This window comes from Barbus barbus (assembly GCF_936440315.1).
Source record: "Barbus barbus genome assembly, chromosome: 38".
Classification (NCBI taxonomy): Eukaryota; Metazoa; Chordata; class Actinopteri; order Cypriniformes; family Cyprinidae; genus Barbus; species Barbus barbus.
The window spans coordinates 11,525,344-11,589,563 of NC_136716.1; the positions used below are offsets into that span (position 1 = coordinate 11,525,344).

The following is a 64,220-nucleotide window of genomic DNA, read 5'->3' on the forward strand; positions in this document are numbered from 1 at the left end:
GTCTCATTATGAAGAACAGAGCTGTCCCATAGTCCTCTCTGAATTGAAGAGTGTGAATCTACACTTTCAAATGTCCTGGAACTGCTGCTTTTACAGAACTAGATGAACAAAACACGCATGTCAGAACAACAAAACTGCATCTTAGTCAATGGCTGCTTTGTCGATTTCAGCTTGTTGGCTCAAATATGTCGCAGTTGTTTTGCTGAATCTTTTGATTCCCATAGTAAGGACAACTGCTGTGGTGTTAGCAGTTTAATGACAGAACTTGGATGGTCTTTAAACTCTTTTGCTAAAGCTGTGGTGGTTCTGTCTTCTTCTATACACACTGTTCTTTCGGTTTTTCTTATGCAGCAGATAACTGGCATTGGTTCAGACCACATGGCATTCTGTTTCAATGGACAATCTTACCTGGTCAGAGTGAGTGACGTGTAGCTGTCCTCTATGAAAGCTGTCACTGGAAAGTAAAGGGCCCACAGGACTATTATTTTCTCCCCTCCTTACCCATCCTTCTATGCCCTGTCCTCTAATTATGCATCTGTGCAACAAACCTGCAAAGCCCACAAAGACATTTCAGCATCACAGGCCCCTTCAGCCATTGACAGAGCATATATAGTGAAAAGTAAACCTTGGCATTTTTTTGCCATGTAGTACTTCAAATGTATTGACATTATTAAATTCACATTCATTGACTGTCAGAAATGAAACTGATATTTGTATTGGTACAACTAAGCTTCAAAACCATAGCTAATACCAATTTACCTTAAAGCAACATTGTGTAAGATGTTGTATGCATTGAATTACATTTATTTTTCTTGCTGTTCTGGTTTTTTGCTTGTTTTAAAATCTAAACAAAATAAAATCGGTCAACATTTATCAGGGTTCATCCTTGAAGATATGACCCAAAAATGATGCTTCTGTTATAATTTACTCACCTTCATGTCATTTTTTCAAACCTGTATGACTTTATTTCTTCTGTGGCACATAAAAGAAGATATTTTGAAGAATGTTGGTAACCAGACTGTTTAGGATGCCTTCCACTGTATGCACAAAAACTTTTATCAAAATAACTTCTTTTCTGTTTCACAAAAGAAAGAAAGTCTTTACGTTTTGGAACGACATGAGAGTAAGTAAACAATCATTTATTTTTGTGTATACTGTCTCTTTAAAACACAATAAAAAAGTAAATGTCAATATATTCTATAAAACAAGTCTTATTATCTTTTAAAATCAAGTGAATTTATCTTGTTTTTAATCTGTTTAGATATTGTTGCTGTAAAAAAAATCACACAGCAGAGAACAAAAACAAAACAATTATTTAGTTTCTTTGTCTCCAGTAAACAAACAACCATAAAAAAATATCTAAGTATATTAAGTTATGTTTTCAAACAAGGTTGAATGTTGTCCTGTGACACTGGTTGATTTTTTATTTTTTTTTATTTTTATTTTTTAATTTAATATTTGTATTTTTTTTTTTTGCACTCATATGTATAGGTCTGTATCTTTATTTGACCCTCTAACTCTAGCACTCTCTATTTTAATTTTATTTTATCTATCTGTCTTCTTTTTATTTATAAAACACACAAACACATTTGACCCTCTATCAATTGCATATTTATTCTCTAACTGTTAGCTTTTCTTGTAAAACTAACACTAGCTTTCTTTTTTCTATTCTATATACTTGTTTCTTATAAACAATATTAAAAAAAAACCTTTCTACATGTACTGCGTTAGGCAAACCAAGACTTGTAATAGCACTTGCATGTTGTTGCTATTTTGTTGGTTTTGATTGCTTCTAATGTCCTCATTTGTGAGTCGCTTTGGATAAAAGCGTCTGCTAAATGACTAAATGTAAATGCAATATATAATTACTGGGGAAAAAAATGTATAAAAGTATAATTTGTAATTATAATAAAGTAAAAGTATACTTTATTTGGCCTTTGATGTATTACAGAAAAGACATGAAAGTTTATGGGGAATGGGACCAGAATAAGACCCATATCGGCCTTGATCCTGAACCAACAATTTATTGTATATATTATATGTGCTATCATGTGTGCCAAATGCAAAGTATGTTCAATTTGTTTGGCAGACACTGTTAAGCAAAGCAACCTACAGGGCATAAATTTTATCAGTGTGCGTGTTCCCTGGGAATCAAGCCCTGCATGCTCTACCAGTCAAGCTAAAAGATAGCACATTTATCACCACAAACAAATACAAGCTGGTATTATGGTAAGCCAGTTACAGTAACACTTTGACCCTGTGTTTGTGTTCCACTCAAATGCCTACAGTAATATTTTTCTTTCTTGTCACTCTGGTGTGTTGTTAAACAATATGTATTTAATTATAAACAGTTCAGTACTTAACACACGGGTACACACAAATCACACTCCCAATATATTTCTCTGCTCTGTCTTTCTCCCCCTCTACTTCTCATCTCCGTCCCGCAGGAGAACTATTATCCACCTCAGTCCTCCTGGGCCCAATTAGAAGGCTCTGAGTCGTCAGAGGTGTTCAGTTCTGTCCTACTGTACTATTGCACTGACTGTGCGTTTGGCTGTGCTTATGACTGTATGTAGTATGTGAATCCATGTGTTAAAGGGAAAATTCTTTCATCATTTGTTGCGGACCTGTATGGAACACATGAAGATATTTTGAAGGTCCAACGTTGAACAATACTGACTTTCACTGAGGCCTTGTTCAAAATATATTATTTTGTTTTCCACAGTAAAAAAGAAAAAAAGAAAAAAAAAAGGATCGTTGCAATTAGCTATCACAACTTAAAATTTTGCATTAGAATAAATTTCCCAGATTTAACTTGTTGAGATAACTCTAATATCCAAGTAGTCACTTAATAGGCTGCAACTTAACATTTCAAGTTGACTAAAATTGAAATGTTAAGGCAGCACAAACAATATTTACAGTGTAGAAGGCAGAAAGTCTACGGATTTGGAACAACATGAAGGTAAGTTAATGATCACAATTTTCATCCAACAGGGTTAACACACTGATCCAATTGCTTTTATTGGCATTTGGTGTGAACTATCATTTTATGTACACAAAAATGGCTTTTAAAAAATGTCATAATAAATATATCCAGTAGGCTATTTGAACAATTGTGTGCCATCCTACATTTATTTGAAAAATATGTAGAAAATTTGAGCAGGATATTTTTCTCTATTGAACACTATTGCACTAGTATTCACGAAGGGTGTCATGTGACCTGTACCCCCTATATTCACCTGCTGTCAGCTTGATTACCGGAAGCCAGGGGAGTATGGAAGCACACGCATGGAAGTGCAGGGAATATAAGCTTCCAGAGATTCCCACTGCTTCTGAGAATCCAGAGCACTCGTGTTCTCCTGATTATGTATTTGCAGTGTATTAACCCAGTTCCCCTGAAAGCTGAAGCCACAGAGTGTGTGTGTGTGTGTGTATCCCAACCTGCCCGGAACAGGTGTGGTCCCTGTGGGTCCAATCAGTTTTAATGAAGCCCTGGTGGTAGTGCTGGTCTACAGGAATAGGCTGATGTTTGCTCTTCCCATCTCTCAGGTATCAGCAAGTATATCTGCACCATCTCTCTGATTCAGCTGTGAGCGCTAGCAGTTTTATAACCTAATTTACTGCATTTACTCATCAGCTGTGCGCTGCTTGCACCCGAGGCTCAGTTCAGCAAACGGACGGGAACATCACGAACAGAGTGATTAATATTATTTGATTAATAATTCACTTACACACACACACATTGCCATTATAAGCTCTTGATTGTCACGGAAGGAGAGCTTATTTTCTGAACTGATGTTTTTACATTTTTTTTTATCTAGATGACATAACACGACTCTTTTCCCAAAAGCACTGAGTCCCATAGCATTCTTACGGCCACAGGGGTGTATGTACATACAAATGATGTATCTCCAGAGAGCTTTTATGCACCTCGAAAGAAGAAATCTTTCAGCAAACAGGAAAACAACTGCAGCTCAATGACAAATGTCAAACTACATCACCTATGGCCATAAGATAAATTCACTAACACTGGGGGTCTTACTGTGCAGGTGCCTAGAAAGAAAAAATCGGATTATTTGTTGAGATTTATTTCAAATCTTAATACCACAAAACACCAGATGTTTTGAAAGGATTCTTAAAACAGAATGACTCCAAGTCTAATATAGGGAGACTGAGGATGGTTGTAACATGGCATGAGTTGTTTTACCAGCTACAAAATAGGGTTATACTTTATTTTAAGATGTCCTTGTTACAGTGTAATTATATATTTAAGTACTGAGTAATATTAATTAACTATATGATAGGGTTAGGATTAGGGTTTATTTTAGGGTTACTTACTTGCATGCATCAATTATTGTTATTATAATAGATAATACATGTAATGTGTTTAACAAGGACACTGTAAAATAAAGTGCTACCCAAATTAGCAACAAGGGTGAAATCACAATCTGTGTCTCTGTACAAATGTAAAGGAACTACAGTAAAAAAAAAAAAAAAAACTTTTTTAATGTTTGCCTTTGTTTTGTTTTTGTTCAATAACTTTCTTCTTGTTATAATAAAATGCTTAAAATTAAATGGGATTTAGTTAGCAAACTAATAATTGTAAACATTTGATTTTACCAAAATAACTGTACAAAATGTTACCTTGTAAATCTTTTAAAGCATTCCAACTCATAACAGGGTTGTAACAAAAAGGCTCTTAGTACTCTGCATTAATTTACACAGATTTTAAGTAGAGAAATGTAAGAACATTATATACATTTTTGAGATAAATAGTTTTTTAAAACACCACTGAATTACAGACATTAACACAGACACACACACAAAGAAACAAAGATTACAACTGTTCCCGGTCAAAAAGCTAATCTATAACTGCACTCAATTAGCTGGACTCAAAGGAGACAATACATTGTGGGCTTTAGTTCTGAGCCAAGTGTCAAGCTCATTTAAGCTTCTGGACACCTCATCTCGGCACGGAGCCCGTACACGCAATGCGCGGGTCAGTCATCAATTATGAAGGAGAGGAGCGACACGTTCGATGGAGGTGTCGGAGACCAAGGCTCACATTTCCCTGTGTGGAGTCATGCTTATGCAATCAGGTGCTATTTCTCTCACTGATTTAGTGTGAGTGCTAAAGCAAATGAGATTTGCTCGCGGCCCACTCGGCCAGACAGTGTAGGAGGAGAGAGTTTGAACAGGGCCAACCCAGCAGGCAGGTGATGGAGACGAGATCACTGCAGTATGTGATTAAGGAGAAGCAATGACATGCAGCTGGCTTTAATGAGAAAGGGATAAAGGCAGTTTAAAAAGTGCTACATACGAGCATGCACAAGGCTATATAGCACAACTAATCATATAAGCAGGGGCGGACTTAACCAATAAGTGAGGTGAGCGGCCACTTAGGGCCCCGGGGAATCAGGGGGCCCCATCTGATATTGGCGAAACATATCTGGCAAATGCTCCAGTGTGTATTTGTGTTCTGGAGAGCGTCAAATGTTTACTCACTGCTCAAAATTTTGTGGGAAGTCGTGGCCTAATGGTTAGTCGAGTTGGACTCGTGATCCAAAGGTTGCAGGTTCGAGTCTCCGGCTGGCAGGAATTGTAGGTGGGGGGAGTGAATGTCCAGCGCTCTCTGGTGCAAGTGCAAGCATATTTTTAAATAATGTCTTCTTTTGCGATCCAAAAAAATTAAGGTACTATTTGGCTTTAACAGCATCAAATTGACTAATTATTTACTTAAGTTGTGAAGGGGTAAATAATCTATAAACAATGAGAGAGAGAGAGTGAGCAAAATAAGGGTTAGGCCTAAAAGAGGACATATGTGACCCTGGACTGGTAACCAGTAATTTTTTTTAAATAAATAAGCTTTCCATTGATGTATGGTTTGTTAGGATAGGACAATATTTGGCCGAGATACAACTATTTGAATATCTGGAATCTGAGGGTGCAAAAAAAACAAAATACTGACAAAATCATGGACCATGCAAACAGACAAAGGCATAATGAAACGCTAGTTAATCACCTGATATAGCTGTAGAAAATAGTTCTCCTAAAAATAAAACTCATTGTTTATTCATGCTTATGTCTTTTTAAACGTATAACTTTCAAGGACTTGGGTCAGTTATGGCACTCGGTTTTCTGTCCTATTTATTCTATTCTGTCCCTGTTTCTGTATTAATTCAATTTAATATTTGTCATTATTTAGTGAAGAATAAAAAACCTCATGAAAATAATTAAATGCAATTGCTTTAAAAAAAAAAAAACTTAAAGGGAGAGTTCACCCCAAAAAAAGAATTACCCCATGATTTATTCACCCTCAAGCAATCCTATATGACTTTCTTTTTTCATATGAATATAATTGGAGTTACATTAAAAAATGTCCTGACTCTTCCAAGCTTTATAATGGCAGTGGATAGTAGTCCAAATTTTATCCATATCCAGAAAAATATCCATATTTACAACTTTACAGTTAATTTAGCTTCCTAGCTGTCATACACGCAAATACGAGAAAGCGGCGTTCCAGCGGATGACGAGACAAGGTTAGTTCAGTTTGTAAAATGTCATGTGGTGGAAATCCCTGATACTTTTTTTTTAACCAATATTTTCATTTCTATTCAGAAAATATGTTTCATATAGTGCTTAGTTGACTTCTGTGTTGATGCTTCTGTGGTGTTTTCATGTTTTCTCCCCATCCATTTTCATTGTATGGAAAAGAGCAGTGCAAACATTCTTCAAAACATCTCCTTTTGTGTTCCACAGAAAAAAAAGGTCATAAGGATTTGGAATGACATGGAGGATGAGTAATTTTCAATTTTCACTGATTTATCCCTTAATAGGATCCAGAGATATCAGGCACTTGTGGTAAACTCTGAGTGATTCTGCAATAATTCACAGTTCAATATCGCCAAACTAAAGGCACAAAATATCTCTCCAGTCTGAGCGAGCTGGTTAGGTGGTAAATAAATTCAGAGAATGGCACTGCATTTGTTTTCTGTCTTTGCTCGCTGGCATGGGGCAGTGTGTGTGGCCGGGCTCCAGGGCACTGCCTCTGGTTCTGGGCGTCCCGACACTCTGCCCTCTGGCTGCTCTCTCTCGCTCAGCCACAGAGATCTAAGGAACCCCTGAGGAATGCTTTTCACCAGCCACCCTGCCAACCCATCCTGGGCCTGCACCATGCTTTATAGCAACCCACAAAGGATATGGAGAAGAAATGAAAGGAGCAGGCAGGAGTGACATTTAGGAGGACTGTGTTGACTAATTCTGCATTCCAATCACGGTTGTGGCTCGTACCCAGCGAGCCATATTTTTGGTACGCTGCATTTGTGAAATGCTCTTTCTGTCTGCTGCATGAATTTAAGCACAGTTAAGATAAATCAATATGATAAATCATTTCATATGACTTCCACAGCCAATAACCTGCGAAAACATTATGTCTTCATAATGCAGTCACATTATTTCGCATCAGAAATTAATCATGGGTTATTGCTCCCCAGTCAAACTGCCACTGAGTAAGGTAAATCTACATTTTATCTACACATAAATCTGCATATCTGTATATACACACGGATAAATTTAGAAGATAAAATAAGGCTGTTCAATATCTGCATGCAAGGCGACCTCTGATGGGCTCTTCACCCCTCTCAAGTGTCCACTAATAGCATCTCCATTCGTTCAGACATCAGTGAAAGGGCCTCATCCCAAAGAGACGCACAGCGTAGCAGTTTATTGCGATGTGTGCCTATTTTCGGGTTTCCACACAATCAATCAAATTAGCGCATCAAGAAGCACAAAGTAAAGCTGGCAATTGTAACGGCGATGTACAGGTAACACAACTGGCCTGTTTCAAATAAAATCACAAGTGAAAGTACAACTGATTGTAAAATAATACGTTTTTAACATATATTCACTAGATTAGTGATTCTTAACTGGTTTTACTGAAGGAAGTGAAGACAACAAAGCATTAAAATATTTTTTTATATTAAAATGTATTAAGCAAAATAGTAAGCATAAACATATTATAAATACAATATTGATTAAAAGTTAGGAATTAATAATTAAGATTTTTAAATGTTTTTGAAAGACGTTATTTATGCTCACCAAGCCTGCATTTAGCTATATATATTTAAAATTGTAATAATGTTTCAAAATATAACTTTTTTTTTCTTCTTTCAACAACATAAAAAAATTCTCTATTGCAAACTATTTATTATTTGTATTTATGAGGCTTTTGGCAAGGTATTTGTTACAAACCATATTAAGTTTCTAATCTTCTAACTATTTTCTAATTCGTTTTTACACTCATAGCAACATTATGATTGTTTTTTGATGTGGTGTGCTCAAGTGCACCAAAAGTCACAATTAATTGCCCCATTATCACTGACACAGATCCATCAGAAAACATCATCCCACTAACTGCTCTGTAGTTCAATGAGATAAGAGTCATTTTATTACCTTTGCCCTTTAACCTTGTTCTGTTGGTGACCACTGGCCAATCCAGCCTGGAATGAAAGGGTTTGTTTAGTTTAGTAAAGCTTTAAATAAGATTAGGCATAGCGAATGTAAGTCTTTATGGGGGCTCTATGTATTCCAACTGTTCATTGGCTACATCTGTGACTCATGAAAAGGCAGCAAAATTACCCCCCCCCCAAAAAAACAAGTCTTTGCATGCTTTGAATGTATAAAAGGAATTCATAAAAAAGCCCAGGATGAAATGATACCATCAAGTCAAGTCAAATTTATTCGTGTAGCACTTTTCCCAATGTACATTGTTTCAAGGCAGCTTTACGGAAAATCATGATGTTTATATTATCATGCCTTAGTCACATTTAATAGACAGAGCTGGGAGAAAATATAGTTGACTTTTTGAGAAGAGACAACCAGTTAAGCAGTTATGCTATATATGGCCCTTATGTGAGTATACTGTATGTACTGTATATAAAGAGCCTTCAGTGTGAGAAAGTCAGTAGGATGCCTGATAATATTAGCAAAATATTAGGTATACAAAATGAAATAAATGGCCAAATCAAGAACTATTACAGGTTTTTTACTATTATTTTTACACAAATAACAGAACCTTCATGTCAAAACTCTAGACACAAAACTCAAAACAGTCATTATTTGTAACACAAGTCAAGTCGTCACCTTTATTTATATAGCACTTTTAACAATGCAAATTGTGTCAAAGCAACTGCACAATATCAAAAAAGGAAAATAGTGTGTCAATAATGTAAAATGACAAGATTAAACATACAGTCTGTCCAATGCTCAAAACTTTGCACATTGTGTTCATATCTTTAAAGAAGCCTTGCATTTGCAGAAGCATTGGTTCAAAATACTAATTTATTAAGAAATATCATAGGAACATTACTTTAGATCACCCACACACAAGTTTCACTGTTTAGTTGTTAGTGCAATCATTAAATATAGTTGTTCAAAACACATGATGCAGCTTTCATTATGGTTCTACACATTCATGCATCATTGTAATAGACTAGAGAGAAAAGTACAGAGACTGGAATCATTAAACAAAATTAGAAAATTATTGATGAAATAATCAACTCACAACAGGTTTAAAAAAAAAACTTTAGATAAGAAAAAAAATCGTTTTCCTATTTTAAGAGATTTATTGAAGTCTATCATAAAACTTTGTGTGTATGTGTGTATATATATATATATATGTGAACATAAGAGACAAAATCCCCGCCCCCCCCCAAAAAAAAAAAAATACAAATATATATATATATATATTCTCTTGACTTTGATTTGGTGGCCAACAGACAAGCAGTTTTGTTCATTTGTTTATTATTTATTTATTTTTCTAAAAAGTAATAATGAAAGATTATGCCAAATTACTTAAACTTGCAAAAGCTTTCAATAAGGTAATCTTAATTCAATCTTTTAATAAGGCTTTTTTTCACTTTATGGTGATATCAGGACAAAACAGGACTTTTTTTTTAACTTGTTGTCTCCATAATAATATCAAATTTAAATTTAATAGAAAAGTTAAAACCAGAAGAGTATTTTTGTCATTTTATGTATCATTTAAAGAATTGTTCAATAAATGAATAGATCAAACAAACAAAAAAATGAGCAACATGTCATTGACCAAAATATGAATTTGATATGATCCACACATGATTTTCAAATAGATTTCAGGGTGAAAAATGCACACATTGAGTGCTGAGGTCAGTGTTTTGCTGACTTTTCCAGCAGAATGGCTGACACATCTCTCTGTGTGATCTGGCTGACATGCCCACATAACACCTGTAATCAGGGGCTGCCAGCAGTGCCCGGGGGGACATGAAGCAGCGTGGTGATGCTCCACAGTGACAGCTGTCCTTGTTCCAGCTGACAGGTCTGTATGCGGGGCCGGAGCGGCGACAGCACTCGTGTAAATACAGGCAGGAGTCTCTGCCTCTGGGGAGATAATGTTATCTCCAGAGTCAAGGAGTTCTCCCATCCTCCTCCACAAAACCCCATCCCCTGAGAAGCACACATGCATCTCGCCCCCACATCTCCCCTCTCACCCTGTCTACACCGCAATCCTGGCACTAACGCACCTCTGTCACGTCCGCAGGGACTCAAAGTGTGCTATTGTGGTGAAAACTGAATGAACTGCAGAGGTTCACTTACTGGTTGCTGGATGTATGTATGTGTATGAATATGTGCCCTTGCCATGACCATGGCATTGTGGGGCACAGCTAGTTTGGATTACCATTCCTGCTTTTCCCTGATGTTCAAGGAATGTGAATTACTCCACAGATTCAGAAGGGTCTCTACACATAACCTCCAACAGAAGGAGGCAGAGCTGATGAAATCGACTAATCCTCCCTTTCCTTTTTTCTTTTTCATTAAAAAGAGATTTTAAGTGTGAAAGTATTATTTTTTGCCTCAAATGCAATGGATTTTCACAGATATTCAAGTCAGCTGGATTTTTTAAGGTGGGAGGCACAGCAAGGAAATTAACTTGAAAGAAAATAAAACACAAGTAACTAAAACATGCATTTCTTGGCTACTCGCCTGACTGCTCCATCGGAACGCCTTTCATTAGTATAGATTATACAAACTATAATCTATACTAGAAACTATACTAAACCACTGACAGTTTATAGACCAGCCTATATACCAGTAATTGTCAATTTAGACATGCTTGACACCTCATGCTGATGTAAAGAGTAAAGGTCAGTCTATGCAAACATCTGCACTCAGAAGAAAAGGTACAAAAGCTGTCACTGGGGTGATACTTTTTCAAAAGGTACACTTTTGTACCAAAGGGTCCATATTAATACCTTAAAGGCACATATTAGTACATAAAAGGTACAAAAGCACCTTTTGAAAAGGTACTGCCCCAGTGACAGCTTTAGTACCTTTTTTTCTGATAGTGTGTTGTGAAGCTTAACAATACTGGAGTTATTTGTATAAGCAAAACTTACTGCGATTTGAGGAATGCGGGCCAGTCTGGGCATGTTTTTGCAGTATTTTCCTTGTTAATAATCAAACCGTTCTGACAATACATCACAAATAACCATGTGAAAAGAGACAAGATGGATTCCCATTTGAATATATGTGGTGTGAAGGGGCTTTTTTTTTGGATTTAGGAGGAACTGAAATGAGTAACAACCAAATCAATCAAAATACAATCTTACTACAACACAATAGTCAATGGGAAGTTATTAGGAAATCTTTGCCTTGATTGGCTAAATTGTAGAGTCTGTGAACTGCAACTGTGTAGTTTGTGAAGTACTTAAAATTGCGCTGTTTCTAAAAACTGATCAATTGATCAAAAAGTGTATCAATTCTCAAAGGCGATGGCCATACATAATTTAAACGTTTAGAGAATGCTTATTATTCTAATAATGGCTTTAAATGAACAAAAACATGTATGTGGAATTTTGAGGAACAGAATTTTTATTTATTTTTTAAATGAATGAATGAATGATGATGATGAAGCATTTATATTTTTAAATATAAAGATTTTTAAAAACGCAAACATACTGCTAAGGAAACAATGTCAATTTATTTAATAAGTATATATTTAATAAGTATATAAAGAACTCATCACATGCAAAATTCAAAAGCAACAGACTGAAAAATGTACAGATTGATCTTTTTATTCAAGTACAGAATATATTTTGTTTCACGTTGCATGTTTTAGTCCATTTCTCAAAGAATCGATACAAGTACACTTCTAGAACAGTCATTGCCTCGTAAGATTGCCACCCACAGTTCATGGTAAATCTGAGACTAATACATTACATTTCGAAACGTATAGGAGAGCACTTGTGGGACACTTTGCACTCTCATAGATTATCATAAAAAAGAGAAAATAAATTATGAGGCTAAATCACTGGGCAACAAAGTGAGTTTCAAAGTGCTTGTGCGGGCTTTTGTCTCTGGAAATGATTTAGTGAAGCACTTTGGCTTGTTGCATCCCTTTTCCCTCAAATATGTGATTTTTATTTATTTTTGTTAGACTTATATAATGCATGACATTACCTAAAATATCAAGTAAACTAAGATGAATATATTAGATTGATGAATCAATAAGTCACTCCTAAATAACTACACTTGTCCCATAACAATATTTATCCATCTCAAAATCAAGAATTCAAAGATCAAGGCTGATTATAAATGAATCAGTATAGGTTCTTACAAAATGCAAAAGAAGTACAAAGAATAATTACATATAACCTCTCACATCCTCAGTAATTCATTATGCTAATGTAGCAAAACAAAAGTCAATAGGTCTTCAGACGAGCAAAGACAGTGCATATGCATTCAGATGTGTTCACAGATAGGACTCTGCTCTTTCCCAGAGTTGCATCTCAGAGAAGAATCCCTCACAAAGCCCATAGGCATGATCCAAGGTAAGTGGGATGGCTTGGACTTCCTCTTTAATCTCCCAAGGGTGTTGATGCTGGTGAACCTGATCTGTGAACATTCCCTCATAATATTGCGGATGGACCTGTACTTGCTGGTGGTGCTGTTGGTGAAAGTCCTCCATGTTGCATCCCATCATGCCGTTCGTCTCTAGGTAAGCACAAGCCTGTTCGTCCTCATTGCTGTAGCCAGGCCCATGCTGGTTCTGTAAAGATAGCTCCATCTCGCATCCCAGCGAGCTCAGCGCTGTGTTGATATCCAAATCCTCAAATGTGCTGTCATTCCCACTTAGCACATCGTCAAAAACAGACGCCAGGTCAAAATCTCCTCTCAGTACGTCTGAGGTTTTGATGTCGGTGGTAAACAGGGGGCTCTTGGAGACTCTGGCCAGCTTGCTGCCTCGTTTGGGGAAGACTTGCTTGCGTTTGTTTCCTGGGACAGGTCCTTGGAAGTGGCCCATTCCCATTTGTTGGCTGGTCTGGTTGCACTGAGAGCCGTACGAGGAGCTGGGAGAGGATAACATTTTGCTCTGTCTTTGGGTATTGAAGCTTGTGGCAGGCATTCGCCGCCGTTTGAAAACGCCATTGACAAACATGTCAGCGTACTGCGGGTCGATTTGCCAAAAGCCTCCTTTTCCTGGCTCGTCTTTCTGCCTGGGCACTTTCATGAAGCACTTGTTCAGGGACAAGTTATGACGGATTGAATTCTGAAAGAAAAGGAGAAAAATCGATTTATTTGAGAGTTAAGAACAAGAATAGCAGGTTTTTAATATTTATATTTTAATTATAAAAATGATTATGCAAATTTAATTGAACTGTTTGAATGTAGAATCCACGTGATGTTTTTTTTGTTTTTTAGGGTTTTAGACTTCCAATAGAAGAAGACGGCACGCATAAAGCTTCCTATAAAATCCCACTGTGCATCAGGTAGAGGTGTCCTATTTCATTGGCTCACTGTGTGTGACAGAGACAAATGGGGGAGGGGAATGTTGCGTGTACACAAGTAGATATGCGGTGAATAAGGCCAAGGCTCTCTAGTAATGCAGCGCTCCTAGTTTCACATGATCCGTAAGATCTCCCTTAAGGATCCCTCATTATGGAAGGAGGCCTCAGGAAACCTAGTGCTCTTGGGTATAGTGGTCTCAGCTTCCATCATCAATCACCCTAGCTTAAGTATAGATGAGTGCACAGGTCTGTTTTGGTATAGTTCTGGTATAGTTGACTAATACCAGTTAATAGTGTCATTTTGATCCACGGATGAATAGATCTTATGAATTGGTCCTTTTGGGTGAATCAGAAACATGTGTGGTCCGATTTTAGTGAGAATCAGAAATATACAGAGCTACAAGTGTAGTGTGAGTGCTGAACTACTGACTCTTATGAATCGGTTGTTTTCAGTAAATCAGAAACATACAGATATACACATATTGAAGGATTCACAAACGAATGACTCTTATGAGCTGGTTCTATTATAGTGAATCAGAAACATACAGAGATACAAATGTAGTCTTGTAGTAGTCTTTTGAGCCGTTTTTAAAAGAATCGAAAACCTTGAAAATGAATGAATTGAACCATGAGTTATTTTTGTTGTTTGATTCAAAAAGTTTAAAAAGTAAACACTTCTTATAAGAGGTGCATAACTTTGTTATATCTGGTATGAAAATTGAAATTGAAAATGAAAATCTGAAAAAAAAATCTAGTTTAGCAAGAGACTGAATACGATCATTTTAATCGAAAGAATCGTATTTCTGTTTTCCCCACAAAAGAACTAAAAGAATCGTTAGAAAACCTGAATCGTTAGGAATAATCTTATTATGGTCGGTGCACCTGTTGCACAAAAAAATGCAGGTTCTCTTTCTCTACTTAAAAAAATCTATAGATACGGAACCATTAAGTTAAAAAAAAACATTAAGTGATTCTCAAAGATAAATAAATGATCGGTGAAGATACCTGCCAACTTGGCTCCGCGTATCTGTAGTAGCAGAAATTCTCCGTGATCCAGCTGTATATGGCTGACAGAGTGATTTTGGTTTTGTTGCTAGCTTGCATTGCCATGCAAATCAGAGTGGCATATGAATAGGGTGGCTTCACATGGCGGTTTGTTTTATAGTCTATTTCCTCAGACGGATTTGTTTGCGCCGTTATGTAGTGTCCCGCTTGCTGGAGCGCGTATGAATTCGCCAAACTGCTGCAGGACGTTGTGGGATTCCCAGGTGTTTGTGGCATCCCTGTGGCCGCGGTATCTCCAGCAGGTGGGCTGGAGGGCGAGTCGGTGCCCCCCAGCTGGTTTTTGTGGTAGAAGATGTGTTGCGGATGGCAGCTGGGAGTCCGCTCAGGATTGGCACTGAGGATGGAGAAGTTCTGCAGCCAGTGTAGACTGGTGAGACTGTCGTCAAAGTGAACCGAGCCGCTGACATTGTCCTGATCCTCCGGATGAAGCATCATCCATTTCTCTTTTAATTTATTCGCTATCTCTGGACTCATTAACACTGGCATCGTGGGCACGGTTTAGTGTTTTTGAAGATACAGATCTGTAAAGCAGACAGCGTTGCTTGAAATTTCAAAAATAACGGTTGATAACAATTTAACAAAAAAGTGTATTTTAGAAGCGTGTAATCCACCACAAGGTTGAAAATGAATGCCTAACGTTACCTGCGAAATGAAAACACGCCGAAGACCTCGTCGGTAACGGTGAATTTCTCTCAGTCCGTTAGCGTTAGATTCGCCTCAGTGCAACAAGTGCAGCATCCACAAACTCAGACATGTCCTGATATCTACTGCGCAAAAGTCTCATTCCAATCCTGTCTTCAAGAAAGCCATATAGAAACACATTTACTATTTCATAGGCGAAAGAAAACGACAGAAATGAGATGTAGGCTTTGCACTCCGCCGTTTTGCCTGTTTCTTAATAGCCCTTTAAACGTTGACGCTCTCTGATTGGCTGAGAGCTCCAGAGTTGAACATGTCATTGTCCCTCGCGAGGAGTGTACTCAAGCACACATGCGCGTGAAATGTGACAGGTACCCATTTTCTTGCAATTATAGAAATGTATTAAATTATTATATTTTAAACCTCGTAAATTGACACATATTACTTGATTCAAATGCAACTGATGCATTAATGTTTTTGCGTTTTATCCATTATTATTATTATTATTATTATCATCAGCAGCAGCATCGTTATCATTTTTTAAATTCTTTCTCGACGTCATATTTCCTTTTAACTTTGCTACATGCCTGGAGTGAGTCGTTAGAAAGTCGTTGTAATAAACTATGCGCGCGCGCCAGAGTTTAGAAAAGGCGCACAAATGAAAATAGTGGCGTGCAATAAAAGGAGCGCGCCACTCATCCCGCCTGAGGAGGAGACCTCTGCCCTCTCAAAGCACTGGCTTACACACCATATTGTCCTTCGTATAGCCGTTAGGCTGAGTAAACCCACAAAAAAATAGTCTCTGTATTTGAGTTCAAATATTTCAGGTGATTAGTGTAACTACAGCATAAACTACAGGTGTTTCGTCTGACTAAATTTAATTCTAATTCTAAGGAGTGAACATACTGCCACCATCTGGCTAAATACGGTCTCTACACTAAGCTCAGCTGACTATATGTGTGATAATTTAATGACAATTTAAAAAAAAAAAGGTTTTGTGAAAGAAGTCTAACCAAGATGATATTTATTTAAAAATACAGTAAAACAGAAATATTGTGAAATATTATCACAATGTAAAAGAAAAACAAAATTAATTTTTATATAATGTTCAACAGCCATTACTCCAGTCTTCAGCATCATGTTCCTTCAGAAATCATTCTAATATGCTAAATTGACGCTCAGTTATTATCAATGATTGATAATGATTATTATCAAAAACAGCGTTACTAAATATTTTTGAGGATTCTTCAATGGACACAAAGTTCAATGAACTGCATTTATTTTAGTAACTAGACATTGCTTAATTTCTAGATTTCTTTATGGTAGCTATTGGAATTAGGATTTATGCTGGAATTTATGCCTTTAAATAAATAACCACAGTGACTCATATTTGTGCACAACACTTTATGATAAAACGATTTGACTACATACAAATATACATAACTTTTAAAGGTGCCTGACATAGATAAGCAGCAGTGAATTCACTAAAAAGCATCAGATATGCCACTGTAAATCATGGCAGATCCCACTATAAACTACTCATTAAAGCTTCAAGAAGTGCTACAGCTTCCCACTTTGTAGATTTCAACGAGAGGACGAAGGGACAGCCACACAGTACTATTAGGCACAAAACAAATATATAAGATACTGACGTAGATGCCTACTTCAACTGGATAACTGATTATACTATGCGTCCGTATCATACTGCAATCTGATGCACTTAGTGTTCATTTGCTGATTATTTAAAAAAAAAAAAAGTACAAAGTCATAAATCACCATGAAGCTGCATACTTCAAAGACTGAGCATCCATTCAATTAATTTGAGTTGATCAAAATTTCTGAACTCTCAAAGCAAAAGCTATGACCGTCTTATAAATGACTTTTTTTTTTTTTTTTTTGAAGATTTTGTATCATGTTTCTATTACACAGTGAAATGTCTTGGACTCTTCACTACATGGCTTTGATGTGGTACTCAAGAAGTAATTGTCTTAATTGAGACAGGGTAGCATTCATGAACAACAGTGTGCTGGAATGGGAATAGTTTGATTTGAAACAGCGGATTGACGAAACTGGCACAGCAGGGGGTGTTTATGAAGGGAGCCGCTCATCTTCCATGCGCAGGGTGCTGGGGAGGCAGAGCAGGGGCTGACTGGAGCTGCTGGTGCTCTGACTCTTCAGGCTTTCTATGGACTCTGATGACCCTGAGGAAATGTGAAGACAGGTGGAGTGTGAATGAAGGAGAATGTTCACTTCAAGTTTGGACAGATTTAACTGAACTAATTTTTCCTCATGATCTTATGGTTAAAATTAGTTTTGCAGGCCAGTTGGGATTACATATGAATTTTCTTTAATTACATCCGTTTTAAAATGCTGGACCAGATTGTGAAGTATCTATCAGGACATATAGTATGAAAAGGTGTGCATTGCATTACTTTTGGTAATGTAATGCGTTTGCATGTGACTTATAAATAACTTATGAACTGACTCTTACACAGCTACTGGTAGAAAAATTGAAAACCAGTAAAAAGAAAGAAATATTCATGACATTGGTCACCTACCAGAGTCAACATTCCTCTACAGCAGTGGACCATGACTCAGACGCTATGTGTGTTAAGAGCAAGCCGAGTTAGAGTAAGAAAGAGAGAGGGTTAGGAGACAGCACAGAATTAGACATGCATTAGACACACAGAACCAGCATGGAAGTCCATTTCTGCCACATAAAGGGGAGAAATATCATGCTTTGGTAAATCATAAATCAAAATTACGGCATAGTAAATCAGAATTCTAAAAGTTGAAATTGAGATTACCAAAAGTGTAATTACCAAAAAATTTTGTCATAATGAATTAGTCTTTTTTACATTTGACTTATAATAATGACTTAGTATCTCGTAATTAGGAGTGTTTATGTTATTATTATGATTTAACTAAATAGTTTTTTGTTGTTTTTATTCTTATGTGGTGAAAATGGACTACAATAGCACAAGATATATTCTTCGTAGTTACATGTAAAATAAAAACTCAAAGCATTTTTGGAATTTAACATCTGATTTAATTACTAGTTACATTTAAATACTATAATAAAATATTTCTTATTCAAAATATAAACGCTGTGTACTATGTTATTAAGTTATATTTAATTACAAAACTTACTTGTATAATACAATAAAAAAATAACATTTAATCAAATCGCAATTGTAGCTGAAACATTTTCAAAGAATATATTTTAAAATAAAATGAATAGAATTATAAAATTTCAGATTTCATGATTTTATCTCAAGAATCAAATTATCAGAGAAAATATTTACACCCTTATTAAGAACATCTTGATGTACTTGAGATTTTTTTTTCAAAAAAATGAAAACATTTAAACAGAAGCTTTACTTGGTAGAAATAGCTGAGCAAGGAAGTAATATTAACAGAGAAGGTTCACACAGCACAGCATCAGTTCTGCCAAACATACTGAAAAATTAGCTTGCTCCAACTTTGCTTTTTTGCATTTTCTCAAAGTCAACAGTACAAAGGCTTTTCAGGGCGTAAAAGACACCCCACCCTCGAAAAAGGACTCAAAAGGAACTATTCCTACATAAGGAGTTTTGGAAGACTTCATGGGGGCGTCAGGATTGTGGGGTACTGACTCACCAGGCAGGGCCAGATCTGCTGAGGGGTCACTTTCTGTCTGGCTCAGGCTGCTGCGCTCACTGTGACAGTCCTGTAGGATTTCACTCACAGACACACCCAGGGATCTGCTCTCTGAAACTGCCAACATGACATGATTAACATGGTTTGTTCTCCATCACTGGTAACACAACCAAAGCCTGAGAGGATGCAAGTCTGTCAGAATGTTCATATTATATATATTTTCTATCATACAGTATTATATACTACATAATGTATATATTTTTTATTGCTGCTAGCCATATTATTTGCAACACGGACATGAAATACTTGAATTGAAAATCAAGTTTGCTAACCTGAATTTGGGAAGGCAGGTTTGGTGGACACACCCTCTACTGTGGGCTGTTGGGAAATAAACTAGAATGAGCTGGGGGGGTTTATAGGTTGTGGGAAATGATAAGCAGAAACGACAGTGTAGGTTGTTTACTAGTTTGCATTTCTTTATCAATCGCGTGCAACCAGGTAAATCCCGCAGATCTATGCAAACTAATCCAGAGTTACACAGTCAGCTCATCCATGCCACGAGTCACACACAAGCATAATGAATGTTTCCAAGAAATACATTTGTGAAGAAACTATTGTATGGTTTATTTATGCCACAGGCACTCAGACAGGTAATTTCAAGACCAAGAGTTAGAAAACTCTTCATAAAACATAATAGTACCTGCTCGCCTTTAAGTACACGGTTAAAAGAAAGCCATCGGCTCACTGGGTTACACTTTATTTCAAGGTGACGTTGTTATGATGTAATTACACAGTACTGTGCAATATTAATGAACTATTATTACTAAATTACTATAGGGCATGTTGGAGTGAAAATCAGCAAGAAAGTGGACATCGAGGGCTAGAGTTGAGAACTACTTCTATAGGGTTAAGGTCTATTTTAGAGTTAGTTGCTTGTAATTTTGTATGATTTACTGTTATTACTATACTATACTCTTATTACTACATGTACATGTGTAACTACACCTTAAAATAAAGTGTTACCATTTACTGGCTTGTCAGTGGGCATCATTTCAGGGAAGTACAGGGAAGAACTTGATAGTGGCTGACCTCAGTAGGTCTGAGACTACAGGGCAGAACAGACTGAGGCTGGGCATCAGAGAGCTCTGACATCCTCTCCTCATCTTCCTCCTCCTGTATTGGGGATGAGGGAGAACGTGTAGACCTGGAAACATGACACATTTCACTGGAAAAAAGAAAAACATTATTTGAGGATTTTCAGACTTAGGATTTTCACAATAGGGACTTACCCATCTGGTGACTTGCTACCTTTGCCCTTCACTGATGTGGTATCTGCGTTCTGCTGCCGTCCAGTCAGGTTAAGGGGATCCCCCATCTCCCCAGAAAACTGGATCTCCTCATAGAGAGGTGCTGATGGGATTGAAGGGGACACGGGTTGCACCCCATTCAGGGCTTCCAGCAGTGAGACGGGCTCATAGCCAGGAGGGATGTTGTCGGCATTCTGAGATTCACCAGAAAAAAAAAAAGTGTGTTGTTAGTAAACTTCTGACTTATTGCCATGTAGAATCAAAAGAATTTAGAGGTCTTATATTTTTGAAAGTTATGTTGTTTGACTTACACATTTTAAAACATATTCAAACAGAAAACATTTTTAAATTGTAATAATATTTTTTAGAATATTAATATTTTTACTGTTAAAAAAAAAAGGAAAAACAAAAAATTTAAAACAAATTTGTCCAACATATTGGATGTTTGAAATGAGGAGTTTATGAGCCACTGAAAACCTGAAATACCATTCATAACTGTACTGGAGTCAAATGCGAAGCACGATTCCAGTGGACAAAATCAATACTACTGTAGCAACACAGTGGAAAAGGATCCATGATGTATTAATAATTAGAGTACAAGATGAAACATGAACTTTACCGAATGCTCAGTATGGTCAGAGCTCTGGGACAGCACTGGGCTAAAGGAAACTGGTGAGAGAGTGGCAGCTGTTTTCTTCCTCACAGCTCGAATCTGGAGCAGGGCTCTGAATGCTGGGGCAGCGAAAGGTGAAAGAAAGGTCAGATGAGGAAAAAGGATACAAACAAGTGCACTGTGCATAAACAAACACAGGTGCTGCATCCTCACACTGCAGATTAAACGTTCCAAGATTCATTTGGCTACAAAAAAGGAGGTAAATATTTGCACAGCTGGTCTTACTGTCGAAGCAAAATCAGTGCACATTCTCTCAGTGAAGATGATCTATAGGGCAGAAACACTTTACACAAGTACACAAAACATAGTCCTGTTGCTTATAGTTTCTCATTAGCATGTTTCTCCTTCAAGGAATGAAAAATTGCTAAAAAATTTACCCTCAGGCCACACAAGAATAGATTTGGAGAAATTTAGCATTACATCAATTGCTTACTGATGGATCCTCTGTCTGCAGTGAATGGGTACCGTCAGAATGACAATTTAAACAGCTGATAAAAATGTCACAAGCAATTGACACACCTCCAGTCCATCAATTAATGTCCTGTTTAATATCATTAAGATATTAAAACTGTAAATTCTGGCCAAAATACCAGTCCATAATCCATAAAAACGATGAAAAATCACTCCCTTGTTGTCCTCTCATTTCAAAACCCCCCAACATTAATCTTAATGATGAATTACAAACTCTCATTCTGACGGCACTTATTCACTTCAAAGGATCTATTGATAAGCAAGTGATGTAATACTATATTTCTCCAAATCAGTTCATTTAAATGTGTTCATTTTCAGCAAATTTTCATGTTTGGGTTAACTATTCCTTTAAATTACACAACAAGGAAATGTGTTCTTTTCAGAAATTTTCCTCAGAAAAAACTTAAACATGTAACAAATATAAATCCACTAAAAATTATCTGATGTCTATTACTTCACATAAACCAAATAATCATTATTACATGACATCCCCAGCAGATGGCACTATTCTTCCACAGTCACATGATCTGCACTGCATAAGTGATCAGTGATGCACTAGTGACTATTCATCACTAAGAACAATAAAAAAGGGTAATAAAAGCACAATGGTAAATCAGTACATATTGGATTAAAAAAATCATCACTCAGGCTTTTATCTTTATGGCCATATACCCACTTTAAAGGTTCGGCTCACTTAGCGGAACAAATCTGAATAATAATGGAGGAACAATACGGGAAGCTCAGGCGTTGATTAATGAGTACTTACGCAGTCTGCAGATAGGGCAGTTGTTGGCCTGGTAACGCAGTGTGTCAGCACAGGCATTGCACAGACACAGGTGCCTGCAAGGGAGAATAAGTGTGTCACGCAGGTCTGATAAACAAACCACACACTCGTTGCTGTTGTCACTGTTCTCATCCTCTGTGGACTGAAGAGAGAAGACCAAACAAAACACTGTGAAATAGTACATGAAATCAGAGACAGAAAAAGGCAGGATGGATATTGTGTTACTAGTTGTCCACATATCTCATCTGCCCTAAATTCTCTAGTGTAGCGACATGATTTACCTTTGTCTCCTGATTGTTCCGGTTTTCAATGCCGTAAATCTCCTGCAGCAGATAGCTCACACGGTCCACCTAAAGGATGAGCATGCTATACGTAAATGCAGATTACTGGCATGGGAATCATCACAGCACAGAATCCAATTAAGAAACAATCATACAGCCACAATCACAGATATACTGGAAAATGAGCACAAATATCAGACCCTTCCATTTAATAATGAGCAACAAAAATACTTACGATTTGCTTCTGTTTCAAAGGCTTCACTGAGAAACTGCCATCAGCATGCTGTAAGGGAACATATATATATATATATATATATATATATTATTAATATTATAAAAACAACCTCACGAGCTGGTAAGAAAAGTCTAAGTCTTAGAAAAGTCTGTGAATATGAGAAATCAAATTCACTCTCGGAAAAAGGCCAGTGAAGAAATCTCTGCTCATTTCCATTCTTAACATTAGCACTGCTTGGAAAAACACATTTTATTTTTTTGACCTCTTTCTCGTCTACTCTTTAAAGGCAACATTTAACATCATAGTTATATCAAAACAGTGATTAAAATTGAATGAAAGCTTTTTTTTTTATGTGTTAAAAGCAGTACTTTATAGTTCCTAAATGAATGAAAACAGATTAACGTGTTACTTTTAAACATTTCTTGATATATTAGTCTGATTATGCTGTGCTAATAAAAATGTATGACGCTCTTCATGACGCTTTCTGTGGGAACTTTTGTTCTATGTAATAAGGCGAAATGATGTTAATTCTGTCTACTTTCATTTTCTACATTGGCTACAAAATTGAGGGTTTTAGATTTTTTTGACCATGACTTCTAAGAGCCTGAAAAATCACAATTTTTAAATTTCAAACCCACATTCCAGGTTTTCCATGATCATGTGAACCATGAATCTCAAACTATCCAGACTCTATAAAACCCTGCCTGGTTAATGAGTTACTCAATGTTATTCAGTGTTACAAAACATGACCGAATGCTTGCAAGCTTTCAGCTGACATTTCACATGAGCATGAGCATAAAACGAATCTCAAGAAATACACACCCTTTCAAAAGCTGCCAAGAGAACATGTGCATGCCCGGTGACGTCTGTAACAGAAAACGCACAGCAAACGCAGTGTTTTGTGAGACAACAGTATGTAATGCTATTACATAACTCTAACCGATTATATTTTTTATGATCAAAATTTTTCACCAACCATCTCCATCATCCACTATTGCTTGGACCACCAAAGGGAAAACGCCTTTGTCCAGATCAAAGTTCAGCTAAACAAAAAATTACAGAAATATTTCAATGTTTATTTCTAAAAATACACCACACCTAACTATTCACATTTGTTTTTAAAAACATTATTCTTTTAGAAAGTCTTCACAGCACAAAGGCCTTGATGAGCATCTAAAGATCTAAGCATCTAAAGAAATGTAATCTTAGAAAATCATACCTCTTCAGGTTTCCATTTGGTGAAATCAATCTTGAAGGATGGCAGAGAAAATAGCTGATTTATCCCTCTCTTATAATGGACCGTCTCAGACACCATTGAAGGGCTCTTGGGGCTGTATCTTTAAAAAGAAAATTGTAGTGATTATCACCAACAAATCACATCTCAGCATACCTGAGGGTGTCAATTACTAATAATGTGCATGAAGACACAGTGACCTATGTAAAAGGGCTTAATCTTTATATCTTTATATAGACCAAGGGATAATTGTACCACTGTTTCCAAGGAAAGAATTAAGTTGCCAGGAGAGATGTTGTCTAGATGCCAGTGGGTTATGTTTTTTGGACTCAAATGGTGCAAGTGAGGCTATCAATCACAAGAAACTTCTAATTATCATCTAATCCTTTTCCTCTAAAAGAAATTCACTTAGTTACAAAAGCGCACACCACACGCACAGTGATTTAGCATCATTCAACTGCAGAACCTTTACCCAATGTACTACTCAGTGGAAACTTACATTGCCATCCCATTGGCAAACTCCTCAAACGCCTGACAGTACAATGTAATAGCCACTCTGGCATCAGTATCAAAGCAGAATTCAACACTGTAGAGAACCCTGGGATCTCCTGTATCCTCTGGTGTGCTGTCAGAATCATCCTTATACCTGCAAAAAAAATTGAAAAACAGAAGTTGGTTGTCAAACCGCCACACATTTCTTTCTTATTTCAGAATATATTCCATATTGTGGCACCATCAGCAGCCCCTTCAAGCATGACACTAATGACAATTTACCTGACAAGTCGTAAAGAATCCTTTCTGATGTTCACCAAACTCCTCAGCGTCTTCACAGGCTCATGCGGTGCGGGGGTCACATAGGGAAACTGTGGAGAATTATGTGTTTTTTCTCATAATCTAGAAACAGCTTTGGTATTTAAGGCCAAATAGGACCAAAATGTATGTATGAAAAAGACAAAGTGTCAAACTCGTAAAGTTTTGAGAGGTTGTTTCATTTTGTCACCTGCACAGGTCTGTTGCCTAAGAAATTCAAATCCATATTTTCTCCAAAAAGATATCCCTCTGGATGGGGTGTGTCAAACTTTTCTCCTCCCATGAAAAAATGGCTAGTGAAATAATTTCCTGCAAAAAAGACATTTGGTAGATTATTATCTGGGATGGATGTGGTCATTAGACAAAGTTGACACAGGATGATGTTTTAATTCATCCATGAGGACATCAAATGATCTTATTTATATATATATATATATATATATATATATATATATATATATATATATAATTATTATTATCTTGTATACCTTTTCTGCATATCTATCTATATATTCTATATATTGTCTAGTATATCTTTTCTTTTCTAAGTCACTGCCAAAGTAAATTTAAACAGCAGAAGCATGAGAAATTCTGTGAATAAATGTTTTTTTTTTTTTTTTTTTTTTTTTTTTACAAAAAGTAACAAACATAAATAATATGTTGACGGTCCATGAGTGACACCAAAAATGGTAAAAATGCACACTACATTAGACTTCGTAATGAGGCTAACGCTTGTCAACACTTTACTTAAATGACATTTTACCTGATTTGGGGGGATATCTGTACGCCGAATTGGCTTGAATATCGATGTCTTCAACCCCAGCAATCCTCCTGCTCAGTATTGAACCCATGTTTGAGTGTAAATGGCTGCTGAAGACCGATATATGTGGATAAAGGAAGATTTGTTTGGACAGTTAGCTGGATACGGTTTGCTTCCTCCGCTATGGATACATTCCCATCTCTGGCGACAAAAAGAACTGCGAACAAAAGAAATCAACTTTTGTTTCTACGTTTTAGCTCTTCTATAAAACAAAGTGACTTGTGTAAAATCAGATAACTCGCGAGTAGACGCCAAATAAACGACGTTTAATCGGTAAACAAAATAAAAACAAACACAAGACTATTGGAAAAGACTCTCTTCTGAGGAACCCATAACGTTACTCTCGCGAGATGGGATTTTCTGAGAGCAAAGGATATTGGGATATGTTGTACTACAGTCTACAGTCCGTCGGGGTCTCAGTTGACCTAAACAGAAGATAGGCACACCACAAAAGCTTAAAAGAAACATTAATTCGGCACTAAAGGCTTTTTAATGAATTATCATGGACATACAATGAGTTATGTTTATGATTCACAATTCCAATATCGATGATTCCAAAATCTTATTTTATAACACCCAAACGAATATCATATATGGATCGAGCACAATGATATAATTATATATTTTGTATTCCGTATTTGTGTTTAAGACGTGATGCTTTTTTTTTGTAGTCAAAGCATATAGTTTTAGCAAGCGCAGTCACGCGCTGTTATTAAAAGCAACGTCATGTAAAAGCATCATATGCTTACAGTTACCATAACAAAGGACTGCGCTAAAGTACATCAGGGTGTCTTCTGTTAAGATGCTAGTGATTTAATTGGTGTTGGAAGATTTGTTTACCATATTTGGGAAGGTAGTGGCATAGCTCGAATGGGAATTGGACGGGAACGACCGTCATTCATAAATTCTGCCTTCTAGAACCTAACAAACAAAGCGTTGCATGACGGGAAATGTAGTTTCGGCGGTTAAAGAGCCACTCTTATCCTTGTCGCGTAGTTTATATATGCCTTTTCTTTGTTTAGGATTGGATATTGTCAAATTGTATAAGAAAAATCGTCAACATCGATCTGGAGCGCTTCAACATATACATAAAACTAATGCAGTGTCATCAGAAACACAACAAACGTGGAACCCCGACGCATACAATTCCCATGACCTCCGCCCCGCTCTGATTGGCTGCTTCATGCTGTCAATCATCTGGCGCTCGTTACACCAGTCCTACAGTAAATATTTGTGTTTGCTCAACCGGCTGTAATGGTGGACGACTGAAAGAGAAAAGCGGAGAGACTAAATCTCAAAAATCCAGTCCCGGGTAAAATACTATTGTTCGTGGCTCGGAAATAAACACCAGCGAATATGGATGAACTCAAACATCAAGTTATGATAAACCAGTTCGTCCTGACAGCTGGATGTGCCGCAGACCAAGCGAAACAGCTTTTGCAAGCGGCACATTGGCAGTTTGAGGTAAGCGCAATGGAGAGCACACTATGCATGCCTACGCTAGTTCATTGTTTATGTGATGCATTGCATACTCTGTCGGGTGTCTGGTTGCCATTTCTTAACAATGACTAATAACAATTACCTAAACGTGTTAGTTTCCTCCTTGGGCATATAGAATCTATTAATGCCGTCTGCATGTGCTTTATTTGGGAATAAAACGGCACTAAAATGCGTCTCTATAGTATAACAATTGCGAAAAGCTGAGCAGAGACAGGCTTCTATCCAATTAGAGTTTACTCCAGATTAAATACTATAATCCTTCCCCATGACACACTGTACTAGCTTCCCATGTTATTATGCAATGAAGATGACCGCTGACAGATTACTCTCCACTGATACAATGTTGTGCTTTCGTTTTTTCATTTAGATCAGTTTAAATCCTGCAGCCATTCTCAGCTCTCTAACATAAGTGAAACTCCGACAGTTTTCCAGTCTAGCGAGGTATAAATATGTTTGAATGTTATTATACCTCATGTGAGATAATGCTGTGTTATGATCTCTCACTCACAGACAGCCCTTAGTGCCTTCTTTCAAGAGACAAATATCCCTTACGGTCACCATCATCAAATGGTGAGTATGAAAGCCGTCATCTCCGATTATAAATGTTTATTAAATGTAACTTTTTTTTCTCTTACATGTGTCTGTTATGTGACTACACGTGCTCCGTTTACATCGTGTCTGAAACAATAACAATGTAAATCTGTAGCCATAGTGTCGGCCATGTTGCGGAGAGAGTGGGCTTCCAGAAATAAACACACACACACACACAGAGAGACAGGCGCTGTGTTCACTGGTATTACTGTAGTGTGCCGAGGTAGGCAGTATTTCATTGTTGCAGTATAAATAAAAATAAATAATGGCCGCAAGGTTGAAGTATGATGAATGTGGGCTATCACTGGTCAAGCAATAAGCAAGTGTCTTCTTGAACAGAACTAGAGTTGAATAATTTCTTTATTAAAAAGAGGTATATGGTATGTGCATCATTATGATTATGATGAGTTCTGGAATATCCCACTGTCTGTTTTCCACTTTTATGTAAAACCTGGGCATATCGGTAACACTTTACAATAAGATCCCATTAGTTAATTTTAATTAATGGCTTAACTATAACTAACAATTAGCAATTCATTTGTCACAATATTTATTAATTTTTGTTAACATTGGTTAATAAATATAACTGTTCATTGTTAGTTCATGTTAGCTCAGGTCCAGTAAATAATGTTAATAGACACAACTTTTGATTTTAATAATGTATTTGTAAATGCTGAAATTAATATTAATTTCTAAAATTAATAAATGCTTGTTGTTATATTATTATTTATTTTTCTTTAATTATTTTTTCATTAATGTATATTAACTAATGTTCACAAATGGAATTCTATAGTGAAGATATAGTGAAGAGTTTTTACAGTTATTATTTGCTATTTGCTATTATGGGTTATTTATTCTTTGGAGTCAGTTATTTTCAATGAATCGGTAAAAGTTTTTTTTTGTAAAATTGTCAAAAATTCGAAGCTAACCATATATGTCTAGAAAAATGTCAAAAGAGTGGGATTTTGTTTTTAATAAAACATAAATGATGTAATTAATTTGGCATTTGTAAATCTTCAGTTAAATATTGCAGTTCACCCCATGTTTGTGTTTGTTTGAGGTTTATTGATGTGAGTATATGGGGCATAAATGGTTTTGCTGAAGCAAAAATGTATCTGCAGATCATTGTTTATTGCTGAACACAGGATAGTTTGCCCACTGCACCTCAGTTTAAATAGATCCAGGTTAAAGCACAAGAAGCAGAGGTGTGATTGTGTTGCATGCATGGCTGCCAACACTGTTATTAGTTATGCAGTCCTAATTGAGTTTGCACCACAATTTCCCCTGCACTGGCACACTTATTCTGATTGACAGTGAAGTCATAAGTGCATGAAGTCTTGAAATCAGCAGACTTGTATGCTTACCTCACAGAGTGTTCTTTTATATTGGTTTAGAGTAAAGTTTTGTTTGGAGGGTTCCTAAGCAAAGAGATCTGCAGATCTGTTCAGAATCTGTTGGCTGTTGGAAAAGAATCACTGATTGTGACTAGTCTTTGATCATAAAGTAATTTACTCAACATGAGAATTTTTATTTTTGGGTGAACTATTCCTTTAAAATGTTATTTTTAATGCACAACATCACAGTCGTAATTAAAGTTTGTTCAGGCCTCCCTGGAGCTTAACATCTTTATGAGCTGCTGTTCATTTGACTATTAAAGGTATATTATTAGGAAATAATTGTTGTGAATGGGCATATCGTCGAGGGTTGATATCATGCTCTGGACAGGTGTAATGTTAGATTCTTGTCTGCTAGAGTGACCCTGATGCTGTAGTCCTACTATAATTGCTGACCACGTTAGCTCATAACTCACACACTGAGCTGAATACTCAAACAGAAAGTTGGGTATCACACAGAAAAGGCTCTTTAAGTAACTTAACTATGAATTTTATAATGAAATCTTGGTTGTGAAATTGAAAAAAGTCATTCACACTTAAATTCATTCACACTAAAATTGCTCCCTTTCAGTGTTAGAATTAGAAAGTTGGACAAAAAAGATGATGTATTGAAAAAAATAATGCATGTATTGCTTCTTTTGACTACACTCTGGACAAATGTGCAAATCAAGAAAAAAATTTCCCTTTCAATATTGAATTATTGGCTATTATATTACAGAACTTTTATAAACGTTTTTTTTTTTACATTTTAGTCTAATTTAATTTAGTTAATCAATTTTTATATCTGTTCTATAGATGTCTATAATTGAGTAAAAATGATTAGAAATCAAAGTTAAGTTTCATTAACAAAGAATAATGGTTTATACGGAGCAAAATTTCCAAATTTTGAGAAATTAATGTTTGGCCCATGAAATTCTTGTATTCTGTCCAGTGAAGCTCTGACCATGCAGTCACTGCCAAAGAAAAGAATAGCCTTAGTAAGATGCCAGTTATCCTCTGGTTAAAGTGCGGTAATTAAAACAGGATTTAACACACAAAGGGTAGAAAAGGCTCTTTTCCTGGCATTGGGGCTGAGAAGGAGGGGTACAAATTCTGGTAACTTTAACTGTGGTTTGTTCTCGGGTGTGACCTAAGAAAGAGTTGGCAGTATTTTAATTCTCAGATGCAGCTGAATTCCCTGCACCTTACAGACCGGGGTGGGGAAAGGTTAGAGTAATGACAGGACTTTATTGCAGTTAACTGACAGTTTGATTAAAAGGATCATGGAGTGAAGCTCCTTATCTTGATGACCTCACAGTCTCTGTAGCCTATATAAACGAGCAGATGTTCTCTCTTGTCAAGGCTGTGAATTGGGGAAGTGGGACAATCAGTATGAAACATTCTAAAGACAAAATACAGGCTGAGAAGTTAAGAAACACCGAAATGTATAATCAAAGGCAGTGTATACAAAGTATTTCACTCTGAAACAATGATTATATTTGAGTATTTGGCCTTGAGTTGATGTCGTGGTTGGAGCCAGAAAGAGTAAACTGCATTTACAAGCAATGCTTCCCGGTATGCAGTGAGTGTGAATCACAGATGTACAAGAAGTATCGTGCAATGCACATGGGTTTAACTGGTTAGCATGGCCCAGATTGGCCTGGCTGGTTGATGATTTTAGCCCCCTGCAGAATTTAACCCCAAAGTTAACCGCTTGTAACATCCGTTCAAAAACATATCACATCATATTCTTCTAGATAATCAAAATAACCTTTGGAAGCAATGCTATTAAAGCAGGCTAATTTGTGAGCATTTAATTGAAATCACAACCAGAGTCAAAGGCTTGGCTAAAAATTATTTTCTCTCTTTTTTTCTTCTAAGCTAAATTTGTGCAGACATACTCGTGAAGCTTGTCACTGCAGAACTGTGAATTGTCTCTTGAATGGTAAATTGCTTGAGGTGTTCATCAAGTCACTTTGGATAAAATTCTATGCTAAATGCCAAGGTAGCAGCTAGCAGACTAACCGTGTCTTAAGTAACTGGGGGGAAAAAAGGATGAGAAATGTTTAATTTAACCAATTATAGCTTCAGTTATGACGACTGACAATACATATGGCATGTTAGAGTATTTAAGGCCCATTCACAACATGGACAATAACTATAACTAAAGTTTTAATAATAATTTAATTCTGTGAGCTGCATGTTCACACCAGAGCTATAGTGTTAATGGCACAGAAAAATGATATTGCTGGAACCAATTTTTAAAACCGTTTTTCAGCTGATGTACAATAAAAACACTGACAGCCATTCAGAATCCTCCCGGCTTTAAAGAGCTGCTGGAGCATTTAAAGCTGTAGTAGACGACATGCAGTGCACACTAACTGTTTTTATAGTATTCACCCTATTTTCTAAATGTATGTTATAAATCTTATTATGAATAATTCATATATATGCATGTTTAATTTTTTTACATTTCTGACCTCGACCTTCCAATTATGCAAACTCTTATTTAGTGCAATGCTAACACCTCAAAATCCAAACAAATGATGCATAGATCCAATTCCCAGCCCTACATTTTTTTTTCTTTTTTAATAAGCTGTTACACTCTGATGTACGTCATAATACAGAAGAAAATATTTGTTGCTACTTATGTTTAATCACGAAAAAAATGCTCTTGGACAGCAGTCATAACACTCCAAGATGTCTTTCAGTTGGACGACATTTAAACTGTTCTGATTGAACAACTTTTGCTGGGTTGCGATCACTGCACAATCACTTGGCAGAGGACACTGCAGCCAATATTAGCAGTAGAGTCGTGTCCTTGATTTTAACATCCAGTAAGTAGAAATCAGCCTTTTTGTAGACAATACTTGCCTATTGTTTTGCTCTGAAATCCCTCTGTACTGTTACACTCATGTTAATAATCAAGCTTTGAACTGAGAGATAATTTGCTCACATATGTGTAAACACTTAAACTTACACACACACACATAATAGAGTGCAGAGATCAGAAAAACCTCTGCATCCCTGCAGTATGTGATTATAAATTACTGTTATAAAAAAATCAAAGCTCCTCCTAAAGGCATTGTCTGCCTACTCAACTCCCAGCATCTCTCTTTCTCTCAGAGACTCATAGATACACGTACAGCAGATCAGGCAGTGTTATACAGTTTTGTGTTACAATGGAACGCTGCAGTGAACCGTCAATTATCTCATTACAAACCTTATCATTATATTTCATGCACCATCTGCCACAGTGTGTTCACTTTCCATAATTCCAGCCCTGAGTCATGTAGACATGCATGTGAAGGATGCAAAACAGCAGTTGTACTAGAACTTCAATACTAAGCATGAAGCAGTGAATTGCATCACTGTTTTAGTTCAAAGGAATTTGAAAGCTTCCCTTTGTTTTATGCTATATATTTCTAGCTATTTCCAATGGAGGAGTAACTGCTTGTTTGTGGGTTGGAACAGTCTGGCTCATTGAACAATAGTAAAGGGGAACAAGGTTGATGCTCTCTAATTTGTTTCACTGATGCCTCTGCAGGGCTTATGTTGTGCTTGGTGAACCAAAGACGCTGGTTTCACTCACATGTTTTTGCTATGGTTCTAGTTGGAAATGGGCAATCAAGGATGTCCAATTTGAAGTCACAAAAAAATGGTTGTTTCCAAGTCCCACGTTAGATCTGGACCTTTTTGTTAATGTCTTCTAGAACACAACAGCTTTTAAATAGTTGTTATTATTATTATTATTTCTTCAACTATGCTATTTGCAATGCTTAATGGTGTTGCAGTTCTTTCTTGCAGTCTTGTACCTTTGTTTTTTTTTGGCTGATTTTCAAATCTTTTTTGCTTAAGTCAAAGTTTGTAATTTGTGGTTTACCTTGTAGCAGGTTGGTTTGGCTCATGGCTTTTGGTTATAGACTTTTTTTTTTTTTAATTCCTTTGGGGAAAAATGCTTCTGGAAATGTAAGGCAGCTGAAAAAGTGTCACACTATTGGTCTTGTTTTAAAACAAAGAAACTACTCAAAAGCATGTGGTGATACAAGTTGATTTTTTTTCATACTTTCTCTGATTGTAATTTAATATGAAGAGACAAGTAAGCCATTTGGTTATAAACTGGTTTTGTACACTGTAAGAAAAAGAATCAACATGACGCAATACTTAATTCAAAATATGGGTAAAACATCTGTGTAAAATTAATATGTAAAATTCCTTCATATTAACATAGTATATTGTGCCCTTTTTAAAGTATTTACATTGTGTAGTGCTATCGAAACATTCTTTGTTTGCGGATCCAGACCTGCATTGAGTTTGGGACTGGGTTATCTTTTTGACCAACCAATAGAAGACAAGGGGTGTGTTTAGAAAAGATAGATAGATAAAAAAAAAAATACAGTTTTAAACAGTCACTGGGTTTCCAAGTAAATCAAATACAACAAACAAAAATGAAGTGGACTGGGCTGTGCACCGCAGGTTCTGTTTTTCTACGCCAGCTCTGACCTCATTTCTCATCAACAGATCTGTCCTCACAACCAAAATATTTCCATAGCAACCCAGCTGTCGGCCGGAGCATGTTTGTTATGTACACCGCACCTCTTGAAGCACGCTTTGTCAATGTTTCTGAATTATGGAGGATCTGCAGATGCATCTGCTCTCGGTTTGACTGCCTTATTAAGCCACTGACCGTCTTCTCCACATCTGCAGCAGCTGTCCAGCCGGCTGATGTATTGCTGGATGCCATTTTGTGGAACTCTCCCAAACCGAGGGATTTTTTTCCCCCTCCTCATTGCCATTTGAAGCCTGTGTAACAGCTTCATAGCTGTTTTTTTTAATCCCTCCTACTTCCTGTTGTAAACACTCTTGTGGATTAAAGGCATCTAGGGACACGGAGGTCCATTTGAGACTTTTGGCCGGCCACAATGGGATGATTGTGGTGGTTTTTGGAGAGATATCCTTACGGGTGGGTCAATAAAAACTGCAGGCGGCAGTATTTAAGGTTGCTGACAGGATGGGACGCGGATGCCGATGTGATTGCTGCAGTAAGACAATATGGACATGTTTCTCATACCTGTGCAAGGGCACACCAGGAAGCAGAGGTGGGGGACTCGAGTCACAATTTTCAGGACTTGCGACTTGCTTGATTAAAGTATGAAAATGACTTGACTTCACTTTGACTTGAGAGCAAGTGACTTGAGACTTGACTTGAGACTTGACTTGACTTGAAGTGGAAGACTCGACAATGACTTGAATTTATAATAAACAAACAGCAATAAAATTCGTTTTAAAAAATAACTATTGTGACGTCAGCACCAATCAGCGTCTGTGCCTTTAACGCTGCACAATTGAAACTGCGCCAAACAGTAGTCGAGCTCCACAAATAGTCTCCTTTGGCTATAAGGACTTTGAACTGGACCGTGCCAATAAAAAAAGATTTGCCAGATGCAGAGTATGCAACGCAAGAATATCCGACACGACAACCACAACGTCAAATTTTATCCGACATTTCAAGAACCACAAGGAAAGTCATTTCTTTTTAGTCAGTAACGATTCATCTAATGAATTAATAATTTATGTTTGTCATAATTTGGCCTTGGTTGCATATTATGTTTTATTTTTTCTTATTAGATGTGATCATTATCATCATTGATACGTCTTGTAGATGTGGGGAATTTGTGGGGAACAATAGCGTAGCCTGAATTTTAATGTTGAGGGGCATCTTAAAATGAGCGGGCATGTAACGTAGGCTATAATTCAATATTAAATGTGCGCATTTTCAAGTGTTTGTGTGGACTGCGTGTGGAAGCTGAATAGCAGTGCGCTTATAGCCTACTGCATGACAGGCTAACATGGAGGCGCATTGGGTAGATTATCGGGTAGATTAATGTGTGCTGTCTGGGTTGCACTTAAAAAGTTTTTTTTTTGGACATACAGACAAGAATAATTACATCGTTCGAATCTGTTAAGTGTCTACTTTGTGTGTGTGTGTGTGTGTGTGTACACTCACAATAACAACAAAATGTTGTGCACTGTAATAAAAATAAACCAAACAGGATAAATATATAGAACGTGAAATATTTTTTATAATGAGCCAGTTCAAATAGAAAACAAATATTCTCAGATTATATAATCAGTATGAAACGTGTATATTACGTGTCCATCGCAGAGATGACGATTAAGCGTCATAACTTCTTCGTGAATGGGCTATTAACATACATATTCTGCTGAAATGAGCTAAATGACTCGAAAAAAGATCCTTTCATTTTGATTAACGAGATTCAAAGATGCGCGTCAGTAAAATGATCTGAGATTCCCATCACTAGATACCTATAGGATGCCCTATAATGGACAGCGCATGTTTTACGGCCTTCATATAAAAAAAAAAAAACAATATATATATATATATGTCTAAAATGTGTTGCATTTACAGAAAATAAGGTTTGCCAAGATGTTAGCACTAAGCTATATAGCTTAGTGCTAACATCTTGGCAAACCTTATTTTCTGTAAATGCAACACATTTTAGACAGTTTCAATTAAACTGAATTAGACAGATTGGATTATACATTTTAGACTGGATTTTAAAAGTTTTGTGTAAGCAACACAATTTTATTTTCAGATATTAATGTAGCACACATATGCATATAATTCATATATAGCAAATGTATAATGAATAGGATACATAATATATGTATACAAGTTAATCTTTTCTGTGCAAAAATAAATATGTAACGAAAAAATTAACCTCTATTTATTTTAGTACTGTGACTTGACTTGACTTGACTTGAAACTTATCACGACTTGACTTGACTTGCTTAGGGTGAACCCTTGACTTGACTTGACTTGCTTGATTTGTCTGAACTGTGACTTGAGACTTGACTCGAGACTTGATGGTTAAGACTTGAGACTTGCTTGGACTTGACCATGTGTGACTTGTCCCCACCTCTGCCAGGAAGTATCCCAATGTAATGCTGTCCATTCATTTAGCTTTCACTGACAAAATCTCCCAAATTCTCCCCACATATTAATCCTGATTCAACCCACAGATTGCTGCCTTGTGCAGATTTATGACGACCTTTGTAATGTGGTTAATTTTTGGTGATGTCCTGCCGCCGAAAACATCGCAGGATGGCGGGGGTGCTCTCATGAGGCCTATTGTGGTACCTCTGTAAATGCGCGATTTGCTGCAGACAGAGGACAGCGAGTTCAGAGAGGACAATGGGGAGGTCACAGAAGTAGTGGAGAAGCTGAACGCCACACAGAGGAAGGCAGAACGGGTGATGCCAGGGCAGAGATGAGAAACAGGAAGTTGAACTGTTAGAAGAGCACCAATCAACACAGGCAGAAAGAATGCGAAGGAAGGGAGGGAATGTCGGAATGATCTGCTGGGACAACTTCGCAGAATTTAACTTTGCCACTAAAATGTTTTATCTGGTTGTCATATGGTTTCAAATGTTTTATTAGTAAGGAATGTTAAAGATGTATTGAAAGTCTCTAATTTTTCTTCTGCAATCTGTAAAAGACAGAACCTGATTTTATTTATCAGAAATTACTTGGATTATGAAAAGAGGCTATGACGCAAATATATGAATGAGGAGTTTGTGACATCAGCTGAAAATCATGAAATCATTGAAAATGATTTTAGAGCAAGATTTGATTAACTTTTATTTATTTTAATTAAAGTGTAAGACGACAAACTGCTACACTACTGTTCAAAAGTTTGGTGTCAGTAAGCCCTAGTGAAAAAGAAATACATTTATTTCATACTAAGTATAATACAAATACATTTACATATTTATACACTTAATAAAAATACCCTGCAGTTGTACTTTTAGTATACAGTCAGGTCCATAAATATTGGGACATCTACACAATTCTAACATTTTTGGCTCTATACACCACCACAATGGATTTAAAATGAAATGAACAAGATGTGCTGCAGACTGCAGACTGTCAGCTTTAATTTAAGGGTATTTACATCCGAATCAGGTGAACGGTGTAGGAATTACAACAGTTTGCATATGTGCCTCCCACTTGTTAAGGGACCAAAAGTAATGGGACAGAATAATAATCATAAATCAAACTTTCACTTTTTAATACTTGGTTGCAAATCCTTTGCAGTCAATTACAGCCTGAAGTCTGGAACGCATAGACATCACCAGACGCTGGGTTTCATCCCTGGTGATGCTCTGTCAGGCCTCTACTGCAACAGTCTGCAGTTCCTGCTTGTTCTTGGGGCATTTTCCCTTCAGTTTTGTCTTCAGCAAGTGAAATGCATGCTCAATCGGATTCAGGTCAGGTGATTGACTTGGCCATTGCATAACAGTCCACTTCTTTCCCTTCAAAAACTCTTTGGTTGCTTTTGCAGTATGCTTTGGGTCATTGTCCATCTGCACTGTGAAGCGCCGTCCAGTGAGTTCTGAAGCATTTGGCTGAATATGAGCAGATAATATTGCCCGAAACACTTCAGAATTCATCCTGCTGCTTTTGTCAGCAGTCACATCATCAATAAATACAAGAGAACCAGTTCCACTGGCAGCCATACATGCCCACGCCATGACACTACCACCACCATTCTTCACTGATGAGGTGGTATGCTTAGGATCATGAGCAGTTCCTTTCCTTCTCCATACTCTTCTCTTCCCATCACTCTGGTACAAGTTGATCTTGGTCTCATCTGTCCATAGGATGTTGTTCCAGAACTGTGAAGGCTTTTTTAGATGTCGTTTGGCAAACTCTAATCTGGCCTTCCTGTTTTTGAGGCTCACCAATGGTTTACATGTTGTGGTGAACCCTCTGTATTCACTCTGGTGAAGTCTTCTCTTGATTGTTGACTTTGACACACATACACCTACCTCCTGGAGAGTGTTCTTGATCTGGCCAACTGTTGTGAAGGGTGTCTTCTTCACCAGGGAAAGAATTCTTCGGTCATCCACCATAGTTGTTTTCCGTGGTCTTCCGGGTCTTTTGGTGTTTCTGAGCTCACCGGTGCGTTCCTTCTTTTTAAGAACGTTCCAAACACGCTGTTCCACGTTGTTTTGGCCACGCCTAATGTTTTTGCTATCTCTCTGATGGGCTTGTTTTGTTTTTTTCAGCCTAATGATGGCTTGCTTCACTGATAGTGACAGCTCTTTGGATCTCATCTTGACAGTTGACAGCAACAGATTCCAAATGCAAATAGCACACTTGAAATGAACTCTGGACCGTTTATCTGCTCATTGTAATTGGGATAATGAGGGAATAACACACACCTGGCCATGGAACAGCTGAGAAGCTAATTGTCCGATTACTTTTGGTCCCTTAACAAGTGGGAGGCACATATGCAAACTGTTGTAATTCCTACACCGTTCACCTGATTTGGATGTAAATACCTTCAAATTAAAGCTGACAGTCTGCAGTTAAAGCACATCTTGTTCGTTTCATTTGAAATCCATTGTGGTGGTGTATAGAGCCAAAAATGTTAGAATTGTGTCGATGTCCCAATATTTATGGACCTGACTGTATAACCTAGAATACTTAAAGTCTGCAAAATTGGAACAGCTAATTTTGTACTTAATGCACTTTAATTGTGTGGAAGTAGTGCTGAAGTCCAACTAAAGATATAATGAGGTATATTTGATTGTGCTGAAGTGGAACCATTGCAAGCATACTTTAGGTACACTTTAAATACAGTATCTTGCACTGAAAGACCAATATTATTCAAAGATCATGCAATCCTCATAAATAGCGACATTAAAACACATTTTAGGCTTAATATTAAGAAATGTGCATTGTGCACAAGTAGTACTCCAAAAAAGTTAAATTATAATTTTTATATCAGTAAGTCAAGCAATAAATCTGTAAATACATTAATGGATTTGAACTGTACTTAGAATTAAATAAATGTATTTTAAATATATTAATTTTTACTAGGGAGATTTTGAAAGAAACAAATACTTTTATTCAGCAAGGACCTATGATAAAAAAGTGACAGTAAATACATTTGTAATGTTACAAAAATGTATATATATGAAAAATTATTTTTATTAAAAATTCTAATTGTTTTTTTTAACTTTCTGTTCAGAATTTTGAAATTATGTACTTTTAACTTTCTATTCATAAAAGAATCCTGAAAAAAGTATAATTCCACAAAAATATTAAGCAGAATATATATAAAAAAATTAAATAATATTATCAATGTAAAAAAAAAAAGTTGTGCTGCTTAATGTGCTGAAGATTTGTGTCTTGAACACCAAATCAACCCATTTGAATGATTTCTGAAGGATCATGTGACACTGGAGTAATGACTGCTGAAAATTCAACTTTGCCATCACAGAAATAAATTACATTTCAAAAGACATTAAAATAGCAAACAGTTACTTTAAATAATGTTGCTGATCAAATAAATACAGCCATGGTGAACATAAGAGTCTTCTTTCTTACTGACCCCAAAAAGTGATAGAAAATAAATAATTTGATAAATGATATGCATTAACCGATAATACAGTTGTGATTATCCATCTGTTTGTTTTTTAGATGTGCACCCCCGCCAACACGCCTGCAACGCCACCAAACTTCCCAGATGCCCTCACCATGTTCTCGCGACTCAAAGCCTCGGAAAGCTTCAACAGCAGCAGCAGTCCCAGCATGGCCACCTCGCCCCCTCCACCTCCGGTCAGCTGGGGCATGACCCCACCCGTGCCCAACCAGCAGGGCTTATGGACTCAGGGGCCTTCCCCCCAACAAGCCCACCCGCCCCCAGGCTGGCCCTCATCTGTCAACCAGCAAGCGGCAACCGAACAGAAGGCCAGCGTCGCTATGGAGGCCGAGAGATGAGGGCCTGGACTACACGGAGCGAGGGTCAGGGGAGGGTCGTTTTTCCTCTCTCACTCAACAGACATGGAGGGGGAGAGAGCTACACCAAGAATAACCAAGCAACATGGACATTTACAGAAGAGGAGCGAAAGCCAACACGAAGGTAATAAGAGAAATAAAGAAACAAGCGCACATTGTATTAAAAGAAAGCGAGCAAGTGAAATTTACCGAGTTTTTTCTATAATAAAAGAGTAGTTTAACGTGTATGGGACTATGATCATTGTGCCCGTGGATTATTTCTGGTATTTTCTCAAAGATGGACATCTAGCATCTAAGGCAGCAACTTTTCTCACATTTTACTTTTTATTCTTTTATCTGGTGTTCTTTATGCAAGACGAGAGTTGACTTTGCATGTGGATTAGCGATCTGTTTTTGCGGTTTTTAACTAACTAGTATTCAATGCAAGCGTTCATGTGTACAGTGTGTGAGACTTACACACTCAAACATTGTGTATCGGACTTACATTTTCTCTCCCCGTTGGATAATGGGACTTTTTTCGTACCTCACTGGTCACCTGACTCTACTCAACCAATCAGGGAATCTCACTAGTTGAACACACTTTTTCGAACTCGAACCGGATTTTCCATGATGCTTTGCTTTGTCCATTACAGAGTAACTTACTGATGTCCTCAAAGATTGTAAAGATTGGTCTGAAAATTGATTCTGAAAGATCTGGGTATTTTATAATCATGGCTCCTAGTTTTATTTCAATCTGTTTTTGGGGGAGCTGGTTTATCAGACTGTTGTTTCTTAGCTGAGGAGAGTAAATCCATGCCGCTAAAGCTACATTAAACCAGACTACTATACAACATGTTTGTAAAGCAGACTTGCCACTTTGCATGACGTATTCATATGTATATCATATTTTGTAGTTTCTTGCTTTTGGGGGGAATTCTACATGAATGCTTTTCGGGAATTCTGTCTCATTTCCAGTTTTAGGGAGAGGATGAGAACTCCAATTCAAGTTGTAATTCTGGCCCAATCTGCTTTTTCGATTGACATAAAATTGATCAATCTGGTGGGGAAAAAAGTTAAATTTCTTATTTGATGAAAACAATTTTCAAAAAGCAATGCTGTTAGTAATTTTAGCTTTTACTTTGTATTACTTTCCATTTACAACAATTTCTGATCAAGCTTTTCTTTTGGGGTCACTTGTTCCCAAATGGTTTTCCATGTATGTTTTCCCCTGTTTGACTGTATTGATACCATTCCCACAATATTTGTGGACTACCTGATAATTAACTTATCATTGTTTGTGTTCCTAAATAAATATTGTATGTCCTATGGTGTGATTTGTTCTTGAACTGTTGTAGATACTGTATATTGTAACTGTACTTGTCAGTTTATACAACATTTTAATAGACTACTGAATTATTATTATTGTTATTGTGGAATTATCATTCTTTACGCTAATAGAAATTAAAGTGAGGAAGTGAGACTGAAATTAGGATTTTGAGCCTAATATGAGAAAAATATTACTTTCAATTTCCGCTGTACTCTAAAAGTGCATAATTTAAAATATAGAGTCAAATCATCTTAACATTATAAACTGACTCTAAATCTTTGCATTATAAGAATCCATAAGGGGCAGTGCAGAAATATGTTTTTATTTAGTATTATATTTCATTAGTATTTCATATGCTACCTACACTAATCTTCAAAAGTTTGGGGTCAGTAGAACTAATACGAACAAAGATTTATTAAATTGATCAAACGTGACAGTAAAGACATTTATGATGTTACAAAATATTGCTGATGAATGCTGTACTTTTGAATTTTCTATTCATCAAAGAACCCTGAAGAAGAAAAAAAAAAAACCACAGTTTTCGCAAAAATATTAATCAGCACAACTGCCTAATGCTGCTGAAAATTCAGCTTTGCCATCACAGGAATAAATTACATTTTAAAATATATTAAAATATAGATTTGTAATCAAATTTAAAAAAAATACACTCCAAATTTGGTTATTAAGGTTATTTGGATTATAAGTGAGTGTTTATATGGAAATATATGATAGAAGACATAAACCTATGAAGGTATTTATTGTGTGTTTAATGCACAACCACTCCAGAGGTCAGCAGGTTCTCAAGTTGGATGTCCTTGTTTCACCTCCAAATCAAACACATGGAGAGAGAGAGCTTGAATTGAGCCCAATCTCAGTCTGCTTCCGCCCTCTCGTCCCCTTCGTCACAGCACTACTGTTCTCTGTTTGTGTGTTTTTCAGGGCGTGACTTGGAAACCGAAACGTTGCCAAGTAAACTGCCGTTAGCATGCACGGTGCTGTGGCATGCCAGGTGAACCTTAGCCTGGGGCCTCATACTGCAGCGATTCTCCGTCTCCGAACCTGAATTTGATCTGTAGTCAAATATAACGTCCCACCACTCTCGTCTCCATGTTGGCCTCTGAAACGGTCGCCTGCTCTCCGTTCTGTTCCCACGTTATCGTTGGCACAATGTTCTGCGTAGCAGGGGAGAAGGAAAGCGCAGATGTCTTCCTAATAAGTGCGAACATCGTGCTGCATTTTGAAAAGGAGTTTGCGGGAAGGTTTGGGATGAGGTAGGGGAGGGGCCGCAGGGGCTTAATGAATCAGAAAAGGTTTGATATAAGATGACTCACACTGCCACTCCAGGAGCCTGTCAGGAGACGTCTGCTACAGTTTAGGCTGGAATGAACAAGTGGGCATGAGTCAGCAGGATATGGAGAGTGAGCGATCTGATTGCTGCATTAACACCTACTACACCCCTTCAGCTCAGTGGCTCACCTGGAAGCTGCAAGCGTGTCCTCTTCCCATGACCTTCCTGTTGGTTTCTTTGCTCACGGCAGTCAGTTCTGGGCGCTTTCTTTTAAGCCACACACTTGAGCTGTAATTTTATGTGACTGATATCTCTGAAACCACAGGAATATGACATCATGATGTTGATTGGTTGGTGGCACAAAAAGAATGCAAACAGTCTCAAATCCTTCATTAGCAGCCATCCCAGTCCGTGATACGAAATGCAGCAAATGGGAGAAAATCAAGTCCATTAAAAAGCTACAATGTAATATTAGTGATGAATTGCTTGCATAAGAATTTTGGGGAAGTCGTGGCCTAATGGTTAGAGAGTCGGCCTTGTAATCCAAAGGTTGCGGGTTCGAGTCTCGGGCCGGCAGGAATTGTAGGTGAATGTCCAGCCTCCACCCTCAATACCACGACTGAGATGCCCTTGAGCAAGGCACCGAACCCCCAACTGCTCCCCGGGCGCTGCAGCATAAAATGGCTGCCCACTGCTCCGGGTGTATGTTCATGGTGTGTGTGTGTGTCCACTGCTGTGTGTGTGTGTTCACTGCTGTGTGTGTGCACGTTGGATGGGTTAAATGCAGAGCATGAATTCCGAGTATGGGTCACCATACTTGGCTGAATGTCACTTCACTTCACTTCTTTGTCAAAGTCAAGCCACTTCTTATTTTCATATTTTCACCAGGCCCACCACAAAAGAATGATCCAATGTTAGTTTTTGCAATAATCATTCATTCATTCATTTATTGCAATAAGCATAAAATTTGTTAAGATGCCTTTGCTCATTTTTTTTTTTTTTTAAGATAAGTTGCAACAAGCTGGAAGCCATATTAACTGATATCTATCTATATACAGTGCCCTCCAAAAGTATTGGAACAGTAAAGACAAAATTGCTCTGTTGGCTGTGGAATCAAGACATACAAATATGATTAAAAGATGAATATGAGACAAAACTACAGAATGTCACATTTTATTATTGGGTGATTTAACACATAGATGTTTTACCAGCTAAGAAGTTAAGCACTTTTAGAGTTTCATCCCTCTATCTGATGTGAGCATAAGTATTGGAACAGTTACCTCACAGGTCTTTCTAAGTGATCAGCTGTGTCCTGTTGCATTAATTCTTCAGATATTAAAAGCAGGGAATGTGTCGTATCAGTCATATCCATTACTTCTGCATTCTGAATCTTGCATTCGATCATGACACACACAAACCAGGATGAAGATGAGGGAGCTGACTTGGAGAGAAAAGCAAGCAATTTGGATGCTAAAAGAAAAGAGGAAGTCAGTTAGAGCTCTAGCAAAAACAAAGAGTTTGGAAACCACCAGCGACACCAGCAACCAACAACGACCTGATCGGCTGAGAAAACAACAGTAGTTGATGACAGACAAATCATAAAAGCTGTGAAAATGAACCCTAAAAGACGTGTCTGTAAAATCACCAACAACTTCCAGAGAGCTGGGGTGATGCTCTGACAATCTACTGTCCTCAGCAGACTTTGACACAGAATTACAGATGCTACACAGCAAGATGAAAACCTCTGACCAGCACCAAAAATAGAAAGGCAAGATTAGAGTTTGCAAAAAAGCAAAAAGGTGAGCAAGAAGAGTTTTGGAACTGTGTTTATGGACCGATGAGACAAAGATGAACCTTTATCTAAGTGATGGGAAAGCAAAAATGTGGAGAAAAAAGGGAACTGCAATGATCCCAAGCATACATCCTCATCTGTAAAGCATGGTGGAGGTGGTGTCGTGGCATGGGCATGCATGGCTGTCTCTGGAACAGGCCCTCTCAACTTTACTGATGACTTAATGTATGATGACAGTAGCAGAATGAATTTGGAAGGGTACAAAACCATCTTGCCTACCAATATTCAAGAAAATGCCACCAGATTCATTGGGAAGTGCTTCATATTGCATCAGGACAATGACTCAAAACACCCTGCCAGTTCAGTCAAGGAATTTATAAGGGCAAAGAAATGGAAAGTCTTAGATTGCCCAAGTCAATCTCCAGATTTTATTCCGATTGAACATGAATTGTAAGAAAAATCTATTGTGAAATATTATTACATATTAACAGTTTTCTATTTTATATGTTTTAAAATGTAATTTATTCCTGTGTTGGCAAAGCTGCACATTGAGCTGCCATTACTCCAGTCCTCAGTGTCACATGATCTGTCAAAAATCATTATAATATGCTGATTTGGTGCTCAAGAAACATTTTTCTTATCAATGTTGAAAACAGTTGCTTTTGTGGAAACTGTTACACATTTTAATGAATCTTTGATGAATAGAAAGTTCAAAGGAACAGCATTTTTTAAATGGAGAAGAACATTTTAACATTATAAATGTCTTGAAAATTTGCAACAAGCTGGAAATCATACAGCTATAATGCAACTTCATGAATTCATAAACATACTTTGGCTAGAAAACTCTGGCATATGTTTCAAAACATTACCGATTAGTAGTTTTTAACACACTGATGCTTTCAAGTCATTTTTAGTAAATCAGTTTCAACAAAACTTAATCTGCGTTAGCTAAACTAACAACAATGTTGAATAAGTCCCTGAAGCCCAAACATTAATGTTTGAAAGACACACAAATGGATGTATAAGAACAAAGAACACTAATCACAGTAAATTTCACTTTTCAAAAACTCAAGCTGAGAGGTTGACTACTGTCCTGCAAATAAACAGTAAAAATGAAGCCAAAACAGAAAGTTGAAAAAGAACAGAAACACCCACAATGCCACACTCCCATTATGTAAAAGTGATAAACAAATGTTTTGTAAATGTTTACAAAAACAGCATTCTTCCATCTTAGAAACATTGCCAAGCTTCGAAACATGCTACCTGTTTCTGTACCTGTACCTCTAGACTGGACTATTGTAATGCGCTGCTAGCTGGTTGTCCTGCATCTTCAATAAACAAGCTACAGATAGTCCAAAATGCAGCGGCTAGAGTTCTTACCAGGTCAAGAAAATATGATCATATTACCCCAATTTTACAGTCTCTGCACTGGCTACCTATTCAGTTCCGTATCATTTACAAAATATTATTACTTGCCTATAAGGCCCTAACTTGTCTTCTACCACGCTACAATCCAACCCCTAAGGTCGCAAAACTCTGGACTTTTGGTAATACCTAGATAGCAAAGTCCACTAAAGGAGGTAGAGCTTTTTCACATTTGGCTCCCAAACTCTGGAATAGCCTTCCTGATAACGTTCGGGGTTCAGACACACTCTCTCTGTTTAAATCTAGATTAAAGACACATCTCTTTAGCCAAGCATTCACATAATGCATCTTATAATCTTGTACTGCAGTTATATCTGATCAAATGTACGTTTATTATTATTCTTTAGCTTGGGTTGAACAAATCATTTTTGCTTAGATGGAACAGCAGCTACGCTAATTATCTCTCTATTTGTTTCTCTGTTTCTGTCACGGGATTAAAATCCCATGGTAACTAGGAATGACAGAAGCTTCAGTCTGGATCCAACCCTTAAATGATCTGAGATGACCAAACACCTGAGGAAAGATAATGCCAACCCCTCAGAGGACTTTGGAGGATGCCAATGCTCAGACAACATACAGAATTACCAAATTTTGCCATAAATCAAACATATTAAGGTTCTGCAATATATAAATATATTGTGGAAACTTAAATTCCTGTAGAGTTGTTTGCAACGATTAGTATCTTAAAAAGCGCTATACAAATAAACTTGAATTGAATTGAATTGAATAAATAATAATGTATAGCATTTGCATTTGTGACCCGGACCACAAAACCAGTAATAAGGGTCAATGTTTTAAATTTGAGATTTATACATCTGAATAAATCTGAATAAATAAGCTTTCCATTGATGTATGGTTTGTTAGGATAAGACAATATTTAGCCGAGATACAACTATTTGAAAATCTGGAATCTGAGGGTGCAAAAAAATCTAAATACTGAGAAAATCGCCTTTAAAGTTGTCCAAATGAAGTCCTTAACAATGCATATTACTAATCAAAAATTAAGCTTTGATATATTTACGGTAGGAAATTTACAAAATATCTTCATGGAACATGATCTTTACTTAATATTTTTGGCATAAAATAAAAATCATTTTGACCCATACAATGCATTGTTGGCTATTGCTACAAATATATCTGTGCAACTTAAGACTGGTTTTGTGGTCCAGGGTCACATTTAGGCATTTGGTAGATGCTTTTATACAAAGTGCCTTCATTGCATTCAATACATTGTTTTTAAATCAATTTATGCATTTACTGGGAATTAAACGTATGACCTTGGCACTGTTAGTGCCAAATACTCTTCTTTTTGAGCTATACAGGATACTGAATTTTCTATTCTTTTTGAGCATATACTATTATATTGTGCATCTCGAGAGTGTCTGCTTGCGAAACACACAGTCCAGCTGGTATAAGTTTGTGTTTGGTCAGACAGGGGTAATGACTGCAAACACAAGCTTATATCTTTAGGTCTCTTTGCTCATAAAAGATCTTATTTGTCCGCTCTCTTCCTCCCCATGTGCACATATACACATGCCCCCTCCTGCTCTGGTTTCTGAGGGTCAGAACCGGCTCGCTCGCAGATTAAAGCAACGTCACAGCTGCCTCACCAGCACTATCTGCACTGATTCTACACTCTCTGCCGTCTTTAAGCTGCAAAGTCTATTCATTGCAATGTGAATTTGAATGACAAAGATCACAACTATTATGCTTTTTTAAAGGAGAACAGACACTGAAATATTTATACTTATATATATTTAGATGCATTTAAAGATGTAAAAAGCCTAGATTTTTAGTATAAATCCATTATGCAATGACCTTATCAACACCAAAGGCTGACTGATCAAGCCTGCAGCAACTTTGAGCAGTGTAACAATATTTGCATAATATGTGCCTCTTTCAGTTCCTTTGCTCACTGTTTTAGCCTCCTTTTCCCTGCCCACCCCACTTCATCCCATTGCCTGTTCAAGCCCCCCCCCCCCCCCCCCCCCCCGGTGATGTCATCATCCTAGATCACGTTTGGCACATCCGCCTGCAGCAGAGACTGGACGTCCCATTCTGTCTGTGACATATTGTGCAATTCTATAGATAGAACAAAGAGCGAGAGAGAGTTGAAATTAAACGATGGATCGGAGGGAAAAAGAGCAAAAGGGAGAGAAAAAGTGGAGGTGGGAGGAGATTTGGATGGCAAAAATGGAGGGAGAAGGGTTATATGGTTTGCAGCAGTGCTGTCCGACTCTCATGTATCAGGCCTTTCATTCCCGTCTCATTACTCACAGCTCAACTCCAGCTGCTTCCTCTCAAACAGGAAGTGCCTCTCAATGTTTTACAGACATGCTCAATGAGCACCAATGGACACATGTTTGGATGCACGCCCCTCAACTTAAAAAAAATGAAATATAAGTACTTTTATTTCAGCTGTCTATTTTCCATTTTCGTTTTAGTTGAAGTACTAAACTAACTAAAAGTAAATAAACTAAAATTAAAATGTAAAATTATTGCTATAATATTACTTACAATATAGGCATATTTAAAAAAAACAACTAATAAAAATAACAAAAACTCTTGGGCTTAAGCTAAAATTATAACGACAACAGAAAAAATAAATATCTAATTCAAAATATTAACAAAAACTAAAATAGTACATCAATGATAACTAATAAAATAACACTGTTCTTAGACATTTCTCTAAACTTGGGTATTCTAGTCAATCTGGCAACACCATTAACAACCTCTAAAGTAGACCTTAATTTTATATGAATTTCATTTATTTTCAATCTCATTCTTCAAGGTCAAATTTGCTAAATCTATCACATCTGTAGTCCTGAACAGCTCCCCACACCTCAGTGTCCACTCAGTCGCTGTGAAAGTCTGACCTCTAGAGGTGACCGACAGCAAAGGATGATGGAAGTGTTTTAGCCGACCTACTTCTGAATCTAAAGTGTGTTCTAATAAAGATGAATTAACATTTAAAAATGAAACGCTAAAATATAAGTGTTATAACCTAAAAATAAAATAATGCTATTATGCTGATGATTTTTTTTGCTGTTCCCTATCAATTGAAAAACCTTTTAAACACTCAGACATACATAAAAATATATTAAGGAAGTGGTATTTATCTCTGAGCATCTTCATATTCCATTCTGAAACAAGCACTAAACATTTCCTACACACACACACACACACACACACACACACATACAAACTAGTGTACAGTCAGAACGTCACACCTTACTGCAAATTTGATTATGAAAATGCATTCAAACCGAGATGGAAATCGTATCTTGGCTTGTTGAGTTCCCACAAACAGAAACGGTGAAAGATGATGGTGACGGTGAACATTACCTGAAGGATTGGGTGGCATTTACTGTGAAGCTTTCTACATTCTTTTTATTTTTGTGTTTTTTTTTTTTTTTGTCATCTAATGTTTTGATTGACATTCACACCGATATGAGGAAGAAGGCATAAGAGATTATAGGGAAATATTCTGCTAAGTACTCCAGCATAAGGAGAACTGCTAAGCAAGGACTCCTAAGGGAATTAAAAAAAACTGAGTAAACTGATCATTCTCCCAATTCTTCAAAACTGTCATCATGTCCAGTACTGGAGCTGGACTCTGACTCGCCGAACAAACAGCATACTAGTGCCTATAGGTAATGTGATGTACCCATCATTTAAAGATTAAACAGTGTTTGTTAATGGACAATGTTTTTTTTTCTCTATCATTTAAATACAAGTAATACACACAAATGCAATGATGCACAGAACATGACCAAACATTCATAAACACTTTTATTCTTTTCATGCTTTTGGGTTGCTTAAAACTTAGTTAAACTCTGGCACATGTTTTCTTAAGGCAAATTCAAGATCATGCATTTATATTATTTAGTTAACAGAATGTGGGACAACATATGTGTTTGAAGAAGTTAGAAAAAGTTGTAATGGAATTTCAAAGTATTTAAAAGTGAAACATTGTTTAAATGTCAAATATTGAATCTGACATTAATGGTAAGCACTGAGGTCAGTAGAATGGCAATAGTCTAAAAATGACAACACGTATATTATCCAAAAGATCAAATTGTTATTTGCAATGTTTTTGTTACAGTATAAATTATAGAGAAATAGTGGAGTTTTCAATAATAAGCAAGCCTGGATTATGTGCACACTTCAGAATTTAAATATTACCTTTATCAATAGTGCCAAAGAGAAATTAAATGGAAATTGGATTAAAGAAGCTCACACTATATTTGTTTGTAAAAAGCGAATTTTCCCTGTAAATAAATAACCCAGTATCTCTAGATACCTAGATACGGTGAAATAATATCTAAATAATAATAGTAAAGTGATAATGAAAACTAAGACAAAACAACTACGCATTGCCCAAAAAAAATACCAAAAAAAAAAAAAAAAATCTTCAGTCACCTTCATGAGAGTTTTATAGTAAAGGCCTTCACATGCATGTTCAGCACCTGTTGGCTGCTTTTATTCACTCTCTGGTCCGAATCATAAAATTGTACTTTTATATACAGGCACAATTTGTATTTATCTAAAAACTAATTTCAAGCACTTAAGCAGAATCCTTAAGATCAAACGGTTTTTAAAATAAAAATTTCAGTAACGTGTGTCTACATGTGTGCCTGTAAATGTTTGGATTTCTGCATTGATTACTCGTAAAATGTGGTCTGATCTAAATTTAACACAATTATAGACAAACACAATCTGCCTAAACTAACAACACACATTATGTGTCTTTCACAGTGCAGGGTGTAGAAAGTAAGTAAACCAAAAGTAACCTCCAAAAGCTAGTTGGAGTCAATTTTAAGGAAATGATATTGGAAATGTGGGTCACACAGGTGACCTGCCCATTAAATCTCTAAAAACATAATGGACAATCCTGAAACCTCACTTATGTGAGGATCCTGTTTGTGGACTTCAGCTCTGCTTTTAACACCATTATCCCGGAAACCCTTCAAAATAAACTAACTCAGCTCTCCGTCCCCACCTCCGTCTGCCAGTGGATCAACAGCGTCCTGACAGACAGACAGCAGTTAGTAAAGCTTGGCAAATTCACATCCAGCACTCGAACCATCAGCACTGGAGCTCCTCAGGGCTGCGTACTCTCCCCACTGCTCTTCTCCCTCTACACCAACGACTGCACATCTAAAGACCCCTCTGTCAAGCTCCTGAAGTTCGCAGACGACACCACACTGATCGGCCTCATCCAGGACGGTGACGAGTCTGCTTACAGACAGGAGGTTAAGGAGCTGGCTGTCTGGTGCAGTCTCAACAACCTGGAGCTTAACACGCTCAAAACGGTGGAGATGATCGTGGACTTCAGGAGAAACCCCCCTGCTCTCCCCCCACTCACCATCATGAACAGCACCGTGACTGCAGTGGAGTCATTCAGATTCCTGGGCACCACCATCTCCCAGGACCTGAAGTGGGATATTCACATTGACTCCATTGTCAGGAAGGCCCAGCAGAGGTTGTACTTTCTTCGCCAGCTGAGGAAGTTCAACCTGCCACAGGACTTACTGAAACAGTTCTACTCTGCCATCATTGAATCCATCCTCTGCACCTCAATAACTGTCTGGTTCAGCTCAGCTACCAAATCTGACCTCAGAAGACTACGGAGGGTAGTCCGGACTGCTGAGCGAATCATTGGTACAACCCTCCCCACTCTCCAAGAACTGTACTTATCCAGAGTGAGCAAAAAGGCTGGTAAAATCACTCTGGACCCCTCACATCCAGCACACAACCTCTTTGAACTTTTACCATCTGGTCAACGCTACAGAGCTCTGAGCACCAGAACGACCAGACACAGGAACAGTTTCTTCCCTCAGTCAATACATCTCATGAACACTCAATAAATAAACGTAGAACACACAACTAATACATTATCCATTCACCACACTCACTTATTTTATTTTCTCATTTCTAATTTGCACATACTTGACCTGTACATACATAGTCGCCTATATTATATATTATATATTGTGTATTTTTTTTATTTTTTTTTGCTGCTTTGTACATTGGTCATTGGCTATTTCCTGTTATTTTGTTTCATTACCTGTGTCCTGTCCTGTTACTGTCCTTCTGTTGCACTGTGGAGCTTCTGTCACTACAACAAATTCCTTGTATGTGTAAACATACTTGGCCAATAAAGCTCATTCTGATTCTGATTCTGATTCTGAAAGAGGTGAGAGGACAACAGCAAAAGACCTTCAGAAAACTCTACAAACGGCTGAGGTCTTTCTGCACGTGTCTACTATCAGAAAGCACTGAACAAGAAACTACTAAAACAGATCCACCCGGATTTTTCACAATGCTTCTGGGAAAATGTTTTGTGGACATTTGGACAAAAGTTGAACTTTATGGGAAAAATGCACAACACTGACAGCAAACCAAATATGAAAAAATGGTAGAAGGATCATAAAACCGCCTTGCTGCTTCAGAGTCAGCCTGCCAGGACACTTTCCAGTCATCAAAGGACAAATTAATACAAAAGTTCATCAAGATATTTTACAGAAGTTCATGACTGACTTTAGGTTGTTGGGTGTTGCAACAAGACAATGGTCCAAAGCACACAAGTCCTTAGTGCTGACCATAAGTTAGCTGAGATGCTGTGACATAACCTAAAGAGGACTGTGCTACAACCAATATTGTTAAGATGAAACATATTTGTGAGGGACGGTTCAGAATTGGTCAACATTCTTAAGCAGCCACAGAAAAAAATGTACAAGTTAGTGATTCAATGTTTCACTTTCTCCATCCTATATTGCGATTAATTACTCAATAATGCGCAAAGTACATTTTTAAATTAGTTTAAGCAGATAGTGTTTGCTTAATGTGCTTAAATTAAGATCAAACCACATTTTCTGGTTAAACAATGCGGAAATCCAGATCACTTTCGTGAACCTGCGAATAAACCCAGACTGCTGCACGTGAAGAACTGTAGGGCTTTGCCGTTTTAAAGTGCGAATTTTATTCATTTCAATAGTTCTCCATGCAGATGTCTCTCGTGTTCAAATTGGTCATGCAAATTTGCCGTTGTTTGTATGAAAGTGACTTCCACTACACTATTGAGAATAGACAACGAACAATTTTTGCCTGTGAAATTTCACTCACCTTTATTTACATAGCTAAAAGGTATATGTCTACACAGGTTGTAAAATCAATGTAATTTGTCCTATAGGGCAGCAGTACTATGACCCCAGTGCTGCCACAGGGCTCTGACCAGGATGAAGATACCACAGAACTGTATAACATCCTCTTCAGACGACAACAGCTGCAAAACCGTCTTCAGTTCCTAAAGGAGATCCAAAAGAAGAACAACAGAATAGAAGGTAATGGAATGACACTCATACACCAATATAACTGCAATGATATTGCTAAAGAAATGACTGAAATTAAATAATAACATTAAAAGTTACCTTAATTGAAATATTACTGTAGCAGGTTACATAAAATGTTTGAACTAGTCTTACAACTAGTCTTTTTTTAAGGATTGGTCATAGTAATGGTTTACAAAAAACATAGATGGGTCTAATTTAAATCCCAAAAATATGCTTATTACACCTTGGTAACTCCAAGTTGGTCAGACTAGTTGTTAAGACTTATGCAATTGGCCCCTGGAAATAATGTTAGACTCAGTCAGCTCTATGGCCTTAGCAGCAACAACATTTGGTTATTTCACTGCGCAATAAAACATGCAAAACAATGTAATGTAATTACTGTGTCTCTCTTAATAACAAAGGACCTGCCTTTCTTTCCCAGGAAATGAGCATTCAAATTGCATTGACTCCACTCTTGACTGTAAACTATCTGCATGCATACATTTGACTAGTTAGTATAAACAATAATTTGGTTGCTTTGCATTTTCTTTGTTTTCTTTTTAGGATACCTTGCAAATGAAGAGGGCCCTACAGAACTGGACAAAATAGAGGAGGAGTTGAAGTTACTGGAGCAAAAAGAGAAGGATCTTATTCAGAAAAAAAAACAATGTTCGACAACACAGACCATAAACAAAGGCATGTGTCTACATTATAAATTCCACTAATTTAAGAACACGCACACACACACACACACACACACACAAACACACACACACACACACACAAAACAGAAAGGCAGAAACAAGCTTGAGCAAAATGTAAAAAAATATATTTTTTCATATTTTAAATGACAATCATTTATGTGTAAATGTGTACTACTACTCAGTTGAGTACTTCTTTTACTAAATAGTGAATACATGAACAAAATTCTACAAAATGCTACATTAGTAAGTATTTATAGTCAATTACATTTCTAAGGAAAAAAATCATACATTTTACAATTTCATTTAGATTTCATTCATTCATTTCATTCAAATCTACAATTTTATTTAATTTCTTTTTTTTCATTAAGAACAATTTTGATTTACTGGTCACGATGTAAATCTTTTTAATTATAAATGACACATTTTATTTTATTTTATTAAGGTTATCAAAGAATTTAATTTAAAAATAAAATAAAAAATGTCAGTTATAATTTACTGTAATTAAAAGTGTCTCTTGATTTCATCACAAAAAAGCTGAACTTTATTACCACTTTATTTCTTTAAGTAGGGGTGCATGGGTCACAAACTAACACGGGGCTATTTGTAACACACATGGTTTAAATATTTCCAGTTTCCACACATGCCATACTAGCTAGCGTAACAAAATTTACAGTATTTACTGCCATATCAACACCATATAGAAAAAAATCTGTACCAAAATTCAAAAATCTTTGAAAGATATCGATAACATTTATTTTACCCTAGCAAAAGTAAATTTATGGCTTAAGTAAATTTAAAATGAGACAAATCTGCTATTATTTGAATATCCAATTTGTTTTAGGAGTTTAGATTTTTTTTAAATGGGTCATGACATGGATTTTTATTATTTTAATATGTTCCTTGAGGTTTACTTATAATGTTAAAGTTTTTTGCACACAAAAAAAGCAAATAAATATGTGGAAATATGATTATTTTCAACCCTCATTCTGAACCTCTCTCTAAAATGACCTGTTTTTAAAAGGCGTGTTCTTTAAGGGTTCCCAGTAATCGGCCACTGATTGGCTAACGCCACAACATAGGAAACAGTATCAACGCCCCTTGCTATTGTATATGTGATTTACATTTAGTCATTTAGCAGACGCTTTTATCCAAAGCGACTTACAAATGAGGACAATGGAAGCAATCAAAATCAACAAAAGAGAAATGATATGCAAGTGCTATAACAAGTCTCACTTAGCTCAACGCAGTGCACATAGCAAGGCTTTTTTTATTATATAATAAATAGAAAGAAAACATATGGAATAGAAAAAGAATAGAGCAAGATAGTGTTAGAGGCCTTATGTTTTGACAACATAATCAAAATAAAAAGGTCATTTCCAGACAAAGCATTATGATATCATGTACTTACGGTGTGCCATGCATGCTGCAGTCAGATCTAGTATCATCTTTCAACAAATGTTCAACAGATCATCTTCATCTTTCAACAAATGTTTCTATGTGAGCTCTCCATGACATTGTGCCTCGTTTACAAAACAAAATGCTGCGATCAATCCTCTGACACGATCTGGGATGCCATTAAAAATAAGCTATCCACTTGTTCCTTACACTGGGCTCCTTCTGATATCTGTACAAAGATGTGAACGAGCTATTTAAACCAAATGCGTCAACGTTCTTTCATTCTATTTGTCCTATTGACAGATCTATACTGGATCCAGTGCAGACAAGATAGCAGCAGTGATTGTAATTTCTATTTGCTTTTGATGCGCAAGACCAGGGGTCACCAAGTTCGGTCCTGGAGGGCCAGTGTCCTGCAGAGTTTAGCTTCAACCCTAATCAAACACACCTGAAGCAGCTAATCAAGGTCTTATTTGGTATATTTGAAACTTCCAGGAAGGTGTGTTGAGGGAAGTTGTAAACTCTGCAGGACACCGGCCCTCCAGGATCAAGTTTGATGACCCCCGCGCAAGCGACTAAACACCATTGAGCGGGGTGAGAAGATTTCTTGCTCTGTAGACAGTGTTTACACAAAGGACTGTGCCTAGGTGACGTCACCTTGCACCTCAGATCCAAAATGAGTTTTTGGGAGCTTGTGCTTTGTTAATAATGAGGAGGACGTTTTAAGCTATGAAACTTGCAGGATGTTTTAATTGTACAAAGACCTCTTTTATGCTAAAAGATCAAGACAAATTTGATTTTTCATGTCATGACCCCTTTAATGCTAACTAGTTATCATTTCCAGTTGAGCAGATGGGGAACACTGCATTACAATGTGCCCCGCTATTATTAGAACTATTCTATAGAATGTATTTTATACTATTAACGTTCATAAATATTTATGAAAAACCACAAGAAACAAGAATAAAACTAAGAGTCAAAGTTTAATGTTCAGAAATTATTTCAAGAAATGTATTGTTTGGCTTGTTTATTTTTCTCATGTTCTGTGAGAGCTGTGTATGGAGGAAGGGGAGTGTTGTGATTTTCTAAATGTCTGAATGTGTTTCTTTATCTATTTGCCCACATTGTTTTGAACTATGCTGTATAGCTGTGCATTGCAATCAGGGGCACCTATGGGGCATGTTGTCATATTTCACTTCCATTTTTTGTGGTAAATAAAGAAAAATGTATACACTGTAATTATAAAACAAAACCACTTATTTGTACTTGACAAGTGTGAAATTAATGTGGAAAAAATATATATTATACTATAATATTATACTCTGAACCCCATATGGATTTACACAAACTGAGAAAGTCAAAAAGTGTTTGGTTGTGCCCCACCCTCCTACACAAAACCATATTTTTTGTGATACTGTGGCTTTTATGGATCATTCTCAGTCATAATTGTGCAAATGTAACATTAATTATCCTGTGTTATACTGTATGATTTACTTTCCTTGACAGATCCAATCCAAGCTCCAATCCAAGGACTCTACATTCTCCCCATTTCTGCAGAAACTATTTCTCCTATCATTGCTCTGCAAGAGGAAAACACAGGTGAAATAATAATGTTTCAAATGTAATGTTAATTATCTTGTTTTATATATGTTCCATGTCAAATGGAAAAAAAATCCAATCCAAAAACTCTATATTCTCCACATTTCTCTTAAAGAAACCATTGCACAAATGGAAAACACAGGTAAATTATTATGCAAACATAACATTGTTTATCTTGTATAATATACTCTTCATATCAAATTGAAAAGCTCCAATCCAAAAACTTCTTCATATTTCTTTTACAGAGATAATTTCTCCTACCATTGCTCGGCAAGAGGAAAACACAGGTAAAATAACAGTTTGTTACATACATGGCACATCTCCACAACTCGACAAGTTGCAGGGCAAAAACCATGGACAAATGTTCAGGTTAGATTGCCACAGAACTGATATATGATGAATGAATAAATCAAATGAACGTGTTTCGCCTTCCCAGAGACCCTAGTAAGCCTGGACGATGTCACCATGTCCCCAGCCAAAATAAAATGCCCTTCTTGCCAGAAGACTGTCATCACTGAGATCTACTATAAACTGGGCAGCAATGCCTTCCTCTTTTGCTGTCTCTTATCTACGGTAGGGTAAGTACTCTGTAGTGAATAATCGATTCACGCAAGCAAAAGTGCTGTTGTTCCAAATTTTGCAAGTAATCACAGCCGTGCTGATATTCAGACCAACAGAACAATTGCAAGTGTAATATTGCTTTAAAGGGATAGTTCACCCAAAAATGAAAATTCTGTCATTAATTACTCTCCCTCATGTCGTTCCAAACCTGTAAGACCTTCGTTCATCTTCGGAACACAAATTAAGATATTTTTGGAAGGAAATCTGTAAAATAGTCCATGTGACAACAGGGGTTCAACCGTAATTTTACAAAGCTAAGAGAATACTTTGTGAGCAAAGAAAACACTAAAACCGGAAACGAACAAAATTTTGACTGGAACAGAATCGGAAACAGAAGCGAAATGGAATTTTATAGTTCCGATGTCACGGTTAATAGAATCACTGTCTCATCCTTGCTTGTCTGTTGTGGTGTGTGGCGTGAGTGGGTGTGTCCAAGCTCGTGATTACGGGCTGATCTGCCCCAGCTGTGGCTCATTACTGGGGCTACTTACATTTCATTGCTGGTTATACTCTGTATAATTGTGTATGTGAGGAATAAAAATCTTGAATCTATTTAAGATCAGCTAACATTCCTCTCATTGTCAGATCCTCAGAGATTCTCTGTGTTCCAGTTCTGCCACTCGTTCTGTTTCCTGGTGTGTTCCGGTCTCTGCCCTGGCTTCGTAGTTTCAACGCGTCAGAGGTGGGGGTAGGCGCGGTGCTGTCCCAGCGGCCTTCCTCGGACGATAAAGTGCATCCCTGCGCTTTTTTCTCCCATCGATTGTCCTCTGCCGAACGTAACTACGACATTGGTAACAGAGAGTTGTTAGCGGTGAAGTTAGCGTCACTGGTTAGAGGGGTCGGGGGTACCTTTTGTCGTCTGGACCGATCATAAAAACTTAGAATACATCAGATCCGTTAAACGCCTCAACTCCAGGCAGACTCGGTGGGCACTTTTTTTTCGGTCGTTTTGATTTTTCACTGTCATACCACCCAGGCTCCAAGAACATCAAACCCGATGCACTGTCTCGTATTTTTGATCTTTCCGAATGCCCGTCGTCTCCTGAGTACATACTACCTGAGAGACTCTTTGTCTCTACACTCATTTGGGAGATCGAATCGAAGGTTCGCACAGCCTTAGAGAGGATAACGCCTCCGTCTGGGTGCCCACCGAACCGGTTATTCGTGCCGGAGAGGTTACAGTCTGACATTATTCGGTGGGGTCATGGTTCCAATGTGGCTTGCCATCCAGGAATTGGGCACACTAGGTTTCTAGTTAAACAATGATTCTGGTGGCCTGCCATGGCTCGCAACATTCAGGATTTTGTTTTGGCCTGCTCAGTCTGTGCTCGTGGTAAGACTTCCAATCAAACCCCAGAGGGGTTACTTCAACCACTGTCTGTGCCTTCGAGACCCTGGTCCCACATTACGTTAGATTTCGTTAGAGCCCTCCCACCCTCCCGCCCTCCCTGGGCAAGACGGTCATTTTGACCGTAGTGGACCGATTCTTGAAGGCGGCTCATTTCATCCCCTTACCCAAATTACCGTCTGCTAAGGAGACAGCAGTTACTGTCGCTGATCATGTCTTTCGCATTCATGGCCTCCTGATGGACGTGGTTTCCGACAGGGGACCCCAGTTTGTATCCAAATTTTGGAGAGAGTTCTGTCGTTTGCTGGGGGCGAGTGTTAGTCTGTCCTCTGGTTTTCACCCTCAGAGCAACGGCCAGATGGAACGGACTAACCAGGATCTTGAGAGAGTGTTGCGATGTTTGGTTGCGCAGAATCCCACTCCCTGGTGTCAACAACTCTCGTGGGTTGAGTACGCACATAACTCGTTACCAGTGTCGTCCACGGGTCTCTCACTGTTTGAGTGTACTCTAGGGTACCAGCCACCTATCTTTCCTAGTCTGGAATCCGAAGTCCACGCGTTCGTCCAGAGGTGCCGTCGCACCTGGAGAAGAGCCAGAGAGACTCTCCTCCGGGTGGGAGCGCACTAAAACTCCGATCACCACTGGTCGAAGCCTCCCGTATACGTCGTTGGTCAAAAAGTGTGTCTTTCTTCTAAGAACATTCCACTCCGCTCCATCTGTAATAAACTTGCTCCCAAATTCATTGGCCCGTTTCCTGTCACCAAAGTCCTTAGTCCGCCTGAAACTTCCTCCAGCGTACAGGAGAGATTCATCCCGTGTTTCATGTTTCTAAATAAAAACCCTTATTTTGTTCACCCCTTAATCCGCCTGCCCCGGTTCCTCCACCGCCATGCCTCGTAGACAGGGAACCAACGTATTTGGTCAATCGTATTCTGGACTCGAGGCGGAGGGGATGCGGATTCCAGTATTTGGTGGACTGGAAAGGTTACGGTCCGGAGGAGAGAAGTTGGGTTCCTGCCAGGGACATTCTGGATCACTCCCTTATTGATGATTACAATCTACGGGTAAGGTTGGCTGAGCCTAGGAGATGGGGTACTGTCACTGTTCATAGAATCACTGTCTCATCCTTGCTTGTCTGTTGTGGTGTGTGGCGTGAGTGGCTGTGTCCAAGCTCGTGATTATGGGCTGATCTGCCCCAGCTGTGGCTCATTATTGGGGCTATTTAAGATCAGCTAACATTCCTCTCATTGTCAGATCCTCAGAGATTCTCTGTGTTCCAGTTCTGCCACTCGTTCTGTTTCCTGGTGTGTTCCGGTCTCTGCCCTGGCTTCGGAGGATTCGCAGCTGGACTTGGATGCCCATTGCGTCCCTGCGCTCGTTTTCCATCCAGGCTGTGCATGAGCTCCGTCCCGACTAGTGACTTTGTTTGTTCTCTCAATAAACTGTTGTATATCCGTAATTGAATCCATCCTCTTGATTTCATAACATCCGAACAGAATCGAAAATTTGAGAAGGCCATTAACCGGTTAATAACTTTATTTTATCGTTCCATTTAATATTTGAAATGTGCTGTCAACCAATCAACCAAAAATGTGCTGTCAACCAATTTCACGTAAATCATTGACAGATTAACAAAACAAAATAAATAAATATGCTGAGTTAGGCCTACGGTTCATTGTGACGAATTCCAACGTTCTCGGAAAGGAAAACGAGACGCAGAAAGTAGTTTTCTTTATTTTGCAAAAGCTTTACAGTTTTATTTTACAGTTTTATTTGTTTTGCAATAGCTTGACAGTTTTGAATGATATCTTGCATCTGTATAACCAACCAGCGTTGGTATGGCCATATCGCGCTGGCGCCTCACGTGCACAAAGACACATATTTTTGCGTCATTGCAGCCAGTTCATTATCAAAACAAAATACAGTTAAAGGAACGTGTAAAAAGTTACAGTGCTCCGTGGTCCAATCTGTTGTGTTAAGTGTGACCACCGCCTCACTGTGTTGTTATTGCCGATGTGAAGGATGATGTTTTACGTCGATGAAAGTAAAAGCCAATAAATATTTTAGTATACGTCGAGAATATGGAAACATTTGGATTCGTGCCGAATGAGAGAGGTAGGCATTAGTTTCACCTTTTATTTGTTTTTGGAATGATGTTTTTATAGCCTATAGGCTATATCCTTAAGTTTAGAGGATTTGTTGTGGAGAGAAATTAATAACTGTTTTTATAATGTTTATAAACATTTTTGATTTACTGGCATTTTAGCCTACTTCATTTCTGAATAATAGCCTAATACAATGCGACGCGGCTTAGACTTTGTTTTTTTTTGTTTTTTTAACAATTTGCAGCAAACATTTTTAAATATCTTTTTTTTTTTAATTTTTAAAAAATACTTTAATGTCTTTAAAGAATTAATAGATTTTTTTTTTCTTTTGTTTAGTAGCCTACATTTAGAAATGTAAAAATCTAGAAAAGATGATGCTGTATTGGCTGTGATTAAGCTCTGCGGGTTAAGATACCATATCCTTCTGTATTTTTTTTCTTTCTTTTTCTTTTTGTCTAAAGAAAACACTATAGGCTAATTATTATTATTTATTATTATTATTATAGGCAAAGACTATTTTAAAAATAACGGTATTAACCATTATTTTTTCTACTCAAACCGGTTTCGGAACGGTAATAATACAGAGGAACGCAGGAACGGAAACGTTAAAATATCGGTTCTGCTCGGAGTGAACCAATTGACTTTTTTTTTTGTTTTCAAGCCCTGATCCAAACAGTTTTGGGGACATTTGGATTAAATGAACAACGAAAAACCTGACACATTTGTCACTAAATAAAAGTCACACCAGCTTAGAAAGACATGAGAGTGAATAAATGAAAAAAATATTTGGACTAACTATACCTTTTATTTGTGGCTGAATGCATCAGTGCTTCGAACAAAAAGCTCCATTAATAAACTCAGCTAATCAGATTTAAGAAGCAGAACTGTTGTATTATTGGTCACATGTACATGTTGTACTGAGTTTACATTTACATTGTCCTTCTGTTGTTTCTGGGGCAGGTGTCTGGCTGGATGTTGCCTGGTCCCCTTCTGTATGAATCGCTTCAAAGATGTCACCCACAGGTGTCCATCCTGCCACAAAGACATATGCTCAGTAAATAGAATTTGAAGTAGAGTAATACAGTTATTGATCTGCAATAACATGACTGCGAAAACCTCCAGAAGAGCTTAAAGCTGAGCACAGGGGTCAGGTCTGAATTTTTGGCTCTGTGCTGGGGAAGTCAGTATGTAGGCTTTGAGATGTGGTGAAACTATATGTACAAATGAAGTCAACTATAGTCAACTTAAGCAATTCATAATTGACTAAGAGTAAGAGGATCTAATGTGTACTTTTATATTGTGAAAGTGGCCACTAGTCCACCAGTGTATCAGCCACTTCCAGTAGGTTTTTAGGGTGATATAATCATAATCATGACTAGTGGTTGTAGAAGTAAACAAACCATGTACCACTGGCTCATCTTGAGTCGGACATGACCAAATCAGTGGTTTAGATTCGCTATGACCAGATTGTATCAGAGCTGTAAACTCCTGCATTTGGATCAGTTGAATTCACAAATGACTCATTCAGTTTGAACTGATTTAAACGGTTCATTGAAAAAGATCCATTCATCAACTGAACATCACGATCACATCTTGAAGTGGGTCTCCATTTCTTCATTTCACAATTTTATTTAATGTAGTGCAGTACATGTAATTTTCTCCAAAATGGAGGAATACTACTTATAGTAGGATCACTATATTACATATATACAACTATATGTACTATTTTTCATATATATTATATTTAGTAAAAAAAATAAAAAATTTGCTGCAGTCAAGACCAATGTGGACAGTAACAGTGATGTGGATAACAATCCAAGCCACTGAAACAAAATATGTTTATCAATGCAACATCTTATTTAACAGTATAATAAACCGATATCCAAATTGACATTACCAAGTTTGAGTGACATTTGTGATTCTATGAATACTAGTTTGCATTCATGTAATAGTCATGTAAATGAGCCTGGAGAACTGTTTATAGGATATACTGTATCAAATGTCACTATGAAAACAATGGATGGTTTTTGTATATGAAACTTTCTATTATGTATGGAAACCCCTAAGAGTTCAGTTACCATTTGAAAATATGCATAATATTAAATATTCAGAGTATAAAAACAGTTTCAGCATCTCTTATGACAAAAATAAACAAACAGACAAGTTTTGCATGTCATTCCTCAGGTATATTTAAGAGACACTAAAACATCCTCTACGACAGTATTTTCACAATACATACATTTTCATTGACACGTGATGGCATATATATAATCATATCTTCAAAACTATTCACAAAACAGAGCTCATGGATGCACCAAACATGTATAAAAATATGTATTACATCCATTAAAATATATACACAATGTGCAAAACATGGCATACAAATGATGATTGATCTCCCGCTTTGGAGCATGTTCAAAGGCGGCAGTAAGTATCACCCAGTGTCATCACCACTGATACATAATATACATCAATATTTGATAAAGAGCATGATATCTAGATGAGTTCAGCAGACGATGTTGAAAACAAGGAGCTAGGGATCCTAAATCTCTACACGAAGCTTAGCAAGAGCTGAGCTTTGACGCCTTAAATGGCAAAAACGCAAGCCACGGGTTTCTAGAGCTCAGCCAGAATAGGCACACATGCAAATAGATGACGTAAAACTGAAATGATGCTCTGATATCTGATCTCCTGCATATACTGCATACAACACAGCACTGTATATAAAATGCAAGTTATTGCTTTACTCTCCAACAGCGAATGGGATTTATATATTGACTCAATGCAAAATAACATTTTTCTCCAACTGAAAAATCCTCAACCACCTACAATACCATTCCAAAATTTGGGATATTTTTTAATTTTGAATGTTTTTGAAAATCTATTGTTCTCACCAAGGCTGCATTTATTAAGTAAACATACACTAAAACAGTACTATTGTGAATTATTATTACAATTTAAAACAACTGTATGTGGTTTTGTGTATTTTGTGTACTCTGCAATTAGTGGAAAGTGAGTAGAATTCACTGTTGTAAATATACCACTGTTGGTGGATAGCATGTGCATTTGTTGCTGCCGTAAAACAATCTGCCCTTTTTGCTGAATTTTGTACCTGCTCACCAAACATACAGTTTGGAAAGGAACAGAAGCCATTTGCCATATTTAGAAGTCAGTATATCATCCAAAATTATTTTATTTTCAAGATAAAAAGGTCCCACTTTATATT

At 37.2% G+C, this 64,220-nt stretch overlaps 3 protein-coding genes across 6 annotated transcripts; 1 reads left to right on the plus strand and 2 right to left on the minus strand.

The window, feature by feature from the left end:
* Positions 1-12,096: 12,096 nt before the first annotated feature.
* LOC306857715 (forkhead box protein J1-B) lies at positions 12,097-15,615 on the minus strand. Its single transcript, XM_079397824.1, has 2 exons — positions 14,829-15,615; positions 12,097-13,585 (listed from the first exon to the last, which is right to left on the minus strand). The coding sequence occupies exons 1-2, from the start codon at positions 15,372-15,374 to the stop codon at positions 12,788-12,790; spliced, it is 1,344 nt and encodes a 447-aa protein (XP_079253950.1). The 5' UTR covers positions 15,375-15,615; the 3' UTR covers positions 12,097-12,787.
* A 1,303-nt stretch (positions 15,616-16,918) lies between these two features.
* On the minus strand, positions 16,919-26,704 carry LOC306857703 (putative E3 ubiquitin-protein ligase MGRN1). Of its 4 annotated transcripts, XM_079397787.1 has the most exons (18): positions 26,622-26,704; positions 25,725-26,206; positions 25,152-25,270; positions 24,926-25,014; positions 24,651-24,797; positions 24,137-24,254; positions 23,894-23,960; positions 23,740-23,783; positions 22,918-22,965; positions 22,683-22,751; positions 22,384-22,543; positions 21,093-21,205; positions 20,456-20,667; positions 20,256-20,370; positions 19,499-19,544; positions 19,167-19,283; positions 18,086-18,128; positions 16,920-17,728 (listed from the first exon to the last, which is right to left on the minus strand). In XM_079397787.1, the coding sequence occupies exons 2-17, from the start codon at positions 25,810-25,812 to the stop codon at positions 18,091-18,093; spliced, it is 1,590 nt and encodes a 529-aa protein (XP_079253913.1). In that variant the 5' UTR covers positions 25,813-26,206; positions 26,622-26,704; the 3' UTR covers positions 16,920-17,728; positions 18,086-18,090. The 4 variants fall into 4 exon arrangements, 2 of the variants coding, with proteins under 2 accessions (XP_079253912.1, XP_079253913.1); XR_013783133.1 differs by lacking the exon at positions 26,622-26,704 and having other exon boundaries at positions 20,256-20,391; positions 20,475-20,667; XM_079397786.1 differs by lacking the exons at positions 18,086-18,128; positions 26,622-26,704 and having other exon boundaries at positions 16,919-17,728.
* A 283-nt stretch (positions 26,705-26,987) lies between these two features.
* On the plus strand, positions 26,988-41,476 carry LOC306857758 (UBA-like domain-containing protein 1). The gene is made up of 3 exons (XM_079397889.1): positions 26,988-27,245; positions 27,792-27,851; positions 39,759-41,476. Exons 1-3 carry the CDS (start codon positions 27,138-27,140, stop codon positions 40,056-40,058), a joined length of 468 nt encoding a protein of 155 aa, XP_079254015.1. The 5' UTR covers positions 26,988-27,137; the 3' UTR covers positions 40,059-41,476.
* Positions 41,477-64,220: the final 22,744 nt, after the last annotated feature.

Coding starts and splice junctions, on each gene's coding strand:
- LOC306857715 (XM_079397824.1), bottom strand. CDS start 15,374: ATGCCAGTGTTAATGAGTCCAGAGATAGCGAATAAATTAAAAGAGAAA. Junction 13,586..14,828: donor ACGCGGAGCCAAGTTGGCAG/GTATCTTCACCG, acceptor CTTTTCTTTCAG/AATTCAATCCGTCATAACTT.
- LOC306857703 (XM_079397786.1), bottom strand. CDS start 25,812: ATGGGTTCAATACTGAGCAGGAGGATTGCTGGGGTTGAAGACATCGAT. Junction 25,015..25,151: donor TAGGCAACAGACCTGTGCAG/GTGACAAAATGA, acceptor AATTCTCCACAG/TTTCCCTATGTGACCCCCGC. Junction 20,668..21,092: donor CTGACCATACTGAGCATTCG/GTAAAGTTCATG, acceptor GGTGAATCTCAG/AATGCCGACAACATCCCTCC.
- LOC306857758 (XM_079397889.1), top strand. CDS start 27,138: ATGGATGAACTCAAACATCAAGTTATGATAAACCAGTTCGTCCTGACA. Junction 27,246..27,791: donor CGGCACATTGGCAGTTTGAG/GTAAGCGCAATG, acceptor TCTCACTCACAG/ACAGCCCTTAGTGCCTTCTT. Junction 27,852..39,758: donor ACGGTCACCATCATCAAATG/GTGAGTATGAAA, acceptor TTTGTTTTTTAG/ATGTGCACCCCCGCCAACAC.